Source organism: Electrona antarctica (assembly GCF_951216825.1).
Source record: "Electrona antarctica genome assembly, chromosome: 24".
Taxonomy (NCBI): Eukaryota; Metazoa; Chordata; class Actinopteri; order Myctophiformes; family Myctophidae; genus Electrona; species Electrona antarctica.
The window spans coordinates 33,912,700-33,984,788 of record NC_136803.1 but is presented as its reverse complement, the minus strand read 5'-3'; the positions used below and the strand labels follow the sequence as shown (position 1 = coordinate 33,984,788).

The 72,089-nt window shown below is 41.5% G+C and overlaps 2 long non-coding RNA genes across 2 annotated transcripts; both read left to right on the top strand.

The window, feature by feature from the left end:
* Nucleotides 1-33,523: 33,523 nt before the first annotated feature.
* Nucleotides 33,524-34,290, top strand: LOC306917664. Its single transcript, XR_013789217.1, has 3 exons — nt 33,524-33,608; nt 33,714-33,803; nt 34,165-34,290. It is a non-coding gene; the product is annotated as an uncharacterized lncRNA (long non-coding RNA).
* Nucleotides 34,291-36,420: 2,130 nt separating this feature from the next.
* Nucleotides 36,421-37,255, top strand: LOC306917272. Its single transcript, XR_013789133.1, has 3 exons — nt 36,421-36,609; nt 36,715-36,804; nt 37,166-37,255. It is a non-coding gene; the product is annotated as an uncharacterized lncRNA (long non-coding RNA).
* Nucleotides 37,256-72,089: the final 34,834 nt, after the last annotated feature.

Genomic DNA, 72,089 nt, shown 5'->3' with positions numbered 1-72,089 from the left:
TTTGTTTTGCTTTGTGTAGAAGATCTGACGTCAATTCCACCTTTTTTATTGAATACAAAACTGCACTATCCACACGTGTATTATAAATACATGGATATTCATCCCAAAGGTGTCATATTCAGCGGAACTTGTCTCCAAGCCAATAAAATGAGCAACTATTATATGAAAACTTTAGTTACTAGATTTTGATTATTATTGCAAACCATGCATTAACCAATCCAGCCCTATTTAAACTTGGACTATTTGAAAATAGCAGATCTAAAAACTCACATGTTGTGACATGCAACGAGTTGTGTGCATGTAGATCTGCTATTTACAAATGAGGTTTTTTTATTAGACATAATGATAAGGACATTCTTGAATAAGTTATTTGCTGAGAGTAGGTGGAGAGTGGGTGGAGTGTTACAATTTACAATTTAGGCATTTAGCAGACGCTCTTAATCCAGAGCGATTTACATTAAGCAAGAACAAAAGCATGGGAATACATCACATATGTAAAATGCATGTATCGCGAAACATGCGTAAGCTAAGAACGTGACTAGAACATATCTATATAATGACACTATACATATAAACTATAACTAGAACATATCTATATAATGACACTATACATATAAACTATACATATAAACTATACATATATGCTATGCTGTACATATATACTATGAAGTGCTATGACTACATACAATGCACTTATTGTGCTGTCTACATGACATGCTATAAGTCTGTTTCAAATGCTATATAAGTCTAAGAAGTGCTGTCTAAGGGGGGTAGGGTAAGTGCTATGGGCCATGATGGAGTCTGAAAAGGTGGGTTTTCAGACTACGGCGGAAGATCGGGAGTGATGCTGCAGTTCTGATTGCAACGGGAAGTGCATTCCACAGTTTTGGGGCCAGAAGGGAGAAGAGTTTGGGACGTGTGGAGCGTTGTCCCGGCGTTTTTAGTGAGGGTACTTAGACTTATAGCATAATGATAATAGCCTACAATACATTTCAATGTATTTCAATGTATTTCAATGTATTTCAATGTATTTCAATGTATTTCAATGTATTTGTAATAGCCTACTCACAGTATTAAGGTGAAACAACAAGTTGTTTACAAGTTGAAATGTATTTCAAAGCTTAGTGTCTGCCTTTGTTTTGAGTGGAGGGTGGAGGGGCTCGTTAGCACGCATATATGCCTACTGTTATCATGACTCACCTGCACCTGAACGACAGTCGTTGAGGTAAAAAAGGGGTGGGGCTTAGATTTTCTTTAAAAGGGAAGGTCACAGAGCACAATGATACAGTACTACTGCCAAGATGCCAAGACAAGTCAGACTCCGACAAGTCAGACTCCCACAACGCCTTGCCGGAGGAGACTTCATCCTCCAAAGAGCTCCAATGAAACGAACCAGAACCGCTGACACAGCAGTAGTTGCTCCAAAGAGACGGCGCCTGCAGCCTGCAGTTGTAGAAGCAGCTTTGATTGAAGCCATTGAACCGCTACCAGCTGACACAGCTGTGGAAGCAGCAGAACCAGCAGTAGTTGCTATGTTATTATTTTATTATTGGCAACAATGTCAAGCAAGTGCCGCTGGTATTCGTACTGATGACCCGGAGGGGAAAGCGTGACTACGTCAAGGTGTTCAAAGCCATAAGGAACTTGGCTCCCGACTTGTGCAACGTTGATATGGTCACTGACTTTGAGGCAGCAATTTGGAAGGCTGCAAACAAGGTGTTTCCTGCTTCTAAGATGCAAGGCTGTAGCTTCCACTGGGGCCAGGCTGTGTGGAAACACGTTCAAGACCTTGGCTTGGCAGTGGCCTATAAATCCGATCCAGTTGTCAAGAAATACATTAAGACTTTGTTTGCCCTGCAGTATCTTCCCGCCGATGAGATTGAAGGACAATTCACTCTCCACGCAGCAGGTGCCTCAGAGCAGCTGAAACCCCTTGTTGACTGCATGGCTCACACCTGGATTCAAGGACTTTGGCAGACAACGGACTGGTGCATGTACAAACGTGCAGTAAGGACCAACAATGATGTGGAAGGTTGGCATAACCGCCTGAATCGCAAAGCACAGCGCGCAAACCTTCCAAGTTATACACTGATGTCTTTGCTGCACAAATAAGCTCTCTTGATCAACTACCAACTGCATATGATCTCAGAGAACCAGTTACGCCGTTTCCAGCGAAAGAACACTAAGCAGACAGAGTCCAACCTGCCCAGTTATGGAAGGACTTTTTGCTGCTAGTATTGAAGTAGCATTGTATATATATTTTTGTTCAACTTTTTTTGCTGCTAGTATTGAAGTAGCGTTGTGTATATATATTTTTGTTCAACTTTTTTTCTTCTAGTATTGAAGAACCGTTGTATACATTTTTTTGTTCAACTATCTTTTAAAGTGGCATCTGTATATATTACTTCTCTCAAATAAATGGTTACATTCCTACAGTTGATCTGTTGTTGTTGTTCTTGTTGTAGTAACGACCCAGCACACTCAAACAAAAGAGGCTGATGACCCCCCCTTGGGCCCCCTCCACTCTCACTATAACTAGACACATACCCCCCCCCCCCCCCCCCCTCTCTCTCTCTGTTTAAAAGTACAGGAAAAATCTCAAAGTACATGTACAAATATAGTACAGGTAAAAATCTCTCTCTGCCTGTATAAGACCATTACGATTAGCCTGATCGTAATGAAATCACACCTGTGTGAACTGGGTGACCGTAGCAACCATGCTCATGTTTTGGTACAGACAGACAGACAGACAGACACGTAAACTAACAAAGCCAGTCGTAGGAGTGGTTTACACCACTCAAAAATGTTTGAGATGAGATGAGTTTGGTATAGCTATTGTCTTGATGTGTTAGAGCCTACCTTTTGTTGTGTTGTTTCCATTCCATCGATCTGGAACATTGGGCTTAAAATGGACGTGTTTGGAGGATAAATCAAAAATAAATCACTCTTTACCTTTTAGCCAACAAGTCAAAAGTCAAGACAAGGACTAAGGACTAAGGCTATAAATCAAAAATAAATCACTCTATACCTTTTAGTCGACTTTTGACGGGCCCCAGAGACAGAGACATAATCCAAGATGATCTTTTTAGTCAATTTGTAACAGTCAGCAGTGCCAGTTGGTGCCACAGGGTGGTGCACTGCTCCCTTTTGTTTTGCTTTGTGTAGAAGATCTGACGTCAATTCCACCTTTTTTATTGAATACAAAACTGCACTATCCACACGTGTATTATAAATACATGGAAGACTATTCATCCCAAAGGTGTCATATTCAGCGGAACTTGTCTCCAAGCCAATAAAATGAGCAACTATTATATGAAAACTTTAGTTACTAGATTTTGATTATTATTGCAAACCATGCATTAACCAATCCAGCCCTATTTAAACTTGGACTATTTGAAAATAGCAGATCTAAAAACTCACATGTTGTGACATGCAACGAGTTGTGTGCATGTAGATCTGCTATTTACAAATGAGGTTTTTTTATTAGACATAATGATAAGGACATTCTTGAATAAGTTCTTTGCTGAGAGTGGGTGGAGAGTGGGTGGAGTGTTACAATTTACAATTTACAATTTAGGCATTTAGCAGACGCTCTTAATCCAGAGCGATTTACATTAAGCAAGAACAAAAGCATGGGAATACATCACATATGTAAAATGCATGTATCGCGAAACATGCGTAAGCTAAGAACGTGACTAGAACATATCTATATAATGACACTATACATATAAACTATAACTAGAACATATCTATATAATGACACTATACATATAAACTATACATATATGCTATACTATGCTGTACATATATACTATGAAGTGCTATGACTACATACAATGCACTTATTGTGCTGTCTACATGACATGCTATAAGTCTGTTTCAAATGCTATATAAGTCTAAGAAGTGCTGTCTAAGGGGGGTAGGGTAAGTGCTATGGGCCATGATGGAGTCTGAAAGGTGGGTTTTCAGACTACGGCGGAAGATCGGGAGTGATGCTGCAGTTCTGATTGCAACGGGAAGTGCATTCCACAGTTTTGGGGCCAGAAGGGAGAAGAGTTTGGGACGTGTGGAGCGTTGTCCCGGCGTTTTTAGTGAGGGTACTTAGACTTATAGCATAATGATAATAGCCTACAATACATTTCAATGTATTTCAATGTATTTCAATGTATTTCAATGTATTTCAATGTATTTGTAATAGCCTACTCACAGTATTAAGGTGAAACAACAAGTTGTTTACAAGTTGAAATGTATTTCAAAGCTTAGTGTCTGCCTTTGTTTTGAGTGGAGGGTGGAGGGGCTCGTTAGCACGCATATATGCCTACTGTTATCATGACTCACCTGCACCTGAACGACAGTCGTTGAGGTAAAAAAGGGGTGGGGCTTAGATTTTCTTTAAAAGGGAAGGTCACAGAGCACAATGATACAGTACTACTGCCAAGATGCCAAGACAAGTCAGACTCCGACAAGTCAGACTCCCACAACGCCTTGCCGGAGGAGACTTCATCCTCCAAAGAGCTCCAATGAAACGAACCAGAACCGCTGACACAGCAGTAGTTGCTCCAAAGAGACGGCGCCTGCAGCCTGCAGTTGTAGAAGCAGCTTTGATTGAAGCCATTGAACCGCTACCAGCTGACACAGCTGTGGAAGCAGCAGAACCAGCAGTAGTTGCTATGTTATTATTTTATTATTGGCAACAATGTCAAGCAAGTGCCGCTGGTATTCGTACTGATGACCCGGAGGGGAAAGCGTGACTACGTCAAGGTGTTCAAAGCCATAAGGAACTTGGCTCCCGACTTGTGCAACGTTGATATGGTCACTGACTTTGAGGCAGCAATTTGGAAGGCTGCAAACAAGGTGTTTCCTGCTTCTAAGATGCAAGGCTGTAGCTTCCACTGGGGCCAGGCTGTGTGGAAACACGTTCAAGACCTTGGCTTGGCAGTGGCCTATAAATCCGATCCAGTTGTCAAGAAATACATTAAGACTTTGTTTGCCCTGCAGTATCTTCCCGCCGATGAGATTGAAGGACAATTCACTCTCCACGCAGCAGGTGCCTCAGAGCAGCTGAAACCCCTTGTTGACTGCATGGCTCACACCTGGATTCAAGGACTTTGGCAGACAACGGACTGGTGCATGTACAAACGTGCAGTCAGGACCAACAATGATGTGGAAGGTTGGCATAACCGCCTGAATCGCAAAGCACAGCGTGCAAACCTTCCAAGTTATACACTGATGTCTTTGCTGCACAAATAAGCTCTCTTGATCAACTACCAACTGCATATGATCTCAGAGAACCAGTTACGCCGTTTCCAGCGAAAGAACACTAAGCAGACAGAGTCCAACCTGCCCAGTTATGGAAGGACTTTTTGCTGCTAGTATTGAAGTAGCATTGTATATATATTTTTGTTCAACTTTTTTTGCTGCTAGTATTGAAGTAGCGTTGTGTATATATATTTTTGTTCAACTTTTTTTCTTCTAGTATTGAAGAACCGTTGTATACATTTTTTTGTTCAACTATCTTTTAAAGTGGCATCTGTATATATTACTTCTCTCAAATAAATGGTTACATTCCTACAGTTGATCTGTTGTTGTTGTTCTTGTTGTAGTAACGACCCAGCACACTCAAACAAAAGAGGCTGATGACCCCCCCTTGGGCCCCCTCCACTCTCACTATAACTAGACACATACCCCCCCCCCCCCCCTCTCTCTCTCTGTTTAAAAGTACAGGAAAAATCTCAAAGTACATGTACAAATATAGTACAGGTAAAAATCTCTCTCTGCCTGTATAAGACCATTACGATTAGCCTGATCGTAATGAAATCACACCTGTGTGAACTGGGTGACCGTAGCAACCATGCTCATGTTTTGGTACAGACAGACAGACAGACAGACAGACACGTAAACTAACAAAGCCAGTCGTAGGAGTGGTTTACACCACTCAAAAATGTTTGAGATGAGATGAGTTTGGTATAGCTATTGTCTTGATGTGTTAGAGCCTACCTTTTGTTGTGTTGTTTCCATTCCATCGATCTGGAACATTGGGCTTAAAATGGACGTGTTTGGAGGATAAATCAAAAATAAATCACTCTTTACCTTTTAGCCAACAAGTCAAAAGTCAAGACAAGGACTAAGGACTAAGGCTATAAATCAAAAATAAATCACTCTATACCTTTTAGTCGACTTTTGACGGGCCCCAGAGACAGAGACATAATCCAAGATGATCTTTTTAGTCAATTTGTAACAGTCAGCAGTGCCAGTTGGTGCCACAGGGTGGTGCACTGCTCCCTTTTGTTTTGCTTTGTGTAGAAGATCTGACGTCAATTCCACCTTTTTTATTGAATACAAAACTGCACTATCCACACGTGTATTATAAATACATGGAAGACTATTCATCCCAAAGGTGTCATATTCAGCGGAACTTGTCTCCAAGCCAATAACATGAGCAACTATTATATGAAAACTTTAGTTACTAGATTTTGATTATTATTGCAAACCATGCATTAACCAATCCAGCCCTATTTAAACTTGGACTATTTGAAAATAGCAGATCTAAAAACTCACATGTTGTGACATGCAACGAGTTGTGTGCATGTAGATCTGCTATTTACAAATGAGGTTTTTTTATTAGACATAATGATAAGGACATTCTTGAATAAGTTCTTTGCTGAGAGTGGGTGGAGAGTGGGTGGAGTGTTACAATTTACAATTTACAATTTAGGCATTTAGCAGACGCTCTTAATCCAGAGCGATTTACATTAAGCAAGAACAAAAGCATGGGAATACATCACATATGTAAAATGCATGTATCGCGAAACATGCGTAAGCTAAGAACGTGACTAGAACATATCTATATAATGACACTATACATATAAACTATAACTAGAACATATATATATAATGACACTATACATATAAACTATACATATATGCTATACTATGCTGTACATATATACTATGAAGTGCTATGACTACATACAATGCACTTATTGTGCTGTCTACATGACATGCTATAAGTCTGTTTCAAATGCTATATAAGTCTAAGAAGTGCTGTCTAAGGGGGGTAGGGTAAGTGCTATGGGCCATGATGGAGTCTGAAAGGTGGGTTTTCAGACTACGGCGGAAGATCGGGAGTGATGCTGCAGTTCTGATTGCAACGGGAAGTGCATTCCACAGTTTTGGGGCCAGAAGGGAGAAGAGTTTGGGACGTGTGGAGCGTTGTCCCGGCGTTTTTAGTGAGGGTACTTAGACTTATAGCATAATGATAATAGCCTACAATACATTTCAATGTATTTCAATGTATTTCAATGTATTTCAATGTATTTCAATGTATTTCAATGTATTTCAATGTATTTCAATGTATTTGTAATAGCCTACTCACAGTATTAAGGTGAAACAACAAGTTGTTTACAAGTTGAAATGTATTTCAAAGCTTAGTGTCTGCCTTTGTTTTGAGTGGAGGGTGGAGGGGCTCGTTAGCACGCATATATGCCTACTGTTATCATGACTCACCTGCACCTGAACGACAGTCGTTGAGGTAAAAAGGGGGTGGGGCTTAGATTTTCTTTAAAAGGGAAGGTCACAGAGCACAATGATACAGTACTACTGCCAAGATGCCAAGACAAGTCAGACTCCGACAAGTCAGACTCCCACAACGCCTTGCCGGAGGAGACTTCATCCTCCAAAGAGCTCCAATGAAACGAACCAGAACCGCTGACACAGCAGTAGTTGCTCCAAAGAGACGGCGCCTGCAGCCTGCAGTTGTAGAAGCAGCTTTGATTGAAGCCATTGAACCGCTACCAGCTGACACAGCTGTGGAAGCAGCAGAACCAGCAGTAGTTGCTATGTTATTATTTTATTATTGGCAACAATGTCAAGCAAGTGCCGCTGGTATTCGTACTGATGACCCGGAGGGGAAAGCGTGACTACGTCAAGGTGTTCAAAGCCATAAGGAACTTGGCTCCCGACTTGTGCAACGTTGATATGGTCACTGACTTTGAGGCAGCAATTTGGAAGGCTGCAAACAAGGTGTTTCCTGCTTCTAAGATGCAAGGCTGTAGCTTCCACTGGGGCCAGGCTGTGTGGAAACACGTTCAAGACCTTGGCTTGGCAGTGGCCTATAAATCCGATCCAGTTGTCAAGAAATACATTAAGACTTTGTTTGCCCTGCAGTATCTTCCCGCCGATGAGATTGAAGGACAATTCACTCTCCACGCAGCAGGTGCCTCAGAGCAGCTGAAACCCCTTGTTGACTGCATGGCTCACACCTGGATTCAAGGACTTTGGCAGACAACGGACTGGTGCATGTACAAACGTGCAGTCAGGACCAACAATGATGTGGAAGGTTGGCATAACCGCCTGAATCGCAAAGCACGTAGTATTGAAGAACCGTTGTATACATTTTTTTGTTCAACTATCTTTTAAAGTGGCATCTGTATATATTACTTCTCTCAAATAAATGGTTACATTCCTACAGTTGATCTGTTGTTGTTGTTCTTGTTGTAGTAACGACCCAGCACACTCAAACAAAAGAGGCTGATGACCCCCCCTTGGGCCCCCTCCACTCTCACTATAACTAGACACATACCCCCCCCCCCCCCCCCTCTCTCTCTCTGTTTAAAAGTACAGGACAAATCTCAAAGTACATGTACAAATATAGTACAGGTAAAAATCTCTCTCTGCCTGTATAAGACCATTACGATTAGCCTGATCGTAATGAAATCACACCTGTGTGAACTGGGTGACCGTAGCAACCATGCTCATGTTTTGGTACAGACAGACAGACAGACAGACACGTAAACTAACAAAGCCAGTCGTAGGAGTGGTTTACACCACTCAAAAATGTTTGAGATGAGATGAGTTTGGTATAGCTATTGTCTTGATGTGTTAGAGCCTACCTTTTGTTGTGTTGTTTCCATTCCATCGATCTGGAACATTGGGCTTAAAATGGACGTGTTTGGAGGATAAATCAAAAATAAATCACTCTTTACCTTTTAGCCAACAAGTCAAAAGTCAAGACAAGGACTAAGGACTAAGGCTATAAATCAAAAATAAATCACTCTATACCTTTTAGTCGACTTTTGACGGGCCCCAGAGACAGAGACATAATCCAAGATGATCTTTTTAGTTCATTTGTAACAGTCAGCAGTGCCAGTTGGTGCCACAGGGTGGTGCACTGCTCCCTTTTGTTTTGCTTTGTGTAGAAGATCTGACGTCAATTCCACCTTTTTTTATTGAATACAAAACTGCACTATCCACACGTGTATTATAAATACATGGAAGACTATTCATCCCAAAGGTGTCATATTCAGCGGAACTTGTCTCCAAGCCAATAAAATGAGCAACTATTATATGAAAACTTTAGTTACTAGATTTTGATTATTATTGCAAACCATGCATTAACCAATCCAGCCCTATTTAAACTTGGACTATTTGAAAATAGCAGATCTAAAAACTCACATGTTGTGACATGCAACGAGTTGTGTGCATGTAGATCTGCTATTTACAAATGAGGTTTTTTTATTAGACATAATGATAAGGACATTCTTGAATAAGTTCTTTGCTGAGAGTGGGTGGAGAGTGGGTGGAGTGTTACAATTTACAATTTACAATTTAGGCATTTAGCAGACGCTCTTAATCCAGAGCGATTTACATTAAGCAAGAACAAAAGCATGGGAATACATCACATATGTAAAATGCATGTATCGCGAAACATGCGTAAGCTAAGAACGTGACTAGAACATATCTATATAATGACACTATACATATAAACTATAACTAGAACATATCTATATAATGACACTATACATATAAACTATACATATATGCTATACTATGCTGTACATATATACTATGAAGTGCTATGACTACATACAATGCACTTATTGTGCTGTCTACATGACATGCTATAAGTCTGTTTCAAATGCTATATAAGTCTAAGAAGTGCTGTCTAAGGGGGGTAGGGTAAGTGCTATGGGCCATGATGGAGTCTGAAAAGGTGGGTTTTCAGACTACGGCGGAAGATCGGGAGTGATGCTGCAGTTCTGATTGCAACGGGAAGTGCATTCCACAGTTTTGGGGCCAGAAGGGAGAAGAGTTTGGGACGTGTGGAGCGTTGTCCCGGCGTTTTTAGTGAGGGTACTTAGACTTATAGCATAATGATAATAGCCTACAATACATTTCAATGTATTTCAATGTATTTCAATGTATTTCAATGTATTTCAATGTATTTCAATGTATTTCAATGTATTTGTAATAGCCTACTCACAGTATTAAGGTGAAACAACAAGTTGTTTACAAGTTGAAATGTATTTCAAAGCTTAGTGTCTGCCTTTGTTTTGAGTGGAGGGTGGAGGGGCTCGTTAGCACGCATATATGCCTACTGTTATCATGACTCACCTGCACCTGAACGACAGTCGTTGAGGTAAAAAAGGGGTGGGGCTTAGATTTTCTTTAAAAGGGAAGGTCACAGAGCACAATGATACAGTACTACTGCCAAGATGCCAAGACAAGTCAGACTCCGACAAGTCAGACTCCCACAACGCCTTGCCGGAGGAGACTTCATCCTCCAAAGAGCTCCAATGAAACGAACCAGAACCGCTGACACAGCAGTAGTTGCTCCAAAGAGACGGCGCCTGCAGCCTGCAGTTGTAGAAGCAGCTTTGATTGAAGCCATTGAACCGCTACCAGCTGACACAGCTGTGGAAGCAGCAGAACCAGCAGTAGTTGCTATGTTATTATTTTATTATTGGCAACAATGTCAAGCAAGTGCCGCTGGTATTCGTACTGATGACCCGGAGGGGAAAGCGTGACTACGTCAAGGTGTTCAAAGCCATAAGGAACTTGGCTCCCGACTTGTGCAACGTTGATATGGTCACTGACTTTGAGGCAGCAATTTGGAAGGCTGCAAACAAGGTGTTTCCTGCTTCTAAGATGCAAGGCTGTAGCTTCCACTGGGGCCAGGCTGTGTGGAAACACGTTCAAGACCTTGGCTTGGCAGTGGCCTATAAATCCGATCCAGTTGTCAAGAAATACATTAAGACTTTGTTTGCCCTGCAGTATCTTCCCGCCGATGAGATTGAAGGACAATTCACTCTCCACGCAGCAGGTGCCTCAGAGCAGCTGAAACCCCTTGTTGACTGCATGGCTCACACCTGGATTCAAGGACTTTGGCAGACAACGGACTGGTGCATGTACAAACGTGCAGTCAGGACCAACAATGATGTGGAAGGTTGGCATAACCGCCTGAATCGCAAAGCACAGCGCGCAAACCTTCCAAGTTATACACTGATGTCTTTGCTGCACAAATAAGCTCTCTTGATCAACTACCAACTGCATATGATCTCAGAGAACCAGTTACGCCGTTTCCAGCGAAAGAACACTAAGCAGACAGAGTCCAACCTGCCCAGTTATGGAAGGACTTTTTGCTGCTAGTATTGAAGTAGCATTGTATATATATTTTTGTTCAACTTTTTTTGCTGCTAGTATTGAAGTAGCGTTGTGTATATATATTTTTGTTCAACTTTTTTTCTACTAGTATTGAAGAACCGTTGTATACATTTTTTTGTTCAACTATCTTTTAAAGTGGCATCTGTATATATTACTTCTCTCAAATAAATGGTTACATTCCTACAGTTGATCTGTTGTTGTTGTTCTTGTTGTAGTAACGACCCAGCACACTCAAACAAAAGAGGCTGATGACCCCCCCTTGGGCCCCCTCCACTCTCACTATAACTAGACACATACCCCCCCCCCCCCCCCTCTCTCTCTCTGTTTAAAAGTACAGGAAAAATCTCAAAGTACATGTACAAATATAGTACAGGTAAAAATCTCTCTCTGCCTGTATAAGACCATTACGATTAGCCTGATCGTAATGAAATCACACCTGTGTGAACTGGGTGACCGTAGCAACCATGCTCATGTTTTGGTACAGACAGACAGACAGACAGACAGACACGTAAACTAACAAAGCCAGTCGTAGGAGTGGTTTACACCACTCAAAAATGTTTGAGATGAGATGAGTTTGGTATAGCTATTGTCTTGATGTGTTAGAGCCTACCTTTTGTTGTGTTGTTTCCATTCCATCGATCTGGAACATTGGGCTTAAAATGGGCGTGTTTGGAGGATAAATCAAAAATAAATCACTCTTTACCTTTTAGCCAACAAGTCAAAAGTCAAGACAAAGACTAAGGACTAAGGCTATAAATCAAAAATAAATCACTCTATACCTTTTAGTCGACTTTTGACGGGCCCCAGAGACAGAGACATAATCCAAGATGATCTTTTTAGTCAATTTGTAACAGTCAGCAGTGCCAGTTGGTGCCACAGGGTGGTGCACTGCTCCCTTTTGTTTTGCTTTGTGTAGAAGATCTGACGTCAATTCCACCTTTTTTTATTGAATACAAAACTGCACTATCCACACGTGTATTATAAATACATGGAAGACTATTCATCCCAAAGGTGTCATATTCAGCGGAACTTGTCTCCAAGCCAATAAAATGAGCAACTATTATATGAAAACTTTAGTTACTAGATTTTGATTATTATTGCAAACCATGCATTAACCAATCCAGCCCTATTTAAACTTGGACTATTTGAAAATAGCAGATCTAAAAACTCACATGTTGTGACATGCAACGAGTTGTGTGCATGTAGATCTGCTATTTACAAATGAGGTTTTTTTATTAGACATAATGATAAGGACATTCTTGAATAAGTTCTTTGCTGAGAGTGGGTGGAGAGTGGGTGGAGTGTTACAATTTACAATTTACAATTTAGGCATTTAGCAGACGCTCTTAATCCAGAGCGATTTACATTAAGCAAGAACAAAAGCATGGGAATACATCACATATGTAAAATGCATGTATCGCGAAACATGCGTAATAGTGGAGCAGATTACTGAAACGATTGTTCACTTGATGGTACAAGCACCAAATTTGGCACACAAGTGCTTCAGAACCTACTCTCTCAGAAAAGTACGTTGTCCACTTGAAAAAACTAAATGGCCACCATTTTTCAAGATGGCCGCCTTTCAAAATGGTTTTAAACAGTGTTTGAACTATAGTTTGATTGAATAATCCTATTGTGATGGCCTATACATCGAAATGTATGTTTCTGAGTATGAGAAATCCAATTCTGCATTTAGCAAATCAAAATTATTGAATATTATGATGATACAATGGGAATTAAACAAAAAGATGGGGCAGATTAAGTCAATATTCCATAAGAATCTTTCACTTGGTGGTACACGCACCACATGTGGCACACATGATGTCCAGGATGTACTTTCTATGAAAAGCACGTTATCCAGCTGAAAATCCAAGATGGCTGCCAGTTTTCAAGATGGCCGCCTCGTCAAATGCAAAAAAACAAAACAACAAAAAGGTTTTCGAAGTAAAATTGTGTTAATGATCCAAACATCAACATGAATGTATTCTGATTGTAAGAACTCAATGGTGTTGGAATTGAATTCCAATATGGCCGCCAGTTTGCAAGATGCAGCTATTACGTGACTCAAAATTAGCGTTTTCGGAAGCTGTCTGATCATAGATATTGTTGAAGGGCAACATCATTCATTGATCATGCATTGAAATGCTGTGGTCAAGCTCTATTGGTTTGTATTTTTGTTATTATATAAGAGTGATGTCAAAGCACAACCAGGAACACACTGGTGACATCACTGCTGTTAGACTCAGCATGGGGTTCAGTGCTGTAGTTGTGGTTTACTAACTGTTGTAGTGTACTCACTGTAGTTTGTTGTATTCTTTAGTGTCCTAATGCTAATTAGCCCCTGTATATATCTCCACTAGAAGTTTAGTTAGTTGTAGTATTGTAGTTAGATAGCCGCACCTGAATTGACAAGATGTGCCACCGTGGGAGAGCTGAGACAAGGGTAACGGAACTTCAGTTACCTGGATGGTGTACAGATCGCACAGGACTTAAATGGAACTGGATGAACGGTCGTGCTAGGTGTAGGGCACCAGATGCTTGAACCTAGATCAAGGTTCAAGGTTGGACTTTATTGTTACTTTATTGTTACTGTCCTGTACACATCTTGGACAGGTACATAAGAGTAAAACTTATTTTAGTTTGGCTTCCTTCCAGACAATGCAGCGGCATAGATGGCAAACAACAAAAAACACAGCAAGCACAGCAAACGAAGGGATAGAATAAAGAGTGCTAGAAAAATAGTAACATATACATGTGCATGTTTTCCCTGTAGTAGCAAAGTTAGGTAAACTTTCGCCCCGGTTCTTATCAGTTCGTTCATGTATCTGATTGTTTGGGGAAAGAAGCTTATTTGCAGTCTATTTCCAGTGGCTTTGAGACTGAAAACGTTTTCCATGTGGCAGCATCCGCAAGCATCTCTGCGGTTGGGATGGCTTGGGTCCCTCATAAGTCCACGAGCTTTGCTGACACAACGATCGTCATACAGGGCTTCGATGGGGGGAGATCACATCCACTGCACTCTTTGAATTTTTGCATGTCCATCACCAAGATCATTCTGAATTTCAGCTGCTCTCTTAGTGGTTCCATTGCTAAACATTTGGCCGACAATTTTGGTACTTTTTGGTACTAACTAACTTTGTACTGTTTTGCTTCAATGTATCTCCACTGCCACCTCCATCATCCAATCTGGATGAGTCTAACATGATGGGCACGACCGTTATCACTGTATCGGATAGGCGAAATCAACCGTTATCAGCACCTTGGAATACGGCCAATATGGCCATACTGGCATACTCACCCTTGGCTGAACATGTCATTTCCAACTCTATTGTCGGCGCATGGAAACTAGGGGCTACTATACTATCCTCTGCCTATCGGGACGTAACTCGGACGGTGCTGAGTCGGGTCTGGTGGCCGTCGCAACGCTCGGCACGTTGTCTCACGTGGCTCAAGGCCACCAGACACAGCGCGCCTCCGTCATTGACATCAGTGACACAAAAATACCATTATCACCCGTCACAATAGGTGATAATGACATACTGAAACAGTGAGTATGCCAGTATGGCCATATTGGCCGTATAAAGGTGCTGATAACGGATGATTTTGCCTATCCAATACAGAGATAACGGTCGAATGGGGTGGAAATACGGGGAGACTTCAACTCCTCTTTCGTATCTGTTTGACACACTTCCTCCAATCAGTTTTAGTAGCGGAACATCTTGTGTTATACGGTTAAAGGCTGAGGGCTATATCCTTTTACCACCCAACCGTACAAAACATCAAAGCACATTGAAATATGGGATGCATCTAGGTTCAAGCATCTGGTGCCCTACACCTAGCCCGACCATTCATCCAGTGCAAGTCCTGTGCGATCTGTACACCATCCAGGTAACTGAATCCCTGTTACCCTTGTCTCAGCTCTCCCATGCTGACACAACTACAATGCTACAACTAACTAAACTTCTAGTTGAGATATACACAGGGGCTTATTAGATAGCATTTAGGACACTAAAGTATACTACAAACTACAGTGAGTACACCACTACAACAGTTAGTAAACCACAACTACAGCTAGTACGCTACAAGCATACACTGAACCCCATGCTGAGTCTCACAGCAGTGATGTCACCAGTGTGTCCTGGTTGTGCTTTGACATAACTCTTATATACAAAATTACAAACCAATAGAGCTTGATCACAGCATTTCAATGAATGATGTTGCCCTTCAACAATATCGGTGCTCAGACAGCTTCCAAAAACGCTAATTTTGAGTTGCGTAATAGCCACCATCTTGAAAACTGGTGGCCATATTGGAATTAAATCATTGACACCATTGTTCTTCCAGTCAGAATACATTCATTTTGATGTTTGGATCAATGTGTGGATCACACATTTCTGTTATACGTATTTATTTGACGAGGTGACCATCTTGAAAACTGGTGGCCATCATGGATTTTAAGATGGATAACGTACTTTTCTTAGAAAGTACATCCTGGACATCATTTGTGCCAAATCTGGTGCTTGTACCACCAAGTGAAGGATTATTATGGAATATGGACTTAATATGCCCCACTTTATTGTTTAATTCCCATTGTATCATCATAATATTAAATAGTTTTGATGTTCTAAATGCAGAATTGGATTTATCATACTCAGAAACATATATTTCGATGTATAGGCCATCAAAATAGGATTTTATAGCTCAATATAGCTCAAACACGGTTTAAAACGACCTCGAATGGCGGCCATCTTGAAAAATTGTGTCCATTTTCTTTTTTTCAAGTGGACAACGTACTTTTCTGAGAGAGTAGGTTCCGAAGCACTTGTGTGCCAATGTTGGTGCTTGTACCATCAAGTGAACGATTCTTATGATATATTGACTTAATCTGCTCCACTATAAGCTAAGAACGTGACTAGAACATATCTATATAATGACACTATACATATAAACTATAACTAGAACATATCTATATAATGACACTATACATATAAACTATACATATATGCTATACTATGCTGTACATATATACTATGAAGTGCTATGACTACATACAATGCACTTATTGTGCTGTCTACATGACATGCTATAAGTCTGTTTCAAATGCTATATAAGTCTAAGAAGTGCTGTCTAAGGGGGGTAGGGTAAGTGCTATGGGCCATGATGGAGTCTGAAAAGGTGGGTTTTCAGACTACGGCGGAAGATCGGGAGTGATGCTGCAGTTCTGATTGCAACGGGAAGTGCATTCCACAGTTTTGGGGCCAGAAGGGAGAAGAGTTTGGGACGTGTGGAGCGTTGTCCCGGCGTTTTTAGTGAGGGTACTTAGACTTATAGCATAATGATAATAGCCTACAATACATTTCAATGTATTTCAATGTATTTCAATGTATTTCAATGTATTTCAATGTATTTGTAATAGCCTACTCACAGTATTAAGGTGAAACAACAAGTTGTTTACAAGTTGAAATGTATTTCAAAGCTTAGTGTCTGCCTTTGTTTTGAGTGGAGGGTGGAGGGGCTCGTTAGATTGAAGCCATTGAACCGCTACCAGCTGACACAGCTGTGGAAGCAGCAGAACCAGCAGTAGTTGCTATGTTATTATTTTATTATTGGCAACAATGTCAAGCAAGTGCCGCTGGTATTCGTACTGATGACCCGGAGGGGAAAGCGTGACTACGTCAAGGTGTTCAAAGCCATAAGGAACTTGGCTCCCGACTTGTGCAACGTTGATATGGTCACTGACTTTGAGGCAGCAATTTGGAAGGCTGCAAACAAGGTGTTTCCTGCTTCTAAGATGCAAGGCTGTAGCTTCCACTGGGGCCAGGCTGTGTGGAAACACGTTCAAGACCTTGGCTTGGCAGTGGCCTATAAATCCGATCCAGTTGTCAAGAAATACATTAAGACTTTGTTTGCCCTGCAGTATCTTCCCGCCGATGAGATTGAAGGACAATTCACTCTCCACGCAGCAGGTGCCTCAGAGCAGCTGAAACCCCTTGTTGACTGCATGGCTCACACCTGGATTCAAGGACTTTGGCAGACAACGGACTGGTGCATGTACAAACGTGCAGTCAGGACCAACAATGATGTGGAAGGTTGGCATAACCGCCTGAATCGCAAAGCACAGCGCGCAAACCTTCCAAGTTATACACTGATGTCTTTGCTGCACAAATAAGCTCTCTTGATCAACTACCAACTGCATATGATCTCAGAGAACCAGTTACGCCGTTTCCAGCGAAAGAACACTAAGCAGACAGAGTCCAACCTGCCCAGTTATGGAAGGACTTTTTGCTGCTAGTATTGAAGTAGCATTGTATATATATTTTTGTTCAACTTTTTTTGCTGCTAGTATTGAAGTAGCGTTGTGTATATATATTTTTGTTCAACTTTTTTTCTTCTAGTATTGAAGAACCGTTGTATACATTTTTTTGTTCAACTATCTTTTAAAGTGGCATCTGTATATATTACTTCTCTCAAATAAATGGTTACATTCCTACAGTTGATCTGTTGTTGTTGTTCTTGTTGTAGTAACGACCCAGCACACTCAAACAAAAGAGGCTGATGACCCCCCCTTGGGCCCCCTCCACTCTCACTATAACTAGACACATACCCCCCCCCCCCTCTCTCTCTGTTTAAAAGTACAGGAAAAATCTCAAAGTACATGTACAAATATAGTACAGGTAAAAATCTCTCTCTGCCTGTATAAGACCATTACGATTAGCCTGATCGTAATGAAATCACACCTGTGTGAACTGGGTGACCGTAGCAACCATGCTCATGTTTTGGTACAGACAGACAGACAGACAGACACGTAAACTAACAAAGCCAGTCGTAGGAGTGGTTTACACCACTCAAAAATGTTTGAGATGAGATGAGTTTGGTATAGCTATTGTCTTGATGTGTTAGAGCCTACCTTTTGTTGTGTTGTTTCCATTCCATCGATCTGGAACATTGGGCTTAAAATGGACGTGTTTGGAGGATAAATCAAAAATAAATCACTCTTTACCTTTTAGCCAACAAGTCAAAAGTCAAGACAAGGACTAAGGACTAAGGACTAAGGCTATAAATCAAAAATAAATCACTCTATACCTTTTAGTCGACTTTTGACGGGCCCCAGAGACAGAGACATAATCCAAGATGATCTTTTTAGTCAATTTGTAACAGTCAGCAGTGCCAGTTGGTGCCACAGGGTGGTGCACTGCTCCCTTTTGTTTTGCTTTGTGTAGAAGATCTGACGTCAATTCCACCTTTTTTTATTGAATACAAAACTGCACTATCCACACGTGTATTATAAATACATGGAAGACTATTCATCCCAAAGGTGTCATATTCAGCGGAACTTGTCTCCAAGCCAATAAAATGAGCAACTATTATATGAAAACTTTAGTTACTAGATTTTGATTATTATTGCAAACCATGCATTAACCAATCCAGCCCTATTTAAACTTGGACTATTTGAAAATAGCAGATCTAAAAACTCACATGTTGTGACATGCAACGAGTTGTGTGCATGTAGATCTGCTATTTACAAATGAGGTTTTTTTTATTAGACATAATGATAAGGACATTCTTGAATAAGTTCTTTGCTGAGAGTGGGTGGAGAGTGGGTGGAGTGTTACAATTTACAATTTACAATTTAGGCATTTTGCAGACGCTCTTAATCCAGAGATTTACATTAAGCAAGAACAAAAGCATGGGAATACATCACATATGTAAAATGCATGTATCGCGAAACATGCGTAAGCTAAGAACGTGACTAGAACATATCTATATAATGACACTATACATATAAACTATAACTAGAACATATCTATATAATGACACTATACATATAAACTATACATATATGCTATACTATGCTGTACATATATACTATGAAGTGCTATGACTACATACAATGCACTTATTGTGCTGTCTACATGACATGCTATAAGTCTGTTTCAAATGCTATATAAGTCTAAGAAGTGCTGTCTAAGGGGGGTAGGGTAAGTGCTATGGGCCATGATGGAGTCTGAAAAGGTGGGTTTTCAGACTACGGCGGAAGATCGGGAGTGATGCTGCAGTTCTGATTGCAACGGGAAGTGCATTCCACAGTTTTGGGGCCAGAAGGGAGAAGAGTTTGGGACGTGTGGAGCGTTGTCCCGGCGTTTTTAGTGAGGGTACTTAGACTTATAGCATAATGATAATAGCCTACAATACATTTCAATGTATTTCAATGTATTTCAATGTATTTGTAATAGCCTACTCACAGTATTAAGGTGAAACAACAAGTTGTTTACAAGTTGAAATGTATTTCAAAGCTTAGTGTCTGCCTTTGTTTTGAGTGGAGGGTGGAGGGGCTCGTTAGCACGCATATATGCCTACTGTTATCATGACTCACCTGCACCTGAACGACAGTCGTTGAGGTAAAAAAGGGGTGGGGCTTAGATTTTCTTTAAAAGGGAAGGTCACAGAGCACAATGATACAGTACTACTGCCAAGATGCCAAGACAAGTCAGACTCCGACAAGTCAGACTCCCACAACGCCTTGCCGGAGGAGACTTCATCCTCCAAAGAGCTCCAATGAAACGAACCAGAACCGCTGACACAGCAGTAGTTGCTCCAAAGAGACGGCGCCTGCAGCCTGCAGTTGTAGAAGCAGCTTTGATTGAAGCCATTGAACCGCTACCAGCTGACACAGCTGTGGAAGCAGCAGAACCAGCAGTAGTTGCTATGTTATTATTTTATTATTGGCAACAATGTCAAGCAAGTGCCGCTGGTATTCGTACTGATGACCCGGAGGGGAAAGCGTGACTACGTCAAGGTGTTCAAAGCCATAAGGAACTTGGCTCCCGACTTGTGCAACGTTGATATGGTCACTGACTTTGAGGCAGCAATTTGGAAGGCTGCAAACAAGGTGTTTCCTGCTTCTAAGATGCAAGGCTGTAGCTTCCACTGGGGCCAGGCTGTGTGGAAACACGTTCAAGACCTTGGCTTGGCAGTGGCCTATAAATCCGATCCAGTTGTCAAGAAATACATTAAGACTTTGTTTGCCCTGCAGTATCTTCCCGCCGATGAGATTGAAGGACAATTCACTCTCCACGCAGCAGGTGCCTCAGAGCAGCTGAAACCCCTTGTTGACTGCATGGCTCACACCTGGATTCAAGGACTTTGGCAGACAACGGACTGGTGCATGTACAAACGTGCAGTCAGGACCAACAATGATGTGGAAGGTTGGCATAACCGCCTGAATCGCAAAGCACAGCGCGCAAACCTTCCAAGTTATACACTGATGTCTTTGCTGCACAAATAAGCTCTCTTGATCAACTACCAACTGCATATGATCTCAGAGAACCAGTTACGCCGTTTCCAGCGAAAGAACACTAAGCAGACAGAGTCCAACCTGCCCAGTTATGGAAGGACTTTTTGCTGCTAGTATTGAAGTAGCATTGTATATATATTTTTGTTCAACTTTTTTTGCTGCTAGTATTGAAGTAGCGTTGTGTATATATATTTTTGTTCAACTTTTTTTCTTCTAGTATTGAAGAACCGTTGTATACATTTTTTTGTTCAACTATCTTTTAAAGTGGCATCTGTATATATTACTTCTCTCAAATAAATGGTTACATTCCTACAGTTGATCTGTTGTTGTTGTTCTTGTTGTAGTAACGACGCAGCACACTCAAACAAAAGAGGCTGATGACCCCCCCTTGGGCCCCCTCCACTCTCACTATAACTAGACACATACCCCCCCCCCCCCCCCCCCTCTCTCTCTCTGTTTAAAAGTACAGGAAAAATCTCAAAGTACATGTACAGACAGACACGTAAACTAACAAAGCCAGTCGTAGGAGTGGTTTACACCACTCAAAAATGTTTGAGATGAGATGAGTTTGGTATAGCTATTGTCTTGATGTGTTAGAGCCTACCTTTTGTTGTGTTGTTTCCATTCCATCGATCTGGAACATTGGGCTTAAAATGGACGTGTTTGGAGGATAAATCAAAAATAAATCACTCTTTACCTTTTAGCCAACAAGTCAAAAGTCAAGACAATAACTAAGGACTAAGGCTATAAATCAAAAATAAATCACTCTATACCTTTTAGTCGACTTTTGACGGGCCCCAGAGACAGAGACATAATCCAAGATGATCTTTTTAGTCAATTTGTAACAGTCAGCAGTGCCAGTTGGTGCCACAGGGTGGTGCACTGCTCCCTTTTGTTTTGCTTTGTGTAGAAGATCTGACGTCAATTCCACCTTTTTTTATTGAATACAAAACTGCACTATCCACACGTGTATTATAAATACATGGAAGACTATTCATCCCAAAGGTGTCATATTCAGCGGAACTTGTCTCCAAGCCAATAAAATGAGCAACTATTATATGAAAACTTTAGTTACTAGATTTTGATTATTATTGCAAACCATGCATTAACCAATCCAGCCCTATTTAAACTTGGACTATTTGAAAATAGCAGATCTAAAAACTCACATGTTGTGACATGCAACGAGTTGTGTGCATGTAGATCTGCTATTTACAAATGAGGTTTTTTTATTAGACATAATCATAAGGACATTCTTGAATAAGTTCTTTGCTGAGAGTGGGTGGAGAGTGGGTGGAGTGTTACAATTTACAATTTACAATTTAGGCATTTAGCAGACGCTCTTAATCCAGAGCGATTTACATTAAGCAAGAACAAAAGCATGGGAATACATCACATATGTAAAATGCATGTATCGCGAAACATGCGTAAGCTAAGAACGTGACTAGAACATATCTATATAATGACACTATACATATAAACTATAACTAGAACATATCTATATAATGACACTATACATATAAACTATACATATATGCTATACTATGCTGTACATATATACTATGAAGTGCTATGACTACATACAATGCACTTATTGTGCTGTCTACATGACATGCTATAAGTCTGTTTCAAATGCTATATAAGTCTAAGAAGTGCTGTCTAAGGGGGGTAGGGTAAGTGCTATGGGCCATGATGGAGTCTGAAAAGGTGGGTTTTCAGACTACGGCGGAAGATCGGGAGTGATGCTGCAGTTCTGATTGCAACGGGAAGTGCATTCCACAGTTTTGGGGCCAGAAGGGAGAAGAGTTTGGGACGTGTGGAGCGTTGTCCCGGCGTTTTTAGTGAGGGTACTTAGACTTATAGCATAATGATAATAGCCTACAATACATTTCAATGTATTTCAATGTATTTCAATGTATTTCAATGTATTTGTAATAGCCTACTCACAGTATTAAGGTGAAACAACAAGTTGTTTACAAGTTGAAATGTATTTAAAAGCTTAGTGTCTGCCTTTGTTTTGAGTGGAGGGTGGAGGGGCTCGTTATCACGCATATATGCCTACTGTTATCATGACTCACCTGCACCTGAACGACAGTCGTTGAGGTAAAAAAGGGGTGGGGCTTAGATTTTCTTTAAAAGGGAAGGTCACAGAGCACAATGATACAGTACTACTGCCAAGATGCCAAGACAAGTCAGACTCCGACAAGTCAGACTCCCACAACGCCTTGCCGGAGGAGACTTCATCCTCCAAAGAGCTCCAATGAAACGAACCAGAACCGCTGACACAGCAGTAGTTGCTCCAAAGAGACGGCGCCTGCAGCCTGCAGTTGTAGAAGCAGCTTTGATTGAAGCCATTGAACCGCTACCAGCTGACACAGCTGTGGAAGCAGCAGAACCAGCAGTAGTTGCTATGTTATTATTTTATTATTGGCAACAATGTCAAGCAAGTGCCGCTGGTATTCGTACTGATGACCCGGAGGGGAAAGCGTGACTACGTCAAGGTGTTCAAAGCCATAAGGAACTTGGCTCCCGACTTGTGCAACGTTGATATGGTCACTGACTTTGAGGCAGCAATTTGGAAGGCTGCAAACAAGGTGTTTCCTGCTTCTAAGATGCAAGGCTGTAGCTTCCACTGGGGCCAGGCTGTGTGGAAACACGTTCAAGACCTTGGCTTGGCAGTGGCCTATAAATCCGATCCAGTTGTCAAGAAATACATTAAGACTTTGTTTGCCCTGCAGTATCTTCCCGCCGATGAGATTGAAGGACAATTCACTCTCCACGCAGCAGGTGCCTCAGAGCAGCTGAAACCCCTTGTTGACTGCATGGCTCACACCTGGATTCAAGGACTTTGGCAGACAACGGACTGGTGCATGTACAAACGTGCAGTCAGGACCAACAATGATGTGGAAGGTTGGCATAACCGCCTGAATCGCAAAGCACAGCGCGCAAACCTTCCAAGTTATACACTGATGTCTTTGCTGCACAAATAAGCTCTCTTGATCAACTACCAACTGCATATGATCTCAGAGAACCAGTTACGCCGTTTCCAGCGAAAGAACACTAAGCAGACAGAGTCCAACCTGCCCAGTTATGGAAGGACTTTTTGCTGCTAGTATTGAAGTAGCATTGTATATATATTTTTGTTCAACTTTTTTTGCTGCTAGTATTGAAGTAGCGTTGTGTATATATATTTTTGTTCAACTTTTTTTCTTCTAGTATTGAAGAACCGTTGTATACATTATTTTGTTCAACTATCTTTTAAAGTGGCATCTGTATATATTACTTCTCTCAAATAAATGGTTACATTCCTACAGTTGATCTGTTGTTGTTGTTCTTGTTGTAGTAACGACCCAGCACACTCAAACAAAAGAGGCTGATGACCCCCCCTTGGGCCCCCTCCACTCTCACTATAACTAGACACATACCCCCCCCCCCCTCTCTCTCTGTTTAAAAGTACAGGAAAAATCTCAAAGTACATGTACAAATATAGTACAGGTAAAAATCTCTCTCTGCCTGTATAAGACCATTACGATTAGCCTGATCGTAATGAAATCACACCTGTGTGAACTGGGTGACCGTAGCAACCATGCTCATGTTTTGGTACAGACAGACAGACAGACAGACACGTAAACTAACAAAGCCAGTCGTAGGAGTGGTTTACACCACTCAAAAATGTTTGAGATGAGATGAGTTTGGTATAGCTATTGTCTTGATGTGTTAGAGCCTACCTTTTGTTGTGTTGTTTCCATTCCATCGATCTGGAACATTGGGCTTAAAATGGACGTGTTTGGAGGATAAATCAAAAATAAATCACTCTTTACCTTTTAGCCAACAAGTCAAAAGTCAAGACAAGGACTAAGGACTAAGGACTAAGGCTATAAATCAAAAATAAATCACTCTATACCTTTTAGTCGACTTTTGACGGGCCCCAGAGACAGAGACATAATCCAAGATGATCTTTTTAGTCAATTTGTAACAGTCAGCAGTGCCAGTTGGTGCCACAGGGTGGTGCACTGCTCCCTTTTGTTTTGCTTTGTGTAGAAGATCTGACGTCAATTCCACCTTTTTTTATTGAATACAAAACTGCACTATCCACACGTGTATTATAAATACATGGAAGACTATTCATCCCAAAGGTGTCATATTCAGCGGAACTTGTCTCCAAGCCAATAAAATGAGCAACTATTATATGAAAACTTTAGTTACTAGATTTTGATTATTATTGCAAACCATGCATTAACCAATCCAGCCCTATTTAAACTTGGACTATTTGAAAATAGCAGATCTAAAAACTCACATGTTGTGACATGCAACGAGTTGTGTGCATGTAGATCTGCTATTTACAAATGAGGTTTTTTTTATTAGACATAATGATAAGGACATTCTTGAATAAGTTCTTTGCTGAGAGTGGGTGGAGAGTGGGTGGAGTGTTACAATTTACAATTTACAATTTAGGCATTTTGCAGACGCTCTTAATCCAGAGATTTACATTAAGCAAGAACAAAAGCATGGGAATACATCACATATGTAAAATGCATGTATCGCGAAACATGCGTAAGCTAAGAACGTGACTAGAACATATCTATATAATGACACTATACATATAAACTATAACTAGAACATATCTATATAATGACACTATACATATAAACTATACATATATGCTATACTATGCTGTACATATATACTATGAAGTGCTATGACTACATACAATGCACTTATTGTGCTGTCTACATGACATGCTATAAGTCTGTTTCAAATGCTATATAAGTCTAAGAAGTGCTGTCTAAGGGGGGTAGGGTAAGTGCTATGGGCCATGATGGAGTCTGAAAAGGTGGGTTTTCAGACTACGGCGGAAGATCGGGAGTGATGCTGCAGTTCTGATTGCAACGGGAAGTGCATTCCACAGTTTTGGGGCCAGAAGGGAGAAGAGTTTGGGACGTGTGGAGCGTTGTCCCGGCGTTTTTAGTGAGGGTACTTAGACTTATAGCATAATGATAATAGCCTACAATACATTTCAATGTATTTCAATGTATTTCAATGTATTTGTAATAGCCTACTCACAGTATTAAGGTGAAACAACAAGTTGTTTACAAGTTGAAATGTATTTCAAAGCTTAGTGTCTGCCTTTGTTTTGAGTGGAGGGTGGAGGGGCTCGTTAGCACGCATATATGCCTACTGTTATCATGACTCACCTGCACCTGAACGACAGTCGTTGAGGTAAAAAAGGGGTGGGGCTTAGATTTTCTTTAAAAGGGAAGGTCACAGAGCACAATGATACAGTACTACTGCCAAGATGCCAAGACAAGTCAGACTCCGACAAGTCAGACTCCCACAACGCCTTGCCGGAGGAGACTTCATCCTCCAAAGAGCTCCAATGAAACGAACCAGAACCGCTGACACAGCAGTAGTTGCTCCAAAGAGACGGCGCCTGCAGCCTGCAGTTGTAGAAGCAGCTTTGATTGAAGCCATTGAACCGCTACCAGCTGACACAGCTGTGGAAGCAGCAGAACCAGCAGTAGTTGCTATGTTATTATTTTATTATTGGCAACAATGTCAAGCAAGTGCCGCTGGTATTCGTACTGATGACCCGGAGGGGAAAGCGTGACTACGTCAAGGTGTTCAAAGCCATAAGGAACTTGGCTCCCGACTTGTGCAACGTTGATATGGTCACTGACTTTGAGGCAGCAATTTGGAAGGCTGCAAACAAGGTGTTTCCTGCTTCTAAGATGCAAGGCTGTAGCTTCCACTGGGGCCAGGCTGTGTGGAAACACGTTCAAGACCTTGGCTTGGCAGTGGCCTATAAATCCGATCCAGTTGTCAAGAAATACATTAAGACTTTGTTTGCCCTGCAGTATCTTCCCGCCGATGAGATTGAAGGACAATTCACTCTCCACGCAGCAGGTGCCTCAGAGCAGCTGAAACCCCTTGTTGACTGCATGGCTCACACCTGGATTCAAGGACTTTGGCAGACAACGGACTGGTGCATGTACAAACGTGCAGTCAGGACCAACAATGATGTGGAAGGTTGGCATAACCGCCTGAATCGCAAAGCACAGCGCGCAAACCTTCCAAGTTATACACTGATGTCTTTGCTGCACAAATAAGCTCTCTTGATCAACTACCAACTGCATATGATCTCAGAGAACCAGTTACGCCGTTTCCAGCGAAAGAACACTAAGCAGACAGAGTCCAACCTGCCCAGTTATGGAAGGACTTTTTGCTGCTAGTATTGAAGTAGCATTGTATATATATTTTTGTTCAACTTTTTTTGCTGCTAGTATTGAAGTAGCGTTGTGTATATATATTTTTGTTCAACTTTTTTTCTTCTAGTATTGAAGAACCGTTGTATACATTATTTTGTTCAACTATCTTTTAAAGTGGCATCTGTATATATTACTTCTCTCAAATAAATGGTTACATTCCTACAGTTGATCTGTTGTTGTTGTTCTTGTTGTAGTAACGACCCAGCACACTCAAACAAAAGAGGCTGATGACCCCCCCTTGGGCCCCCTCCACTCTCACTATAACTAGACACATACCCCCCCCCCCCTCTCTCTCTGTTTAAAAGTACAGGAAAAATCTCAAAGTACATGTACAAATATAGTACAGGTAAAAATCTCTCTCTGCCTGTATAAGACCATTACGATTAGCCTGATCGTAATGAAATCACACCTGTGTGAACTGGGTGACCGTAGCAACCATGCTCATGTTTTGGTACAGACAGACAGACAGACAGACACGTAAACTAACAAAGCCAGTCGTAGGAGTGGTTTACACCACTCAAAAATGTTTGAGATGAGATGAGTTTGGTATAGCTATTGTCTTGATGTGTTAGAGCCTACCTTTTGTTGTGTTGTTTCCATTCCATCGATCTGGAACATTGGGCTTAAAATGGACGTGTTTGGAGGATAAATCAAAAATAAATCACTCTTTACCTTTTAGCCAACAAGTCAAAAGTCAAGACAAGGACTAAGGACTAAGGACTAAGGCTATAAATCAAAAATAAATCACTCTATACCTTTTAGTCGACTTTTGACGGGCCCCAGAGACAGAGACATAATCCAAGATGATCTTTTTAGTCAATTTGTAACAGTCAGCAGTGCCAGTTGGTGCCACAGGGTGGTGCACTGCTCCCTTTTGTTTTGCTTTGTGTAGAAGATCTGACGTCAATTCCACCTTTTTTTATTGAATACAAAACTGCACTATCCACACGTGTATTATAAATACATGGAAGACTATTCATCCCAAAGGTGTCATATTCAGCGGAACTTGTCTCCAAGCCAATAAAATGAGCAACTATTATATGAAAACTTTAGTTACTAGATTTTGATTATTATTGCAAACCATGCATTAACCAATCCAGCCCTATTTAAACTTGGACTATTTGAAAATAGCAGATCTAAAAACTCACATGTTGTGACATGCAACGAGTTGTGTGCATGTAGATCTGCTATTTACAAATGAGGTTTTTTTTATTAGACATAATGATAAGGACATTCTTGAATAAGTTCTTTGCTGAGAGTGGGTGGAGAGTGGGTGGAGTGTTACAATTTACAATTTACAATTTAGGCATTTTGCAGACGCTCTTAATCCAGAGATTTACATTAAGCAAGAACAAAAGCATGGGAATACATCACATATGTAAAATGCATGTATCGCGAAACATGCGTAAGCTAAGAACGTGACTAGAACATATCTATATAATGACACTATACATATAAACTATAACTAGAACATATCTATATAATGACACTATACATATAAACTATACATATATGCTATACTATGCTGTACATATATACTATGAAGTGCTATGACTACATACAATGCACTTATTGTGCTGTCTACATGACATGCTATAAGTCTGTTTCAAATGCTATATAAGTCTAAGAAGTGCTGTCTAAGGGGGGTAGGGTAAGTGCTATGGGCCATGATGGAGTCTGAAAAGGTGGGTTTTCAGACTACGGCGGAAGATCGGGAGTGATGCTGCAGTTCTGATTGCAACGGGAAGTGCATTCCACAGTTTTGGGGCCAGAAGGGAGAAGAGTTTGGGACGTGTGGAGCGTTGTCCCGGCGTTTTTAGTGAGGGTACTTAGACTTATAGCATAATGATAATAGCCTACAATACATTTCAATGTATTTCAATGTATTTCAATGTATTTGTAATAGCCTACTCACAGTATTAAGGTGAAACAACAAGTTGTTTACAAGTTGAAATGTATTTCAAAGCTTAGTGTCTGCCTTTGTTTTGAGTGGAGGGTGGAGGGGCTCGTTAGCACGCATATATGCCTACTGTTATCATGACTCACCTGCACCTGAACGACAGTCGTTGAGGTAAAAAAGGGGTGGGGCTTAGATTTTCTTTAAAAGGGAAGGTCACAGAGCACAATGATACAGTACTACTGCCAAGATGCCAAGACAAGTCAGACTCCGACAAGTCAGACTCCCACAACGCCTTGCCGGAGGAGACTTCATCCTCCAAAGAGCTCCAATGAAACGAACCAGAACCGCTGACACAGCAGTAGTTGCTCCAAAGAGACGGCGCCTGCAGCCTGCAGTTGTAGAAGCAGCTTTGATTGAAGCCATTGAACCGCTACCAGCTGACACAGCTGTGGAAGCAGCAGAACCAGCAGTAGTTGCTATGTTATTATTTTATTATTGGCAACAATGTCAAGCAAGTGCCGCTGGTATTCGTACTGATGACCCGGAGGGGAAAGCGTGACTACGTCAAGGTGTTCAAAGCCATAAGGAACTTGGCTCCCGACTTGTGCAACGTTGATATGGTCACTGACTTTGAGGCAGCAATTTGGAAGGCTGCAAACAAGGTGTTTCCTGCTTCTAAGATGCAAGGCTGTAGCTTCCACTGGGGCCAGGCTGTGTGGAAACACGTTCAAGACCTTGGCTTGGCAGTGGCCTATAAATCCGATCCAGTTGTCAAGAAATACATTAAGACTTTGTTTGCCCTGCAGTATCTTCCCGCCGATGAGATTGAAGGACAATTCACTCTCCACGCAGCAGGTGCCTCAGAGCAGCTGAAACCCCTTGTTGACTGCATGGCTCACACCTGGATTCAAGGACTTTGGCAGACAACGGACTGGTGCATGTACAAACGTGCAGTCAGGACCAACAATGATGTGGAAGGTTGGCATAACCGCCTGAATCGCAAAGCACAGCGCGCAAACCTTCCAAGTTATACACTGATGTCTTTGCTGCACAAATAAGCTCTCTTGATCAACTACCAACTGCATATGATCTCAGAGAACCAGTTACGCCGTTTCCAGCGAAAGAACACTAAGCAGACAGAGTCCAACCTGCCCAGTTATGGAAGGACTTTTTGCTGCTAGTATTGAAGTAGCATTGTATATATATTTTTGTTCAACTTTTTTTGCTGCTAGTATTGAAGTAGCGTTGTGTATATATATTTTTGTTCAACTTTTTTTCTTCTAGTATTGAAGAACCGTTGTATACATTTTTTTGTTCAACTATCTTTTAAAGTGGCATCTGTATATATTACTTCTCTCAAATAAATGGTTACATTCCTACAGTTGATCTGTTGTTGTTGTTCTTGTTGTAGTAACGACCCAGCACACTCAAACAAAAGAGGCTGATGACCCCCCCTTGGGCCCCCTCCACTCTCACTATAACTAGACACATACCCCCCCCCCCCCCCCCCCCCCTCTCTCTCTCTGTTTAAAAGTACAGGAAAAATCTCAAAGTACATGTACAGACAGACACGTAAACTAACAAAGCCAGTCGTAGGAGTGGTTTACACCACTCAAAAATGTTTGAGATGAGATGAGTTTGGTATAGCTATTGTCTTGATGTGTTAGAGCCTACCTTTTGTTGTGTTGTTTCCATTCCATCGATCTGGAACATTGGGCTTAAAATGGACGTGTTTGGAGGATAAATCAAAAATAAATCACTCTTTACCTTTTAGCCAACAAGTCAAAAGTCAAGACAATAACTAAGGACTAAGGCTATAAATCAAAAATAAATCACTCTATACCTTTTAGTCGACTTTTGACGGGCCCCAGAGACAGAGACATAATCCAAGATGATCTTTTTAGTCAATTTGTAACAGTCAGCAGTGCCAGTTGGTGCCACAGGGTGGTGCACTGCTCCCTTTTGTTTTGCTTTGTGTAGAAGATCTGACGTCAATTCCACCTTTTTTTATTGAATACAAAACTGCACTATCCACACGTGTATTATAAATACATGGAAGACTATTCATCCCAAAGGTGTCATATTCAGCGGAACTTGTCTCCAAGCCAATAAAATGAGCAACTATTATATGAAAACTTTAGTTACTAGATTTTGATTATTATTGCAAACCATGCATTAACCAATCCAGCCCTATTTAAACTTGGACTATTTGAAAATAGCAGATCTAAAAACTCACATGTTGTGACATGCAACGAGTTGTGTGCATGTAGATCTGCTATTTACAAATGAGGTTTTTTTATTAGACATAATCATAAGGACATTCTTGAATAAGTTCTTTGCTGAGAGTGGGTGGAGAGTGGGTGGAGTGTTACAATTTACAATTTACAATTTAGGCATTTAGCAGACGCTCTTAATCCAGAGCGATTTACATTAAGCAAGAACAAAAGCATGGGAATACATCACATATGTAAAATGCATGTATCGCGAAACATGCGTAAGCTAAGAACGTGACTAGAACATATCTATATAATGACACTATACATATAAACTATAACTAGAACATATCTATATAATGACACTATACATATAAACTATACATATATGCTATACTATGCTGTACATATATACTATGAAGTGCTATGACTACATACAATGCACTTATTGTGCTGTCTACATGACATGCTATAAGTCTGTTTCAAATGCTATATAAGTCTAAGAAGTGCTGTCTAAGGGGGGTAGGGTAAGTGCTATGGGCCATGATGGAGTCTGAAAAGGTGGGTTTTCAGACTACGGCGGAAGATCGGGAGTGATGCTGCAGTTCTGATTGCAACGGGAAGTGCATTCCACAGTTTTGGGGCCAGAAGGGAGAAGAGTTTGGGACGTGTGGAGCGTTGTCCCGGCGTTTTTAGTGAGGGTACTTAGACTTATAGCATAATGATAATAGCCTACAATACATTTCAATGTATTTCAATGTATTTCAATGTATTTCAATGTATTTGTAATAGCCTACTCACAGTATTAAGGTGAAACAACAAGTTGTTTACAAGTTGAAATGTATTTAAAAGCTTAGTGTCTGCCTTTGTTTTGAGTGGAGGGTGGAGGGGCTCGTTAGCACGCATATATGCCTACTGTTATCATGACTCACCTGCACCTGAACGACAGTCGTTGAGGTAAAAAAGGGGTGGGGCTTAGATTTTCTTTAAAAGGGAAGGTCACAGAGCACAATGATACAGTACTACTGCCAAGATGCCAAGACAAGTCAGACTCCGACAAGTCAGACTCCCACAACGCCTTGCCGGAGGAGACTTCATCCTCCAAAGAGCTCCAATGAAACGAACCAGAACCGCTGACACAGCAGTAGTTGCTCCAAAGAGACGGCGCCTGCAGCCTGCAGTTGTAGAAGCAGCTTTGATTGAAGCCATTGAACCGCTACCAGCTGACACAGCTGTGGAAGCAGCAGAACCAGCAGTAGTTGCTATGTTATTATTTTATTATTGGCAACAATGTCAAGCAAGTGCCGCTGGTATTCGTACTGATGACCCGGAGGGGAAAGCGTGACTACGTCAAGGTGTTCAAAGCCATAAGGAACTTGGCTCCCGACTTGTGCAACGTTGATATGGTCACTGACTTTGAGGCAGCAATTTGGAAGGCTGCAAACAAGGTGTTTCCTGCTTCTAAGATGCAAGGCTGTAGCTTCCACTGGGGCCAGGCTGTGTGGAAACACGTTCAAGACCTTGGCTTGGCAGTGGCCTATAAATCCGATCCAGTTGTCAAGAAATACATTAAGACTTTGTTTGCCCTGCAGTATCTTCCCGCCGATGAGATTGAAGGACAATTCACTCTCCACGCAGCAGGTGCCTCAGAGCAGCTGAAACCCCTTGTTGACTGCATGGCTCACACCTGGATTCAAGGACTTTGGCAGACAACGGACTGGTGCATGTACAAACGTGCAGTCAGGACCAACAATGATGTGGAAGGTTGGCATAACCGCCTGAATCGCAAAGCACAGCGCGCAAACCTTCCAAGTTATACACTGATGTCTTTGCTGCACAAATAAGCTCTCTTGATCAACTACCAACTGCATATGATCTCAGAGAACCAGTTACGCCGTTTCCAGCGAAAGAACACTAAGCAGACAGAGTCCAACCTGCCCAGTTATGGAAGGACTTTTTGCTGCTAGTATTGAAGTAGCATTGTATATATATTTTTGTTCAACTTTTTTTGCTGCTAGTATTGAAGTAGCGTTGTGTATATATATTTTTGTTCAACTTTGTTTCTTCTAGTATTGAAGAACCGTTGTATACATTTTTTTGTTCAACTATCTTTTAAAGTGGCATCTGTATATATTACTTCTCTCAAATAAATGGTTACATTCCTACAGTTGATCTGTTGTTGTTGTTCTTGTTGTAGTAACGACCCAGCACACTCAAACAAAAGTGGGCCCCCTCCACTCTCACTGTAACTGCCCGGTGACACTTGGTTTTGCAATCATTTCTTTAGTTTGAAGTGTGGTATATTCTTTATTTATGGTTTGTCTTATTTTGTTACTTCTTGGTTATTTTGATACTTCCTGTCAGCTGATTTGAAACTTCCTGTTTAGAGTGCACATAGCTGAAGCCTGTTAGCTTCACTCAGTCACAAACACATGAGCAGACCAAGAGAGTGAGACAGGTGGAAGCACTGCATAGGTGACGGCAACTGTGGCAAGGTATGAAATGTCTGTTAGTCTGCAACAATTCACATCATAGTTGAAGTAATATTGAAGCAGTTTCAAATGGTGATGCAGCTTTGTAATGGTTCATTTTGTCCACAGTGCCTGCCTGTTGCTTGCTGTGCTATGTTTGAACCCCAGAGTTCCAGTAGCTTTCTGCACCAACCTAGCGCCCCTGGTTAGCGGAGTGAGGTACAGGATTGTTTGTTTGTTTTTGGTTTATTTTGATCTACTTCAGAGTTAATTGTTGTTTGGTACTTCATTTTGGGTTATGGTTTATTCTGCTTTGTTTTGTTTGTTATGTAAATTAATTGGCTTATTGAAGACTCAATGGAATTATATTGTTGAATTGAATAAGTTGAATTGAAACTAAGGTAGAGTTATGAAATCACTGCATTATAATTGAATTCTTATGGTTGAATTATTGAAAGGTCATTGATTGGAATGCACTGATTTTATTGAATGAAGCATTGAATCCTTTTATTGTTTGTGAAATGATGTGACAAAACTATTTGTATTTATTCTAATTGTCATATTTATTTGATTCCTATAGTTTTCACGGTGTTCGAATGGAGCTTCATCTATGTTGAGAAGTTTGAAATAAACACCCGTTGAGACCATCCACATCGTATTCTTTCACAAAACCGAGGGCCGCTACAGTGAAAACTCATCGCAGATTCAACTCAACGAACGTCAACTCAACCACCCTGTCTTCCATCAAGTCATCAACCCATCGTCTCAAGTTTGCCACACCACAGTAACCCTAGGACTTCTAACAGGTAGCCTCCATCTCTTCTTGGACTGAAGCAAGGCCAGGTTACCAAAAGGACAATAGAAAATTATAAAATGGATAAAAAGGAAACAAAAAAATTATAAAATGGATAAAAAGGAGAAAAAAAAATGAGAAAACAAGTATATTATCTAATATGAAGCGATCGATTTGAAGACATGTATTAATGTCAACTTTAGAACTATTCAGTTCATGCTGCATTTATATATGTGAAAACTAAAGTGGACTTTTGTATAATCTGCAATGTATTAGTCCGGTTCGTTTTGTTTGATAGAATTCCTTTGGGTGTTAAAGTGTTAGTCTGTGGGTCTTCGTTAATGGTTTAAGTAAATTGTAAAAACCCAGACTAAATATACCCCCAAAGTATCATAAGTGATCAAACAGCATAAACCCAAACAAATGTCAAGCGCAGATAAAATGGCAGTCAAAATGCAGCAACTAATGAGTTCTGAAGACTAAAGTGGACATTTGTATAAGTTGAAATGTATTTGGTTCGGTTTGGCTTAGTTAGTTTGATAAAATTCCTTTTGGGGGTTAAAGTGTTAGTCTGTGGGTCTTCGTAAATGGTTTAAGTTACTGTAAAAAACCCAGACTAAAAAACCCAAAGTATAAGTGATCAAACAGCATAAACCCAAACAAATGTCAAGCCCAGATAAGATGGCAGTCAATATGCAGCAGCTGAGTTCTGAAGAGACTGCAGTTAAAATACAGAAGATGCAAGTAAAGAAACTTGAAAAGGCATTCATTGAGGCCCTTAGAACCTGGATGCAAACAGGAAAGACAGTTCGAACAGCCTTAAGGACACTTTGTTCAGAAGAGGAACTTTATGAGATGAAACAAAATATTTGTAACAAATGCAATATGTGATACTTATGAATCTATTCAACTTGACTGCACTGTTACCCCAGTAATGTGTCAGAAAATGGACGCCTCTATCATCCTGACCACAGAGCTATGCGACCTGGTGGATAAATGCCTGGTAACCACGGTGGAGAGGAGACGCAAGGATAAAGATAATAGACTGGTGGGAGAAACTGACATGGTGGGAGAGAGGGCAAAGGAGTCCACTTCCACACATAACCCTAAAGGTCAGGAGATTGTGGGAGAAAATGTGACTGTGGGAGAAATGGCAGCAGAGTCCACTTCCACAGACAACCCTACTGATCAGGAGAACCAGAGATGTGTAAATCAAATCCCAGTAAATAAAAGGTCAACTCCATCTACCAATGTGGTGACGGTCTTAGAACCAGACCTTAATGAAAAGAGAGATGCAAATAAGAACAGCTATGTATCACAAGATGTTGTTAACTCTGTGCAGCTTCTCAGGGACAGCAGGCAGAAAGAAGAATTCAATGTGAAGGTAAAGGACAGCGCGCAGCAGTCAACAGAGCAGGAGAGTGACTTGGGCACCCCTGAGGAGTTGGCCATGAGCAGCAGTTTTGTGGGTAGAGCTGCCCTCATGGTTAAACATAGACTGGAGCAGAAGAAGAAACCAGTGAGACATAGACTGGAGCAGAAGAAGAAACCAGTGAGACATATACTGGAGCAGAAGAAGAAACCAGTGAGAGAAGAAACTGAATCGCCCAAAGAGCCTTGGAGATCGGGAGCCATTGATGAGGGGAGCCGTCCTGCTTTCCCACCGGCTAAGATGAAGAGCCTCATCATCATCCCTCCTGTTCCGTTTGAAGCCACATGCCCCGGTCCTCCCCAATCCCAGGAAAACCCAACAGCCTATGAGCAACAATCCCTAAATCCAGTCCCTGCCATTACATACATATCTTGGCTAACTACAGCATTAACTTTAGCTCCTTGGCAAGAAGAAACCCACCCTGAAAGACTGACACAAGATTAGAGTATTGTTTAGTAATGTAAGATCTTTCCTCACCTTTTGACCTTGGGAAACTATATGCTTTAAATCATGTTATGTTTTGTTTTGGTATAACATGATTGGTGGGAGTGTAACTGCCCGGTGACACTTGGTTTTGCAATCATTTCTTTAGTTTGAAGTGTGGTATATTCTTTATTTATGGTTTGTCTTATTTTGTTACTTCTTGGTTATTTTGATACTTCCTGTCAGCTGATTTGAAACTTCCTGTTTAGAGTGCACATAGCTGAAGCCTGTTAGCTTCACTCAGTCACAAACACATGAGCAGACCAAGAGAGTGAGACAGGTGGAAGCACTGCATAGGTGACGGCAACTGTGGCAAGGTATGAAATGTCTGTTAGTCTGCAACAATTCACATCATAGTTGAAGTAATATTGAAGCAGTTTCAAATGGTGATGCAGCTTTGTAATGGTTCATTTTGTCCACAGTGCCTGCCTGTTGCTTGCTGTGCTATGTTTGAACCCCAGAGTTCCAGTAGCTTTCTGCACCAACCTAGCGCCCCTGGTTAGCGGAGTGAGGTACAGGATTGTTTGTTTGTTTTTGGTTTATTTTGATCTACTTCAGAGTTAATTGTTGTTTGGTACTTCATTTTGGGTTATGGTTTATTCTGCTTTGTTTTGTTTGTTATGTAAATTAATTGGCTTATTGAAGACTCAATGGAATTATATTGTTGAATTGAATAAGTTGAATTGAAACTAAGGTAGAGTTATGAAATCACTGCATTATAATTGAATTCTTATGGTTGAATTATTGAAAGGTCATTGATTGGAATGCACTGATTTTATTGAATGAAGCATTGAATCATTTTATTGTTTGTGAAATGATGTGACAAAACTATTTGTATTTATTCTAATTGTCATATTTATTTGATTCCTATAGTTTTCACGGTGTTCGAATGGAGCTTCATCTATGTTGAGAAGTTTGAAATAAACACCCGTTGAGACCATCCACATCGTATTCTTTCACAAAACCGAGGGCCGCTACACTCACTATAACTAGACACATACCCCCCCCCCCCCCCCCCCCCCTCTCTCTCTCTGTTTAAAAGTACAGGAAAAATCTCAAAGTACATGTACAAATATAGTACAGGTAAAAATCTCTCTCTGCCTGTATAAGACCATTACGATTAGCCTGATCGTAATGAAATCACACCTGTGTGAACTGGGTGACCGTAGCAACCATGCTCATGTTTTGGTACAGACAGACAGACAGACAGACACGTAAACTAACAAAGCCAGTCGTAGGAGTGGTTTACACCACTCAAAAATGTTTGAGATGAGATGAGTTTGGTATAGCTATTGTCTTGATGTGTTAGAGCCTACCTTTTGTTGTGTTGTTTCCATTCCATCGATCTGGAACATTGGGCTTAAAATGGACGTGTTTGGAGGATAAATCAAAAATAAATCACTCTTTACCTTTTAGCCAACAAGTCAAGACAAGGACTAAGGACTAAGGCTATAAATCAAAAATAAATCACTCTATACCTTTTAGTCGACTTTTGACGGGCCCCAGAGACAGAGACATAATCCAAGATGATCTTTTTAGTCAATTTGTAACAGTCAGCAGTGCCAGTTGGTGCCACAGGGTGGTGCACTGCTCCCTTTTGTTTTGCTTTGTGTAGAAGATCTGACGTCAATTCCACCTTTTTTTTATTGAATACAAAACTGCACTATCCACACGTGTATTATAAATACATGGAAGACTATTCATCCCAAAGGTGTCATATTCAGCGGAACTTGTCTCCAAGCCAATAAAATGAGCAACTATTATATGAAAACTTTAGTTACTAGATTTTGATTATTATTGCAAACCATGCATTAACCAATCCAGCCCTATTTAAACTTGGACTATTTGAAAATAGCAGATCTAAAAACTCACATGTTGTGACATGCAACGAGTTGTGTGCATGTAGATCTGCTATTTACAAATGAGGTTTTTTTATTAGACATAATGATAAGGACATTCTTGAATAAGTTCTTTGCTGAGAGTGGGTGGAGAGTGGGTGGAGTGTTACAATTTACAATTTACAATTTAGGCATTTAGCAGACGCTCTTAATCCAGAGCGATTTACATTAAGCAAGAACAAAAGCATGGGAATACATCACATATGTAAAATGCATGTATCGCGAAACATGCGTAAGCTAAGAACGTGACTAGAACATATCTATATAATGACACTATACATATAAACTATAACTAGAACATATCTATATAATGACACTATACATATAAACTATACATATATGCTATACTATGCTGTACATATATACTATGAAGTGCTATGACTACATACAATGCACTTATTGTGCTGTCTACATGACATGCTATAAGTCTGTTTCAAATGCTATATAAGTCTAAGAAGTGCTGTCTAAGGGGGGTAGGGTAAGTGCTATGGGCCATGATGGAGTCTGAAAAGGTGGGTTTTCAGACTACGGCGGAAGATCGGGAGTGATGCTGCAGTTCTGATTGCAACGGGAAGTGCATTCCACAGTTTTGGGGCCAGAAGGGAGAAGAGGTTGGGACGTGTGGAGCGTTGTCCCGGCGTTTTTAGTGAGGGTACTTAGACTTATAGCATAATGATAATAGCCTACAATACATTTCAATGTATTTCAATGTATTTCAATGTATTTCAATGTATTTGTAATAGCCTACTCACAGTATTAAGGTGAAACAACAAGTTGTTTACAAGTTGAAATGTATTTCAAAGCTTAGTGTCTGCCTTTGTTTTGAGTGGAGGGTGGAGGGGCTCGTTAGCACGCATATATGCCTACTGTTATCATGACTCACCTGCACCTGAACGACAGTCGTTGAGGTAAAAAAGGGGTGGGGCTTAGATTTTCTTTAAAAGGGAAGGTCACAGAGCACAATGATACAGTACTACTGCCAAGATGCCAAGACAAGTCAGACTCCGACAAGTCAGACTCCCACAACGCCTTGCCGGAGGAGACTTCATCCTCCAAAGAGCTCCAATGAAACGAACCAGAACCGCTGACACAGCAGTAGTTGCTCCAAAGAGACGGCGCCTGCAGCCTGCAGTTGTAGAAGCAGCTTTGATTGAAGCCATTGAACCGCTACCAGCTGACACAGCTGTGGAAGCAGCAGAACCAGCAGTAGTTGCTATGTTATTATTTTATTATTGGCAACAATGTCAAGCAAGTGCCGCTGGTATTCGTACTGATGACCCGGAGGGGAAAGCGTGACTACGTCAAGGTGTTCAAAGCCATAAGGAACTTGGCTCCCGACTTGTGCAACGTTGATATGGTCACTGACTTTGAGGCAGCAATTTGGAAGGCTGCAAACAAGGTGTTTCCTGCTTCTAAGATGCAAGGCTGTAGCTTCCACTGGGGCCAGGCTGTGTGGAAACACGTTCAAGACCTTGGCTTGGCAGTGGCCTATAAATCCGATCCAGTTGTCAAGAAATACATTAAGACTTTGTTTGCCCTGCAGTATCTTCCCGCCGATGAGATTGAAGGACAATTCACTCTCCACGCAGCAGGTGCCTCAGAGCAGCTGAAACCCCTTGTTGACTGCATGGCTCACACCTGGATTCAAGGACTTTGGCAGACAACGGACTGGTGCATGTACAAACGTGCAGTCAGGACCAACAATGATGTGGAAGGTTGGCATAACCGCCTGAATCGCAAAGCACAGCGCGCAAACCTTCCAAGTTATACACTGATGTCTTTGCTGCACAAATAAGCTCTCTTGATCAACTACCAACTGCATATGATCTCAGAGAACCAGTTACGCCGTTTCCAGCGAAAGAACACTAAGCAGACAGAGTCCAACCTGCCCAGTTATGGAAGGACTTTTTGCTGCTAGTATTGAAGTAGCATTGTATATATATTTTTGTTCAACTTTTTTTGCTGCTAGTATTGAAGTAGCGTTGTGTATATATATTTTTGTTCAACTTTTTTTCTTCTAGTATTGAAGAACCGTTGTATACATTTTTTTGTTCAACTATCTTTTAAAGTGGCATCTGTATATATTACTTCTCTCAAATAAATGGTTACATTCCTACAGTTGATCTGTTGTTGTTGTTCTTGTTGTAGTAACGACCCAGCACACTCAAACAAAAGAGGCTGATGACCCCCCCTTGGGCCCCCTCCACTCTCACTATAACTAGACACATACCCCCCCCCCCCCCCCCTCTCTCTCTCTGTTTAAAAGTACAGGAAAAATCTCAAAGTACATGTACAAATATAGTACAGGTAAAAATCTCTCTCTGCCTGTATAAGACCATTACGATTAGCCTGATCGTAATGAAATCACACCTGTGTGAACTGGGTGACCGTAGCAACCATGCTCATGTTTTGGTACAGACAGACAGACAGACACACACGTAAACTAACAAAGCCAGTCGTAGGAGTGGTTTACACCACTCAAAAATGTTTGAGATGAGATGAGTTTGGTATAGCTATTGTCTTGATGTGTTAGAGCCTACCTTTTGTTGTGTTGTTTCCATTCCATCGATCTGGAACATTGGGCTTAAAATGGACGTGTTTGGAGGATAAATCAAAAATAAATCACTCTTTACCTTTTAGCCAACAAGTCAAAAGTCAAGACAAGGACTAAGGACTAAGGCTATAAATCAAAAATAAATCACTCTATACCTTTTAGTCGACTTTTGACGGGCCCCAGAGACAGAGACATAATCCAAGATGATCTTTTTAGTCAATTTGTAACAGTCAGCAGTGCCAGTTGGTGCCACAGGGTGGTGCACTGCTCCCTTTTGTTTTGCTTTGTGTAGAAGATCTGACATCAATTCCACCTTTTTTTATTGAATACAAAACTGCACTATCCACACGTGTATTATAAATACATGGAAGACTATTCATCCCAAAGGTGTCATATTCAGCGGAACTTGTCTCCAAGCCAATAAAATGAGCAACTATTATATGAAAACTTTAGTTACTAGATTTTGATTATTATTGCAAACCATGCATTAACCAATCCAGCCCTATTTAAACTTGGACTATTTGAAAATAGCAGATCTAAAAACTCACATGTTGTGACATGCAACGAGTTGTGTGCATGTAGATCTGCTATTTACAAATGAGGTTTTTTTATTAGACATAATGATAAGGACATTCTTGAATAAGTTCTTTGCTGAGAGTGGGTGGAGAGTGGGTGGAGTGTTATTGTTTGGCAGAGCTTTATTCACCAGCACGCACACATGTAGTCAACAGTAACAGAATACAGGAAGTGACGCTTCTCTTGTTTACATTCAGTCTGCAGAGGTGGAATGAATCAGTAGTGCAACAGTGCCATCTAATGGAGAAACTATTGGAAAACTACTGCATATTACAACACTCCCACTTAGTTTTCAATAGCATTAAGTCCCTTTAAAATAAAATAATATTACAGAGCTGTGCTCTCCTTCACAAATAATGTCAAACAACAAAAAACATTTTTCTTTTACATTGTTTTCACTGGAACTATTTTAGTTTGTTTACAATGATTTCACTGGAACTCTTTTTCACATTTTCTTTTTTAGAATTGCATTGATCAGGCAGCGTTCGGCGTACACCTGTCAAGCACAAATAACCACTTTATTTTAAATAAGGAAAAGTCCAATCTCTCCCCTGAAATATTCAAACTTCTGTCTAGGCAGTGGTTTGGTAAAGATATCCGCTTTCATGTCATTTGTTGGACAATATTGCAGTTCTATTTGTCCATTCTGCACACATTCACGGATGTAGTGATAGCGAATGTCTATGTGTTTGGTCCTGGAGTGGTTCACCGGATTCTTCGCGATTGCGATGGCTCCTTGGTTGTCTTCCAGGATCACTGTGGACATAGCTTCCACTCCGAGATCACTCAGTAATCTTTTCAGCCAGATTCCTTCTTGAGCGGCTTGACTGAGTGCGATGTACTCCGCTTCTGCTGTTGAAAGTGCAACTATTGCTTGTTTCTTGCTGAGCCAGCTCACTGCTCCTCCACTCAGTAGAAAGACGTTGCCTGTTGTTGAGCGGCGGTCATCCTGATCTCCAGCCCAGTCAGCATCTGCGAATCCAATCAAAGCTCCAGAGTCTGATTGCTCATACTTGAGAGCAAGGTTTGCTGTCCCTTTCAAGTATCGAAGTATCCTCTTCACAGCAGTCAGATGTGCAGCATCTGGATTTGCATTGAACTTTGACACAGCACTCACTGCTTGAGCTGAGTCTGGTCTTGTGGCCATTGCAGCATACAGCAGACTTCCCACCATTGACTGATAGGTATGCTGGTCCACTGGCTTACTGACACCATCACTCTTCCTCAACTTGACGTTGGCATCAGCAGGAGTTGCCACAGGATTTGCATTGTGCTGTCAACTGTGACCTCATCATGTTGTGTTTCACTCTCATCTGTTTGTATGATTATCTTGTTCTCTGAACAGGGTACTTTCACTTCCTGCTTCCAGTTGAAGTTTGATTCATCGAAGATGACATCACGACGGATTAGAATCCTCCTCTTCTCTTCATCATACAGGCGATATCCCTTGGCATTGTTTGCATATCCCACGAAACGAAGCTTCACAGCCTTTTTGTCCAGTTTCCTTCTTTCTTCATCTGGGATATGTGCATAAGCAATACAGCCAAACACCTTCATGTGACTCATGTCAGGTTTCTTCCCACACCATCTCTCGTAGGGTGTCTCTTCCTTCAGAACAGCTGTGGGCAGCCTGTTCTGTATGTAAGCTGCGGTGGCTACAGCCTCTGCCCAGAACATCTTTGGCAACTTAGCATGTGACAGCATGCTTCTAGCTGCTTCAACTAATGTCCTATTTTTTCTTTCTGCAACACCATTTTGCTGTGGTGAGTGAGGTACAGTCATTTCATGGTGGATGCCTTGAGACTTCAAATATTCTTGAAACTCCTTTGATGTGTACTCACCACCATTATCTGTCCTCAGCCTTGTGACGCTCAGACCAGACTCATTTGAGAATATTCTCTCAAATTCCTTGAATTTGTTTAGCACCTCATTCTTCTGTTTTATGAAGTATACCTTGCAGCATCTTGTGTAATCATCAATGAAAGTCACAAAATATTTTGCTCCACTTATGGATTCGGTCTGCATGGGACCACAGACATCACTGTGAATCAGCTGCATCTTGCGTTTGGAACGGATTCCTCCAATCGACTTGAATGGCTTCTTAGCCAACTTGCCTTCCACACATCCTTCACAGAAGGGAATCTCATTTTCTGCAGAGAAGTTCACTCCGTTCACCAGATCTTTGAGTTCCTTAAGCTTGGTGGTGTGACCAAGGCGCTGGTGCCACAGGCTGGCTGCTACTGAAGCACTGTGACAGACAGTTTCACTTCCTTTAATATCCAGCTGATATAGTCCATCAGCTCTTTGTGTTCCCATTCCTTGAAGTGTTCCATTTCTTCCACGTATGTTGCAACGAGACTTTCTGAACTGCACTGTATTCCCTTTCTTCGTAGCAGCTCCCACTGAGAATAAATTCCCAGACAGCTTTGGAACATACAGCACGTCATACATTGTGACATTTTTTACATCACTTGATTTGAAAGTCATTTTCATGTTGACATTTCCAATTCCTACGGCGTCAACCATCCTGCCGTCACCCAGTTTCACAGACTGTGCTTTTGTGAATTGCTGGTATTCTTGAAGAATTTCTTTATCACACGTCATGTGTTTTGATGCTCCAGAATCAATTACCCATTCAGCCTGTTGTGGTCTGTCACTGTTTGCCTCTCTGATCACGAAGGCACTTTCAGAGGAATCTTCTTCATCCTCACACATCATGTGCTTGGCCTTGTGGAATTTCTTTTTTGGTTTATTTTTCCAGGTCGGACAATCACGTTTTAAGTGGCCTTCTTTCCCACATTTGTAACATCTCCACGTGCTTCTGTCTGCTGCTCCCACTGTCTTGGAGCTATCCTGCACATTTCCCCGAAATTGTGATGACATGGCTGATGCACCTCCTGACATAGCACCACTGAAATCATTAGCATTCACTCGCTTTTGCTCTTCATTTATTAATGCTTGCTGAACAAACTTCAGTGTCAGGTTGTCAATCTTTGTTTCAAGTGCAGTGACAATGGTAGCATAACTTGGTGGCAAACTACCCAACAGTGTTACAATTTGGTCTTCCTCTTCAATTACAGATCCAATTGCTGATAGCTGATCAGTCAGCTCCTTCATTTGTTTTAAATGGTCAGTTAAAGCCTCTCCTTCCTTCATTTCACATCTGAAATATCTTTTCTTCAGGAACAGTTTATTTGCCAACGTATCTCTCTCAAAATGGGCTTTCAGCGTGGTCCACGCTTCTTTGGGAGTTTGACAGCTTGTTATCAGGTACAGCTGGGGTGTACTTACATTTAGCACTACCATGGAGAATGCCTTCTCTCTCCGTCTAGTGAATTCAGCCTGTGCTGCTGCGTTAGCATCTGCAGCTAGCGTCTCTGTCTCCATTAGCATGCCCCATAGTCCTTTAGCCTTTAGCAAGTGTTCCATCTGAAACTTCCATGTTGCCCAGTTCTCTGATCCGCTCAGCCTGTCAATAAACAGCTTATCCTCCATTGTGAAATCCCACAATACTGTTTATCTACACACAAAGTCCGTGTACAACAGCTTTTTAGCGACGATCTGGGCCCATAACCTATTGTTTGGCAGAGCTTTATTCACCAGCACGCACACATGTAGTCAACAGTAACAGAATACAGGAAGTGAAAGTACCCTGTTCAGAGAACGAGATAATCATACAAACAGATGAGAGTGAAACACAACATGATGAGGTCACAGTTGACAGCACTGTCAGAACAAGCGGCAGAATAAGAAATGCTCCAAGGAGATTTGGATATGATGAGTTTGCCGATATAGTGACTGTTGATCATCATGCCAATATGTGTCGTGTGACAGAGCCAATCACACTGAAAGAAGCATTGGTGAGTCCAAATGCAAAAGAATGGCAGGAGGCGGCTGACTTGGAATATGAGTCACTGCTCGAAAATGAGACGTGGGACTTGGTGGATTTACCAAGAGAAAGAAAGGCAGTAGGATCGAGATGGGTGTTCAGAGTCAAGCATCATAGTGATGGAAGAGTGGAGAGATACAAGTGCAGGCTCGTTGCCAAGGGCTACTCACAGTTGTATGGTGCTGACTATGATGAAACGTTTTCACCAGTAGTACGTTTCAGCTCTATTCGTACATTATTGTCCTTTGCCATTCAAAACAATCTACATGTACACCAGATGGATGTTGTAACTGCATTCCTTAATGGACATCTGGAAGAGGAAATCTACATGGAGCAGCCAGAGGGCTACATCAAACCAGGGCAGGAACACCTGGTATGCAAACTGAAAAAATCAATCTATGGACTGAAGCAGTCTCCTCGCTGCTGGAGCAAGGCTTTCACAGAGTTCATGATGGAAATCGGATTCAAGCAGAGCACATCAGACCCCTGCGTGTTTGTGAGATCAAGAAAAGAGCTTGAGATACTCGCAGTTTACGTCGATGATTTGATTCTGATAACGGAGTCAACTGAGAGCATGAACGAGCTCAAAGTGGCTCTCAAGGAGCGCTACAAGATGAAAGACATGGGAGAGCTGTCCTATATCCTGGGCATCTCTGTGATCCAAGATAAAGAGAAGAACCGTGTCATTCTTCATCAGAAGCATTACATTGAAGGAATACTTCAGAAATATGGAATGAATCAGTAGTGCAACAGTGCCATCTAATGGAGAAACTATTGGAAAACTACTGCATATTACAACAAGTGTTATAATTTACAATTTACAATTTAGGCATTTAGCAGACGCTCTTAAGCAAGAACAAAAGCATGGGAATACATCACATATGTAAAATGCATGTATCGCGAAACATGCGTAAGCTAAGAACGTGACTAGAACATATCTATATAATGACACTATACATATAAACTATAACTAGAACATATCTATATAATGACACTATACATATAAACTATACATATATGCTATACTATGCTGTACATATATACTATGAAGTGCTATGACTACATACAATGCACTTATTGTGCTGTCTACATGACATGCTATAAGTCTGTTTCAAATGCTATATAAGTCTAAGAAGTGCTGTCTAAGGGGGGTAGGGTAAGTGCTATGGGCCATGATGGAGTCTGAAAAGGTGGGTTTTCAGACTACGGCGGAAGATCGGGAGTGATGCTGCAGTTCTGATTGCAACGGGAAGTGCATTCCACAGTTTTGGGGCCAGAAGGGAGAAGAGTTTGGGACGTGTGGAGCGTTGTCCCGGCGTTTTTAGTGAGGGTACTTAGACCTAGAAACAAATTTCAGGAAATTTGACTGGGTGCCTGCAGCTCGCCAAGTCTGTGCAGCATTTGAGCCACGGACCACCATTTGATGACATCTAGCCTCTCAGACCCTGTAAGGGTCCATTTGGTTGACTTTCAATGGGGTATTTTGTCTAAGTTTATTGCACATTACGTTGCCACCAACATTCTAATGCTAACATGCAAACATGCTAATACTAACATGCTAATGCTAACATGCTAATGCTAACATGCTAACATGCTAAAATGCTAATGCTAACATGCTAATGCTAATATGCACATGTTAATATGCTAATATGCTAATGCTAACATGCTAATGCTAACATGCTAATGCTAACATGCTAACATGCTAATGCTAACATGCTAATGCTAACATGCTAATGCTAACATGCTAACATGCTAATGCTAACATGCTAACATGCTAACATGCTAATGCTAACATGCTAATGCTAACATGCTAACATGCTAATGCTAACATGCTAACATGCTAATGCTAACATGCTAATGCTAACATGCTAATGCTAACATGCTAAGGGGTCCATTTGGTTTCGCTCAGGGGGGCGGCCCGGTTCTGGCGAGCCGCCCCGCGTCCGAAACGGTTGAGAAATGACAGAGTTACGTGTTTCCCCGAATTTCTCTATTGACTTTCAATGTGTGTGTGTGCGTGCATGTGCGTGTGTGCGCGCGTGTGTGAGAGTTGGTCAGGTGACCTTGAATCATTAACAAAGTATCATTTTCACCGCAATAAACGACGCGAAAAATGCCCCATTCAAAGTCGATGGGGAGACGCGGGTAAAAACAGAAAACGACACGTTACTTTGGAGCCACATTGCTCTGGCATACTGTTACGTAGAAACACGATTTAAACGTCAAACAGCACACGGGGCCATCGACTTTGTGGTGGTTCAGACGGAATTCGAATACGTTGCACGGTTTGCCCGCTATGGCAGTTCAAAGTGTGTGTGGTCTGAGCAATAATCTCGACTCAGAGTGTCGCACGCCCAGAGAGAGAGCGGTTTAGAGTGAGAAGCCAATGTGAAGACTGTACCGAAATTCTCCGAACAAATCGTCGTCACGGCCAAAATATTCACTTTAAACGCATGGGTTTCGGTAATTTTGTAGCCACACTCGTCCTCTTTCACCCAATGTCACAACCAAAGCCCAGATACATACAGTACGTGAACTACAGCCCTGAAAGCGACAGGTGTACCATCATAATGTGTCATAAACTCCATGTTAAATACCTGAATGAGTCAGCAATTTTTTCATCACAAGCACAATTCTTAACTCGCTCTTATAACCACGTTTTTTATCGTACCAATACCACGATCGCACACGGCGTACCTCAATGCCTCGGGTCACTCACGGTGAAAACAAAAATCGCATTCGACTTTTACTTTTTGCGATAGAGCAATTTGTTCGGACATACGTTCTCTCATAGAGAGTCAGTGGGCTTTAAACTTGCAATACTGTTTGCATTTGCATAGACTAGCCCAGGTGAAAATGATACTTTGTTAATGATTCAAGGTCACCTGACCAACTCTCACACACGCGCGCACACATGCACATGCACGCACATGCACACATGTGCACGCACACACACATTGAAAGTCAATAGAGAAATTCGGGGAAACACGTAACTCTGTCATTTCTCAACCGTTTCGGATGCGGGGCGGCTCGCCAGAACCGGGCCGCCCCCCTGAGCGAAACCAAATGGACCCCTTAGCATGTTAGCATTAGCATGTTAGCATGTTAGCATGTTAGCATGTTAGCATTAGCATGTTAGCATGTTAGCATGTTAGCATTAGCATGTTAGCATGTTTGCATTAGCATGTTAGCATTAGCATATTAGCATGTTAGCATTAACATGTTAGCATTAGCATGTTAGCATTAGCATGTTAGCATTAGCATGTTAGCATGTTAGCATTAGCATGTTAGCATTAGCATGTTAGCATGTTAGCATTAGCATATTAGCATGTTAGCATTAGCATATTAGCATTAGCATGTTAGCATTAGCATTTTAGCATGTTAGCATTAGCATGTTAGCATTAGCATGTTAGTATTAGCATGTTAGCATTAGAATGTTGGTGGCAACGTAATGTGCAATAAACTTAGACAAAATACCCCATTGAAAGTCAACCAAATGGACCCTTACAGGGTCTGAGAGGCTAAATGTCATCAAATGGTGGTCCGTGGCTCAAATGCTGCACAGACTTGGCGAGCTGCAGGCACCCAGTCAAATTTCCTGAAATTTGTTTCTAGTTCTGGGTGCCTGCCATGCAATGGCAGAAACACAGGTTGAAATCTAAAACGCATACTTAACTAGAAACAAATTTCAGGAAATTTGACTGGGTGCCTGCAGCTCGCCAAGTCTGTGCAGCATTTGAGCCACGGACCACCATTTGATGACATTTAGCCTCTCAGACCCTGTAAGGGTCCATTTGGTTGACTTTCAATGGGGTATTTTGTCTAAGTTTATTGCACATTACGTTGCCACCAACATTCTAATACTAACATGCTAATGCTAACATGCTAATGCTAACATGCTAACATGCTAAAATTCTAATGCTAACATGCTAATGCTAATATGCTAATGCTAACATGCTAATATGCTAATGCTAACATGCTAACATGCTAATGCTAACATGTTAACATGCTAATGTTAACATGCTAACATGCTAATGCTAACATGCTAATGCTAACATGCTAATGCTAACATGCTAATGCTAACATGCTAAACATGCTATTGCTAACATGCTAACATGCTAACATGCTAACATGCTAATGCTAACATGCTAATGCTAACATGCTAATATGCTAATGCTAACATGCTAATGCTAACATGCTAACATGCTAATGCTAACATGCTAATGCTAACATGCTAACATGCTAATGCTAACATGCTAATATGCTAATGCTAACATGCTAATGCTAACATGCTAATATGCTAATGTTAACATGCTAATGCTAACATGCTAATGCTAACATGCTAATGCTAACATGCTAACATGCTAATGCTAACATGCTAATATGTTAATGCTAACATGCTAATGCTAACATGCTAACATGCTAATGCTAACATGCTAATGCTAACATGCTAACATGCTAATGCTAACATGCTAACATGCTAATGCTAACATGCTAATGCTAACATGCTAACATGCTAACATGCTAATATGCTAATGCTAACATGCTAATGCTAACATGCTAACATGCTAATGCTAACATGCTAATGCTAACATGCTAACATGCTAATGCTAACATGCTAACATGCTAATGCTAAGATGCTAACATGCTAACTCTAACATGCTAATGCTAACATGCTAACAAGCTAATGCTAACATGCTAATGCTAACATGCTAATGCTAACATGCTAACATGCTAATGCTAACATGCTAATGCTAACATGCTAACATGCTAATGCTAACATGCTAATGCTAACATGCTAATGCTAACATGCTAACATGCTAATGCTAACATGCTAACATGCTAATGCTAACATGCTAACATGCTAATGCTAACATGCTAATGCTAACATGCTAACATGCTAATGCTAACATGCTAACATGCTAACATGCTAATGCTAACATGCTAACAAGCTAATGCTAACATGCTAACATGCTAATGCTAACCTGCTAATGCTAACATGCTAACATGCTAACATGCTAATGCTAACATGCTAATGCTAACATGCTAACATGCTAATGCTAACATGCTAATGCTAACATGCTAATATGCTAATGCTAACATGCTAACATGCTAATGCTAACATGCTAATGCTAACATGCTAAGGGGTCCATTTGGTTTCGCTCAGGGGGGCGGCTCGGTTCTGGCGAGCCGCCCTGCGTCCGAAACGGTTGAGAAATGACAGAGTTACGTGTTTCCCCGAATTTCTCTATTGACTTTCAATGTGTGTGTGTGCGTGCACATGTGTGCATGTGCGTGCATATGCGTGTGTGCGCGCGTGTGTGAGAGTTGGTCAGGTGACCTTGAATCATTAACAAAGTATCATTTTCACCTGGGCTAGTCTATGCAATGCAAACAGTATTGAAAGTTAAGAGCCCACTGACTGTCAATGACAGAACGTATGTCCGAACAAATTGCTCTATCGCAAAAAGTAAAAGTCGAATGCGATTTTTGTTTGCGCCGTGAGTGACCCGAGGCATTGAGGTACGCCGTGTGCGATCGTGGTATTGGTACGATAAAAAACGTGGTTATAAGAGCGAGTTAAGAATTGTGCTTGTGATGAAAAAATTGCTGACTCATTCAGGTATTTAACATGGAGTTTATGACACATTATGATGGTACACCTGTCGCTTTCAGGGCTGTAGTTCACGTACTGTATGTATCTGGGCTATGGTTGTGACATTGGGTGAAAGAGGACGAGTGTGGCTACAAAATTACCGAAACCCATGCATGTAAAGTGAATATTTTGGCCGTGACGACGATTTGTTCGGAGAATTTCGGTACAGTCTTCACATTGGCTTCTCACTCTAACCAGCTCTCTCTCTGGGCGTGCGACACTCTGAGTCGAGAATATTGCTCAGACCACACACACTTTGAACTGCGATAGCGGGCAAACCGTGCAACGTATTCGAATTCCGTCTGAACCACCACAAAGTCGATGGCCTCGTGTGCTGTTTGACGTTTAAATCGTGTTTCTACGTACCAGTATGCCAGAGCAATGTGGCTCCAAAGTAACGTGTCGTTTTCTGTTTTTACCCACGTCTTCCCATCGACTTTGAATGGGGCATTTTTCGCGTCGTTTATTGCGAATTACGTCGGCACGGTAACGCGAATCGGAAAGAAAAGCACAAGCACACCATTCCCGGCCGAGCCGCACGTTTTGATGTATATATTGCGGGGCTTTGGCAAACCGTGCGGCCGGCCATAGACGTCGAAGTTTCGCGTATTGATAATAATTACGACTAGAAACAAATTTCAGGAAATTTGACTGGGTGCCTACAGCTCGCCAAGTCTGTGCAGCATTTGAGCCACGGACCACCATTTGATGACATTTAGCCTCTCAGACCCTGTAAGGGTCCATTTGGTTGACTTTCAATGGGGTATTTTGTCTAAGTTTATTGCACATTACGTTGCCACCAACATTCTAATGCTAACATGCTAACATGCTAATACTAACATGCTAATGCTAACATGCTAATGCTAACATGCTAACATGCTAAAATGCTAATGCTAACATGCTAATGCTAATATGCTAATGCTAACATGCTAAGGCTAACATGCTAATGCTAACATGCTAACATGCTAAGGCTAACATGCTAACATGCTAATGCTAACATGCTAACATGCTAACATGCTAACATGCTAATGCTAACATGCTAACATGCTAATGCTAACATGCTAACATGCTAATGCTAACATGTTAACATGCTAATGCTAACATGCTAATGCTAACATGCTAATATGCTAACATGCTAACATGCTAATGCTAACATGCTAATATGCTAACATGCTAATGCTAACATGCTAATATGCTAATGCTAACATGCTAAGGCTAACATGCTAACATGCTAATGCTAACATGCTAATGCTAACATGCTAACATGCTAATGCTAACCTAATGCTAACCTAATGCTAACATGCTAATGCTAACATGCTAATGCTAACATGCTAACATGCTAATGCTAACATGCTAATGCTAACATGCTAATGCTAACATGCTAATGCTAACATGCTAATGCTAACATGCTAACATGCTAATGCTAACATGCTAATATGCTAACATGCTAACATGCTAACATGCTAAAATGCTAATGCTAATATGCTAATGCTAATATGCTAATGCTAACATGCTAATATGCTAATGCTAACATGCTAATGCTAACATGCTAATGCTAACACTAACATGCTAATGCTAACATGCTAATGCTAACATACTAATGCTAACATGCTAATGCTAACATGCTAACATGCTAATGCTAACATGCTAATGCTAACATGCTAATGCTAACATGCTAACATGCTAATGCTAACATGCTAAGGGGTCCATTTGGTTTCGCTCAGGGGGGCGGCCCGGTTCTGGCGAGCCGCCCCGCGTCCGAAACGGTTGCGAAATGACAGAGTTACGTGTTTCCCCGAATTTCTCTATTGACTTTCAATGTGTGTGTGTGCGTGCACATGTGTGCATGTGCGTGCATGTGCGTGTGTGTGCGCGCGTGTGTGAGAGTTGGTCAGGTGACCTTGAATCATTAACAAAGTATCATTTTCACCTGGGCTAGTCTATGCAAACGCAAACAGTATAGAAAGTTAAAAGCCCACTGAACGTATGTCCAAACAAATTGCTCTATCGCAAAAAGTATTGGTACGATAATGCTAACATGCTAACATGCTAATGCTAACATGCTAATGCTAACATGCTAACATGCTAATGCTAACATGCTAATGCTAACATGCTAACATGCTAACATGCTAATGCTAACATGCTATTGCTAACATGCTAACATGCTAATGCTAACATGCTAATGCTAACATGCTAATGCTAACATGCTAATGCTAACATGCTAACATGCTAATGCTAACATGCTAATGCTAACATGCTAACATGCTAACATGCTAATGCTAACATGCTAATGCTAACATGCTAATGCTAACATGCTAATGCTAACATGCTAACATGCTAATGCTAACATGCTAACATACTAATGCTAACATGCTAATGCTAACATGCTAACATGCTAATGCTAACATGCTAATGCTAACATGCTAACATGCTAATGCTAACATGCTAACATGCTAATGCTAACATGCTAATGCTAACATGCTAACATGCTAATGCTAACATGCTGATGCTAACATGCTAATGCTAACATGCTAACATGCTAATGCTAACATGCTAATGCTAACATGCTAACATGCTAATGCTAACATGCTAATGCTAACATGCTAACATGCTAATGCTAACATGCTAATGCTAACATGCTAACATGCTAATGCTAACATGCTAACATGTTAATGCTAACATGCTAATGCTAACATGCATCCATGTTGGGTCCATTTGGTTTCGCTCAGGGGGGGGCGGCCCGGTTCTGGGGAGCCGCCCCGCGTCCGAAACGGTTGAGAAATGACAGAGTTACGTGTTTCCCCGAATTTCTCTATTGACTTTCAATGTGTGTGTGTGTGTGTGTGTGTGTGTGCACATGTGTGCACGTGCGTGCATGTGCGTGTGTGCGCGCGTGTGTGAGAGTTGGTCAGGTGACCTTGAATCATTAACAAAGTATCATTTTCACCTGGGCTAGTCTATGCAATGCAAACAGTATTGAAAGTTAAAAGCACACTCACTCTCTATGAGAGAACGTATGTCCGAACAAATTGCTCTATCGCAAAAAGTAAAAGTCGAATGCGATTTTTGTTTTAGCCGTGAGTGACCCGAGGCATTGAGGTACGCCGTGTGCGATCGTGGTATTGGTACGATAAAAAACGTGGTTATAAGAGCGAGTTAAGAATTGTGCTTGTGATGAAAAAATTGCTGACTCATTCAGGTATTTAACATGGAGTTTATGACACATTATGATGGTACACCTGTCGCTTTCAGGGCTGTAGTTCACGTACTGTATGTATCTGGGCTATGGTTGTGACATTGGGTGAAAGAGGACGAGTGTGGCTACAAAATTACCGAAACCCATGCGTGTAAAGTGAATATTTTGGCCGTGAGGACGATTTGTTCGGAGAATTTTGGTATAGTCTTCACATTGGCTTCTCACTCTGATCCGCTCTCTCTCTGGGCGTGCGACACTCTGAGTCGAGAATATTGCTCAGACCACACACACTTTGAACTGCGATAGCGGGCAAACCGTGCAACGTATTTGAATTCCGTCTGAACCACCACAAAGTCGATGGCCTCGTGTGCTGTTTGACGTTTAAATCGTGTTTCTACGTACCAGTATGCCAGAGCAATGTGGCTCCAAAGTAACGTGTCGTTTTCTGTTTTCACCCGCGTCTCCCCATCGACTTTGAATGGGGCATTTTTCGCGTCGTTTATTGCGAATTACGTCGGCACGGTAACACGAATCGGAAAGAAAAGCACAAGCACACCATTCCCGGCCAAGCCGCACGTTTTGATGTATATATTGCGGGGCTTTGGCAAACCGTGCGGCCGGCCATAGACGTCGAAGTTTCGCGTATTGGTGATTATTATAATTCTGGGTGCCTGCCATGCAATGGCAGAAACACAGGTTGAAATCTAAAACGCATACTTAATCGTAGTAATAATAATCACCAATACGCGAAACTTCGACGTCTATGGCCGGCCGCACGGTTTACCAAAGCCCCGCAATATATACATCAAAACGTGCGGCTCGGCCGGGAATGGTGTGCTTGTGCTTTTCTTTCCGATTCGCGTTACCGTGCCCACGTAATTCGCAATAAACGACGCGAAAAATGCCCCATTCAAAGTCGATGGGGAGACGCGGGTAAAAACAGAAAACGACACGTTACTTTGGAGCCACATTGCTCTGGCATACTGTTACGTAGAAACACGATTTAAACGTCAAACAGCACACGGGGCCATCGACTTTGTGGTGGTTCAGACGGAATTCGAATACGTTGCACGGTTTGCCCGCTATGGCAGTTCAAAGTGTGTGTGGTCTGAGCAATAATCTCGACTCAGAGTGTCGCACGCCCAGAGAGAGAGCGGTTTAGAGTGAGAAGCCAATGTGAAGACTGTACCGAAATTCTCCGAACAAATCGTCGTCACGGCCAAAATATTCACTTTACACGCATGGGTTTCGGTAATTTTGTAGCCACACTCGTCCTCTTTCACCCAATGTCACAACCAAAGCCCAGATACATACAGTACGTGAACTACAGCCCTGAAAGCGACAGGTGTACCATCATAATGTGTCATAAACTCCATGTTAAATACCTGAATGAGTCAGCAATTTTTTCATCACAAGCACAATTCTTAACTCGCTCTTATAACCACGTTTTTTATCGTACCAATACCACGATCGCACACGGCGTACCTCAATGCCTCGGGTCACTCACGGTGAAAACAAAAATCGCATTCGACTTTTACTTTTTGCGATAGAGCAATTTGTTCGGACATACGTTCTCTCATAGAGAGTCAGTGGGCTTTAAACTTGCAATACTGTTTGCATTTGCATAGACTAGCCCAGGTGAAAATGATACTTTGTTAATGATTCAAGGTCACCTGACCAACTCTCACACACGCGCGCACACATGCACATGCACGCACATGCACACATGTGCACGCACACACACATTGAAAGTCAATAGAGAAATTCGGGGAAACACGTAACTCTGTCATTTCTCAACCGTTTCGGATGCGGGGCGGCTCGCCAGAACCGGGCCGCCCCCCTGAGCGAAACCAAATGGACCCCTTAGCATGTTAGCATTAGCATGTTAGCATGTTAGCATGTTAGCATGTTAGCATTAGCATGTTAGCATGTTAGCATGTTAGCATGTTAGCATTAGCATGTTAGCATGTTTGCATTAGCATGTTAGCATTAGCATATTAGCATGTTAGCATTAACATGTTAGCATTAGCATGTTAGCATTAGCATGTTAGCATTAGCATGTTAGCATGTTAGCATTAGCATGTTAGCATTAGCATGTTAGCATGTTAGCATTAGCATATTAGCATGTTAGCATTAGCATATTAGCATTAGCATGTTAGCATTAGCATTTTAGCATGTTAGCATTAGCATGTTAGCATTAGCATGTTAGTATTAGCATGTTAGCATTAGAATGTTGGTGGCAACGTAATGTGCAATAAACTTAGACAAAATACCCCATTGAAAGTCAACCAAATGGACCCTTACAGGGTCTGAGAGGCTAAATGTCATCAAATGGTGGTCCGTGGCTCAAATGCTGCACAGACTTGGCGAGCTGCAGGCACCCAGTCAAATTTCCTGAAATTTGTTTCTAGTTCTGGGTGCCTGCCATGCAATGGCAGAAACACAGGTTGAAATCTAAAACGCATACTTAACTAGAAACAAATTTCAGGAAATTTGACTGGGTGCCTGCAGCTCGCCAAGTCTGTGCAGCATTTGAGCCACGGACCACCATTTGATGACATTTAGCCTCTCAGACCCTGTAAGGGTCCATTTGGTTGACTTTCAATGGGGTATTTTGTCTAAGTTTACGTTGCCACCAACATTCTAATACTAACATGCTAATGCTAACATGTTAATGCTAAATGCTAACATGCTAAAATTCTAATGCTAACATGCTAATGCTAACATGCTAATATGCTAATATGCTAATGCTAACATGCTAACATGCTAATGCTAACATGCTAACATGCTAATGCTAACATGCTAACATGCTAATGCTAACATGCTAATGCTAACATGCTAACATGCTAATGCTAACATGCTAATGCTAACATGCTAATGCTAACATGCTAACATGCTAATGCTAACATGCTAATATGCTAACATGCTAATGCTAACATGCTAATATGCTAATGCTAACATGCTAATATGCTAACATGCTAATGCTAACATGCTAATATGCTAATGCTAACATGCTAAGGCTAACATGCTAATGCTAACATGCTAACACGCTAATGCTAACATGCTAACATGCTAATGCTAACATGCTAATGCTAACATGCTAATGCTAACATGTTAACATGTTAGTGCTAACATGTTAGTGCTAACATGTTAATGCTAACATGCTAATGCTAACATGCTAATGCTAACATGCTAATGCTAACATGCGAATGCTAACATGCTAACATGCTAATGCTAACATGCTAATATGCTAACATGCTAATGCTAACATGCTAATATGCTAATGCTAACATGCTAACATGCTAATGCTAACATGCTAATGCTAACATGCTAACATGCTAATGCTAACATGCTAACATGCTAATGCTAACATGCTAACATGCTAACATGCTAACATGCTAATGCTAACATGCTAATGCTAACATGCTAATGCTAACATGCTAACATGCTAACATGCTAATGCTAACATGCTAACATGCTAATGCTAACATGCTAACATGCTAACATGCTAATGCTAACATGCTAATGCTAACATGTTAACATGTTAATGCTAACATGCTAATATACTAACATGCTAATGCTAACATGCTAATATGCTAATGCTAACATGCTAACATGCTAATGCTAACATGCTAATGCTAACATGCTAACATGCTAATGCTAACATGCTATCATGCTAATGCTAACATGCTAACATGCTAACATGCTAATGCTAACATGCTAACATGCTAATGCTAACATGCTAATGCTAACATGCTAATGCTAACATGCTAACATGCTAATGCTAACATGCTAACATGCTAATGCTAACATGCTAATGCTAACATGCTAATGCTAACATGCTAATATGCTAACATGCTAATGCTAACATGCTAATATGCTAACATGCTAATGCTAACATGCTAATATGCTAATGCTAACATGCTAACATGCTAATGCTAACATGCTAATGCTAACATGCTAACATGCTAATGCTAACATGCTAACATGCTAATGCTAACATGCTAACATGCTAATGCTAACATGCTAACATGCTAACATGCTAACATGCTAATGCTAACATGCTAATATGCTAACATGCTAATGCTAACATGCTAATATGCTAATGCTAACATGCTAAGGCTAACATGCTAACATGCTAACATGCTAATGCTAACATGCTAACATGCTAACATGCTAATGCTAACATGCTAATGCTAACATGCTAATGCTAACATGCTAAGGGGTCCATTTGGTTTCGCTCAGGGGGGCGGCCCGGTTCTGGCGAGCCGCCCCGCGTCCGAAACGGTTGAGAAATGACAGAGTTACGTGTTTCCCCGAATTCCTCTATTGACTTTCAATGTGTGTGTGTGCGTGCACATGTGTGCATGTGCATGCATGTGCGTGTGTGCGCGCGTGTGTGAGAGTTGGTCAGGTGACCTTGAATCATTAACAAAGTATCATTTTCACCTGGGCTAGTCTATGCAAACGCAAACAGTATTGAATGTTAAAAGCCCACTGACTGTCAATGACAGGTATGTCCGAACAAATTGCTCTATCGCAAAAAGTAAAAGTCGAATGCGATTTTTGTTTTCACCGTGAGTGACCCGAGGCATTGAGGTACGCCGTGTGCGATCGTGGTATTGGTACGATAAAAAACGTGGTTATAAGAGCGAGTTAAGAATTGTGCTTGTGATGAAAAAATTGCTGACTCATTCAGGCAGTTAACATGGAGTTTTTGACACATTATGATGGTACACCTGTCGCTTTCAGGGCTGTAGTTCACGTACTGTATGTATCTGGGCTTTGGTTGTGACATTGGGTGAAAGAGGACGAGTGTGGCTACAAAATTACCGAAACCCATGCGTGTAAAGTGAATATTTTGGCCGTGAGGACGATTTGTTCGGAGAATTTCGGTATAGTCTTCACATTGGCTTCTCACTCTGATCCGCTCTCTCTCTGGGCGTGCGACACTCTGAGTCGAGAATATTGCTCAGACCACACACACTTTGAACTGCCATAGCGGGCAAACCGTGCAACGTATTCGAATTCCGTCTGAACCACCACAAAGTCGATGGCCTCGTGTGCTGTTTGACGTTTAAATCGTGTTTCTACGTAACAGTATGCCCGAGCAATGTGGCTCCAAAGTAACGTGTCGTTTTCTGTTTTTACCCGCGTCTCCCCATCGACTTTGAATGGGGCATTTTCGCGTCGTTTATTGCGAATTACGTGGGCACGGTAACACGAATCGGAAAGAAAAGCACAAGCACACCATTCCCGGCCGAGCCGCACGTTTTGATGTATATATTGCGGGGCTTTGGCAAACCGTGCGGCCGGCCGTAGACGTCGAAGTTTCGCGTATTGATGATGATAATAATTAAGTATGCGTTTTAGATTTCAACCTGTGTTTCTGCCATTGCATGGCAGGCACCCAGAACTAGAAACAAATTTCAAGAAATTTGACTGGGTGCCTGCAGCTCGCCAAGTCTGTGCAGCATTTGAGCCACAGACCACCATTTGATGACATTTTGCCTCTCAGACCCTGTAAGGGTCCATTTGGTTGACTTTCAATGGGGTATTTTGTCTAAGTTTATTGCACATTACGTTGCCACCAACATTCTAATGCTAACATGCTAATACTAACATGCTAATGCTAACATGCTAACATGCTAACATGCTAAAATGCTAATGCTAATATGCTAATGCTAATATGCTAATGCTAACATGCTAATATGCTAATGCTAACATGCTAATGCTAACATGCTAATGCTAACACTAACATGCTAATGCTAACATGCTAATGCTAACATACTAATGCTAACATGCTAATGCTAACATGCTAACATGCTAATGCTAACATGCTAATGCTAACATGCTAATGCTAACATGCTAACATGCTAATGCTAACATGCTAAGGGGTCCATTTGGTTTCGCTCAGGGGGGCGGCCCGGTTCTGGCGAGCCGCCCCGCGTCCGAAACGGTTGCGAAATGACAGAGTTACGTGTTTCCCCGAATTTCTCTATTGACTTTCAATGTGTGTGTGTGCGTGCACATGTGTGCATGTGCGTGCATGTGCGTGTGTGTGCGCGCGTGTGTGAGAGTTGGTCAGGTGACCTTGAATCATTAACAAAGTATCATTTTCACCTGGGCTAGTCTATGCAAACGCAAACAGTATAGAAAGTTAAAAGCCCACTGAACGTATGTCCAAACAAATTGCTCTATCGCAAAAAGTATTGGTACGATAATGCTAACATGCTAACATGCTAATGCTAACATGCTAATGCTAACATGCTAACATGCTAATGCTAACATGCTAATGCTAACATGCTAACATGCTAACATGCTAACATGCTAATGCTAACATGCTAATGCTAACATGCTAACATGCTAATGCTAACATGCTCACATACTAATGCTAACATGCTAATGCTAACATGCTAACATGCTAATGCTAACATGCTAATGCTAACATGCTAACATGCTAATGCTAACATGCTAACATGCTAATGCTAACATGCTAATGCTAACATGCTAACATGCTAACATGCTAATGCTAACATGCTGATGCTAACATGCTAATGCTAACATGTTAACATGCTAATGCTAACATGCTAATGCTAACATGCTAACATGCTAATGCTAACATGCTAATGCTAACATGCTAACATGCTAATGCTAACATGCTAATGCTAACATGCTAACATGCTAATGCTAACATGCTAACATGTTAATGCTAACATGCTAATGCTAACATGGATCCATGTTGGGTCCATTTGGTTTCGCTCAGGGGGGGGCGGCCCGGTTCTGGGGAGCCGCCCCGCGTCCGAAACGGTTGAGAAATGACAGAGTTACGTGTTTCCCCGAATTTCTCTATTGACTTTCAATGTGTGTGTGTGTGTGTGTGTGTGCACATGTGTGCACGTGCGTGCATGTGCGTGTGTGCGCGCGTGTGTGAGAGTTGGTCAGGTGACCTTGAATCATTAACAAAGTATCATTTTCACCTGGGCTAGTCTATGCAATGCAAACAGTATTGAAAGTTAAAAGCACACTCACTCTCTATGAGAGAACGTATGTCCGAACAAATTGCTCTATCGCAAAAAGTAAAAGTCGAATGCGATTTTTGTTTTAGCCGTGAGTGACCCGAGGCATTGAGGTACGCCGTGTGCGATCGTGGTATTGGTACGATAAAAAACGTGGTTATAAGAGCGAGTTAAGAATTGTGCTTGTGATGAAAAAATTGCTGACTCATTCAGGTATTTAACATGGAGTTTATGACACATTATGATGGTACACCTGTCGCTTTCAGGGCTGTAGTTCACGTACTGTATGTATCTGGGCTATGGTTGTGACATTGGGTGAAAGAGGACGAGTGTGGCTACAAAATTACCGAAACCCATGCTTGTAAAGTGAATATTTTGGCCGTGAGGACGATTTGTTCGGAGAATTTCGGTATAGTCTTCACATTGGCTTCTCACTCTGATCCGCTCTCTCTCTGGGCGTGCGACACTCTGAGTCGAGAATATTGCTCAGACCACACACACTTTGAACTGCGATAGCGGGCAAACCGTGCAACGTATTTGAATTCCGTCTGAACCACCACAAAGTCGATGGCCTCGTGTGCTGTTTGACGTTTAAATCGTGTTTCTACGTACCAGTATGCCAGAGCAATGTGGCTCCAAAGTAACGTGTCGTTTTCTGTTTTCACCCGCGTCTCCCCATCGACTTTGAATGGGGCATTTTTCGCGTCGTTTATTGCGAATTACGTCGGCACGGTAACACGAATCGGAAAGAAAAGCACAAGCACACCATTCCCGGCCAAGCCGCACGTTTTGATGTATATATTGCGGGGCTTTGGCAAACCGTGCGGCCGGCCATAGACGTCGAAGTTTCGCGTATTGGTGATTATTATAATTCTGGGTGCCTGCCATGCAATGGCAGAAACACAGGTTGAAATCTAAAACGCATACTTAATCGTAGTAATAACTAGAAACAAATTTCAGGAAATTTGACTGGGTGCCTGCAGCTCGCCAAGTCTGTGCAGCATTTGAGCCACGGACCACCATTTGATGACATTTAGCCTCTCAGACCCTGTAAGGGTCCATTTGGTTGACTTTCAATGGGGTATTTTGTCTAAGTTTATTGCACATTACGTTGCCACCAACATTCTAATGCTAACATGCTAACATGCTAATACTAACATGCTAATGCTAACATGCTAATGCTAACATGCTAACATGCTAAAATGCTAATGCTAACATGCTAATGCTAATATGCTAATGCTAATATGCTAATGCTAACATGCTAATGCTAACATGCTAATGCTAACATGCTAATGCTAACATGCTAATGCTAACATGCTAACATGCTAATGCTAACATGCTAACATGCTAATGCTAACATGCTAATGCTAACATGCTAATGCTAACATGCTAATATGCTAATGCTAACATGCTAATGCAAACATGCTAACATGCTAATGCTAACATGCTAATGCTAACATGCTAACATGCTAACATGCTAATGCTAACATGCTAATGCTAACATGCTAAGGGGTCCATTTGGTTTCGCTCAGGGGGGCGGCCCGGTTCTGGCGAGCCGCCCCGCATCCGAAACGGTTGAGAAATGACAGAGTTACGTGTTTCCCCGAATTTCTCTATTGACTTTCAATGTGTGTGTGCGTGCACATGTGTGCATGTGCGTGCATGTGCATGTGTGCGCGCGTGTGTGAGAGTTGGTCAGGTGACCTTGAATCATTAACAAAGTATCATTTTCACCTGGGCTAGTCTATGCAAATGCAAACAGTATTGCAAGTTAAAAGCCCACTGACTCTCTATGAGAGAACGTATGTCCGAACAAATTGCTCTATCGCAAAAAGTAAAAGTCGAATGCGATTTTTGTTTTCACCGTGAGTGACCCGAGGCATTGAGGTACGCCGTGTGCGATCGTGGTATTGGTACGATAAAAAACGTGGTTATAAGAGCGAGTTAAGAATTGTGCTTGTGATGAAAAAATTGCTGAGTCATTCAGGCATTTAACATGGAGTTTATGACACATTATGATGGTACACCTGTCGCTTTCAGGGCTGTAGTTCACGTACTGTATGTATCTGGGCTATGGTTGTGACATTGGGTGAAAGAGGACGAGTGTGGCTACAAAATTACCGAAACCCATGCGTGTAAAGTGAATATTTTGGCCGTGAGGACGATTTGTTCGGAGAATTTCGGTATAGTCTTCACATTGGCTTCTCACTCTGATCCGCTCTCTCTCTGGGCGTGCGACACTCTGAGTCGAGAATATTGCTCAGACCACACACACTTTGAACTGCGATAGCGGGCAAACCGTGCAACGTATTCGAATTCCGTCTGAACCACCACAAAGTCGATGGCCTCGTGTGCTGTTTGACGTTTAAATCGTGTTTCTACGTAACAGTATGCCAGAGCAATGTGGCTCCAAAGTAACGTGTCGTTTTCTGTTTTTACCCGCGTCTCCCCATCGACTTTGAATGGGGCATTTTCGCGTCGTTTATTGCGAATTACGTCGGCACGGTAACACGAACCGGAAAGAAAAGCACAAGCACACCATTCCCGGCCGAGCCGCACGTTTCGATGTATATATTGTGAGGCTTTGGTAAACCGTGCGGCCGGCCATAGACGTCGAAGTTTCGCGTATTGATAATAATAATTACTAGAAACAAATTTCAGGAAATTTGACTGGGTGCCTACAGCTCGCCAAGTCTGTGCAGCATTTGAGCCACGGACCACCATTTGATGACATTTAGCCTCTCAGACCCTGTAAGGGTCCATTTGGTTGACTTTCGATGCTAACATGCTAATGCTAATATGCTAATGCTAACATGCTAATATGCTAATGCTAACATACTAATGCTAACATGCTAATGCTAACATGCTAATATGCTAATGCTAACATACTAATGCTAACATGCTAATGCTAACATGCTAATATGCTAATGCTAACATGCTAATATGCTAACATGCTAATGCTAACATGCTAATATGCTAATGCTAACATGCTAAGGCTAACATGCTAATGCTAACATGCTAACATGCTAATGCTAACATGCTAACATGCTAACATGCTAATGCTAACATGCTAATGCTAACATGTTAACATGTTAGTGCTAACATGTTAATGCTAACATGCTAATGCTAACATGCTAATGCTAACATGCTAATGCTAACATGCTAATGCTAACATGCTAATGCTAACATGCTAACATGCTAACATGCTAATGCTAACATGCTAATATGCTAACATGCTAATGCTAACATGCTAATATGCTAATGCTAACATGCTAAGGCTAACATGCTAATGCTAACATGCTAATGCTAACATGCTAACATGCTAATGCTAACATGCTAATATGCTAACATGCTAATGCTAACATGCTAATATGCTAATGCTAACATGCTAAGGCTAACATGCTAATGCTAACATGCTAACATGCTAATGCTAACATGCTAATGCTAACATGCTAACATGCTAACATGCTAACATGCTAATGCTAACATGGTAACATGCTAACATGCTAATGCTAACATGCTAACATGCTAACATGCTAATGCTAACATGCTAACATGCTAACATGCTAATGCTAACATGCTAATGCTAACATGCTAATGCTAACATGCTAATGCTAACATGTTAACATGTTAATGCTAACATGCTAATGCTAACATGCTAACATGCTAATGCTAACATGCTAATGCTAACATGCTAACATGCTAACATGCTAATGCTAACATGCTAATATGCTAACATGCTAATGCTAACATGCTAATATGCTAATGCTAACATGCTAAGGCTAACATGCTAACATGCTAATGCTAACATGCTAACATGCTAACATGCTAACATGCTAATGCTAACATGCTAATATGCTAACATGCTAATGCTAACATGCTAATATGCTAATGCTAACATGCTAAGGCTAACATGCTAACATGCTAATGCTAACATGCTAACATGCTAACATGCTAACATGCTAACATGCTAATGCTAACATGCTAACATGCTAATGCTAACATGCTAATGCTAACATGCTAACATGCTAACATGCTAATGCTAACATGCTAACATGCTAATGCTAACATGCTAATGCTAACATGCTAACATGCTAATGCTAACATGCTAATATGCTAACATGCTAAGGGGTCCATTTGGTTTCGCTCAGGGGGGCGGCCCGGTTCTGGCGAGCCGCCCCGCGTCCGAAACGGTTGAGAAATGACAGAGTTACGTGTTTCCCCGAATTTCTCTATTGACTTTCAATGTGTGTGTGTGCGTGCACATGTCTGCATGTGCGTGCATGTGCGTGTGTGTGCGCGCGTGTGTGAGAGTTGGTCAGGTGACCTTGAATCATTAACAAAGTATCATTTTCACCTGGGCTAGTCTATGCAATGCAAACAGTATTGAAAGGTAAAGCACACTGACTCTCTATGAGAGATCGTATGTCCGAACAAATTGCTCTATCGCAAAAAGTAAAAGTCGAATGCGATTTTTGTTTTCCCCGTGAGTGACCCGAGGCATTGAGGTACGCCGTGTGCGATCGTGGTATTGGTACGATAAAAAACGTGGTTATAAGTGCGAGTTAAGAATTGTGCTTGTGATGAAAAAAATGCTGACTCATTCAGGCATTTAACATGGAGTTTATGACACATTATGATGGTACACCTGTCGCTTTCAGGGCTGTAGTTCACGTACTGTATGTATCTGTGCTATGGTTTTGACATTGGGTGAAAGAGGACGAGTGTGGCTACAAAATTACCGAAACCCATGCGTGTAAAGTGAATATTTTGGCCGTGAGGACGATTTGTTCGGAGAATTTCGGTATAGTCTTCACATTGGCTTCTCACTCTGATCCGCTCTCTCTCTGGGCGTGCGACACTCTGAGTCGAGAATATTTCTCAGACCACACACACTTTGAACTGCGATAGCGGGCAAACCGTGCAACGTATTCGAATTCCGTCTGAACCACCACAAAGTCGATGGCCTCGTGTGCTGTTTGACGTTTAAATCGTGTTTCTACGTAACAGTATGCCAGAGCAATGTGGCTCCAAAGTAACGTGTCGTTTTCTGTTTTTACACGCGTTTCCCCATCGACTTTGAATGGGGCATTTTTCGCGTCGTTTATTGCGAATTACGTGGGCACGGTAACACGAATCGGAAAGAAAAGCACAAGCACACCATTCCCGGCCGAGCCGCACGTTTTGATGTATATATTGCGGGGCTTTGGCAAACCGTGCGGCCGGCCGTAGACGTCGAAGTTTCGCGTATTGATTATAATAATTACTAGAAACAAATTTCAGGAAATTTGACTGGGTGCCTACAGCTCGCCAAGTCTGTGCAGCATTTGAGCCACGGACCACCATTTGATGACATTTAGCCTCTCAGACCCTGTAAGGGTCCATTTGGTTGACTTTCGATGCTAACATGCTAATGCTAATATGCTAATGCTAACATGCTAATATGCTAATGCTAACATACTAATGCTAACATGCTAATGCTAACATGCTAATATGCTAATGCTAACATACTAATGCTAACATGCTAATGCTAACATGCTAATATGCTAATGCTAACATGCTAATATGCTAACATGCTAATGCTAACATGCTAATATGCTAATGCTAACATGCTAAGGCTAACATGCTAATGCTAACATGCTAACATGCTAATGCTAACATGCTAACATGCTAACATGCTAATGCTAACATGCTAATGCTAACATGTTAACATGTTAGTGCTAACATGTTAATGCTAACATGCTAATGCTAACATGCTAATGCTAACATGCTAATGCTAACATGCTAATGCTAACATGCTAATGCTAACATGCTAACATGCTAACATGCTAATGCTAACATGCTAATATGCTAACATGCTAATGCTAACATGCTAATATGCTAATGCTAACATGCTAAGGCTAACATGCTAATGCTAACATGCTAATGCTAACATGCTAACATGCTAATGCTAACATGCTAATATGCTAACATGCTAATGCTAACATGCTAATATGCTAATGCTAACATGCTAAGGCTAACATGCTAATGCTAACATGCTAACATGCTAATGCTAACATGCTAATGCTAACATGCTAACATGCTAACATGCTAACATGCTAATGCTAACATGGTAACATGCTAACATGCTAATGCTAACATGCTAACATGCTAACATGCTAATGCTAACATGCTAACATGCTAACATGCTAATGCTAACATGCTAATGCTAACATGCTAATGCTAACATGCTAATGCTAACATGTTAACATGTTAATGCTAACATGCTAATGCTAACATGCTAACATGCTAATGCTAACATGCTAATGCTAACATGCTAACATGCTAACATGCTAATGCTAACATGCTAATATGCTAACATGCTAATGCTAACATGCTAATATGCTAATGCTAACATGCTAAGGCTAACATGCTAACATGCTAATGCTAACATGCTAACATGCTAACATGCTAACATGCTAATGCTAACATGCTAATATGCTAACATGCTAATGCTAACATGCTAATATGCTAATGCTAACATGCTAAGGCTAACATGCTAACATGCTAATGCTAACATGCTAACATGCTAACATGCTAACATGCTAACATGCTAATGCTAACATGCTAACATGCTAATGCTAACATGCTAATGCTAACATGCTAACATGCTAACATGCTAATGCTAACATGCTAACATGCTAATGCTAACATGCTAATGCTAACATGCTAACATGCTAATGCTAACATGCTAATATGCTAACATGCTAAGGGGTCCATTTGGTTTCGCTCAGGGGGGCGGCCCGGTTCTGGCGAGCCGCCCCGCGTCCGAAACGGTTGAGAAATGACAGAGTTACGTGTTTCCCCGAATTTCTCTATTGACTTTCAATGTGTGTGTGTGCGTGCACATGTCTGCATGTGCGTGCATGTGCGTGTGTGTGCGCGCGTGTGTGAGAGTTGGTCAGGTGACCTTGAATCATTAACAAAGTATCATTTTCACCTGGGCTAGTCTATGCAATGCAAACAGTATTGAAAGGTAAAGCACACTGACTCTCTATGAGAGATCGTATGTCCGAACAAATTGCTCTATCGCAAAAAGTAAAAGTCGAATGCGATTTTTGTTTTCCCCGTGAGTGACCCGAGGCATTGAGGTACGCCGTGTGCGATCGTGGTATTGGTACGATAAAAAACGTGGTTATAAGTGCGAGTTAAGAATTGTGCTTGTGATGAAAAAAATGCTGACTCATTCAGGCATTTAACATGGAGTTTATGACACATTATGATGGTACACCTGTCGCTTTCAGGGCTGTAGTTCACGTACTGTATGTATCTGTGCTATGGTTTTGACATTGGGTGAAAGAGGACGAGTGTGGCTACAAAATTACCGAAACCCATGCGTGTAAAGTGAATATTTTGGCCGTGAGGACGATTTGTTCGGAGAATTTCGGTATAGTCTTCACATTGGCTTCTCACTCTGATCCGCTCTCTCTCTGGGCGTGCGACACTCTGAGTCGAGAATATTTCTCAGACCACACACACTTTGAACTGCGATAGCGGGCAAACCGTGCAACGTATTCGAATTCCGTCTGAACCACCACAAAGTCGATGGCCTCGTGTGCTGTTTGACGTTTAAATCGTGTTTCTACGTAACAGTATGCCAGAGCAATGTGGCTCCAAAGTAACGTGTCGTTTTCTGTTTTTACACGCGTTTCCCCATCGACTTTGAATGGGGCATTTTTCGCGTCGTTTATTGCGAATTACGTGGGCACGGTAACACGAATCGGAAAGAAAAGCACAAGCACACCATTCCCGGCCGAGCCGCACGTTTTGATGTATATATTGCGGGGCTTTGGCAAACCGTGCGGCCGGCCGTAGACGTCGAAGTTTCGCGTATTGATTATAATAATTATTCTGGGTGCCTGCCATGCAATGGCAGAAACACAGGTTGAAATCTAAAACGCATACTTAACTAGAAACAAATTTCAGGAAATTTGACTGGGTGCCTGCAGCTCGCCAAGTCTGTGCAGCATTTGAGCCACGGACCACCATTTGATGACATTTAGCCTCTCAGACCCTGTAAGGGTCCATTTGGTTGACTTTCAATGGGGTATTTTGTCTAAGTTTATTGCACATTACGTTGCCACCAACATTCTAATGCTAACATGCTAACATGCTAATACTAACATGCTAATGCTAACATGCTAATGCTAACATGCTAACATGCTAAAATGCTAATGCTAACATGCTAATGCTAATATGCTAATGCTAACATGCTAATATGCTAATGCTAACATGCTAATGCTAACATGCTAACATGCTAATGCTAACATGCTAACATGCTAACATGCTAATGCTAACATGCTAATGCTAACATGCTAATATGCTAATGCTAACATGCTAATGCTAACATGCTAATGCTAACATGCTAATGCTAACATGCTAACATGCTAATGCTAACATGCTAATGCTGACATGCTAATATGCTAATGCTAACATGCTAATGCTAACATGCTAATGCTAATATACTAACATGCTAATGCTAACATGCTAATGCTGACATGCTAATGCTAACATGCTAATATGCTAATGCTAACATGCTAATGCTAACATGCTAACATGCTAATGCTAACATGCTAACATGCTAATGCTAACATGCTAACATGCTAATGGTAACATGCTAATATACTAATGCTAACATGCTAATGCTAACATGCTAATGCTAACATGCTAACATGCTAATGCTAACATGCTAATGCTAACATGCTAACATGCTAATGCTAACATGCTAACATGCTAATGCTAACATGCTAATATGCTAATGCTAACATGCTAACATGCTAATGCTAACATGCTAACATGCTAATGCTAACATGCTAACGTGCTAATGCTAACATGCTAATGCTAACATGCTAACATGCTAATGCTAACATGCTAATGCTAACATGCTAATATGCTAATATGCTAATGCTAACATGCTAATGCTAACATGTTAACATGCTAATGCTAACATGCTAATGCTAACATGCTAACATGCTAATGCTAACATGCTAACATGCTAATGCTAACATGCTAACATGCTAATGCTAACATGCTAATATGCTAATGCTAACATGCTAATGCTAACATGCTAACATGCTAATGCTAACATGCTAACATGCTAATGCTAACATGCTAACATGCTAATGGTAACATGCTAATATACTAATGCTAACATGCTAATGCTAACATGCTAATGCTAACATGCTAACATGCTAATGCTAACATGCTAATGCTAACATGCTAACATGCTAATGCTAACATGCTAACATGCTAATGCTAACATGCTAATATGCTAATGCTAACATGCTAACATGCTAATGCTAACATGCTAACATGCTAACATGCTAATGCTAACATGCTAACATGCTAATGCTAACATGCTAATGCTAACATGCTAAGGGGTCCATTTGGTTTCGCTCAGGGGGGCGGCCCGGTTCTGGCGAGCCGCCCCGCGTCCGAAACGGTTGAGAAATGACAGAGTTATGTGTTTCCCCGAATTTCTCTATTGACTTTCAATGTGTGTGTGTGCGTGCACATGTGTGCACGTGCGTGCATGTGCGCGTGTGCGCGCGTGTGTGAGAGTTGGTCAGGTGACCTTGAATCATTAACAAAGTATCATTTTCACCTGGGCTAGTCTATGCAATGCAAACAGTATTGAAAGGTAAAGCACAGTGACTCTCTATGACAGAACGTATGTCCGAACAAATTGCTCTATCGCAAAAAGTAAAAGTCGAATGCGATTTTTGTTTTCCCCGTGAGTGACCCGAGGCATTGAGGTACGCCGTGTGCGATCGTGGTATTGGTACGATAAAAAACGTGGTTATAAGTGCGAGTTAAGAATTGTGCTTGTGATGAAAAAATTGCTGACTCATTCAGGCATTTAACATGGAGTTTATGACACATTATGATGGTACACCTGTCGCTTTCAGGGCTGTAGTTCACGTACTGTATGTATCTGGGCTTTGGTTGTGACATTGGGTGAAAGAGGACGAGTGTGGCTACAAAATTACCGAAACCCATGCGTGTAAAGTGAATATTTTGGCCGTGAGGACGATTTGTTCGGAGAATTTCGGTATAGTCTTCACATTGGCTTCTCACTCTGATCCGCTCTCTCTCTGGGCGTGCGACACTCTGAGTCGAGAATATTGCTCAGACCACACACACTTTGAACTGCGATAGCGGGCAAACCGTGCAACGTATTCGAATTCCGTCTGAACCACCACAAAGTCGATGGCCTCGTGTGCTGTTTGACCTTTAAATCGTGTTTCTACGTAACAGTATGCCAGAGCAATGTGGCTCCAAAGTAACGTGTCGTTTTCTGTTTTTACCCGCGTCTCCCCATCGACTTTGAATGGGGCATTTTCGCGTCGTTTATTGCGAATTACGTCGGCACGGTAACACGAATCGGAAAGAAAAGCACAAGCACACCATTCCCGGCCGAGCCGCACGTTTTGATGTATATATTGCGGGGCTTTGGCAAACCGTGCGGCCGGCCGTAGACGTCGAAGTTTCGCGTATTGATGATAATTATTCTGGGTGCCTGCCATGCAATGGCAGAAACACAGGTTGAAATCTAAAACGCATACTTAATTATCATCATCAATACGCGAAACTTCGACGTCTACGGCCGGCCGCACGGTTTGCCAAAGCCCCGCAATATATACATCAAAACGTGCGGCTCGGCCGGGAATGGTGTGCTTGTGCTTTTCTTTCCGATTCGTGTTACCGTGCCCACGTAATTCGCAATAAACGACGCGAAAATGCCCCATTCAAAGTCGATGGGGAGACGCGGGTAAAAACAGAAAACGACACGTTACTTTGGAGCCACATTGCTCGGGCATACTGTTACGTAGAAACACGATTTAAACGTCAAACAGCACACGAGGCCATCGACTTTGTGGTGGTTCAGACGGAATTCGAATACGTTGCACGGTTTGCCCGCTATGGCAGTTCAAAGTGTGTGTGGTCTGAGCAATATTCTCGACTCAGAG